Source organism: Mustela putorius, unplaced genomic scaffold, assembly GCF_011764305.1.
Source record: "Mustela putorius furo isolate JIRA1106 unplaced genomic scaffold, ASM1176430v1.1 tig00000580_pilon_pilon_pilon, whole genome shotgun sequence".
NCBI classification, from domain to species: Eukaryota; Metazoa; Chordata; class Mammalia; order Carnivora; family Mustelidae; genus Mustela; species Mustela putorius.
In genome coordinates, this window is record NW_025421423.1 from 3,465,961 (window position 1) to 3,537,228 (window position 71,268).

A 71,268-nucleotide genomic window follows, 5' to 3' on the forward strand; every position below is an offset into this window, starting at 1 on the left:
AGACAAAGGATGTGTTTATGCAGTTAACCACTTAGCATAACGATGGGATGTTAGGAAATTAGAATTTTTTTTTTTTTAAAGAAGATCCTTGTAGCTTATGGGTGCCCACAAGGCATTTATTTAAAAAAATATATTTTATTTATTTACTTGACACACAGAGAGTGAGATCACAAGTAGGCAGAAAGGCAGGAAGAGGGCAGCCCCGCTGAGCAGAGAGCACGACTGAAGGGCTCAATCCCGGGACCCTGGGATCATGACCTGAGCCAAAGGCAGGGGCTTAACCCACTGAGCCACGCAGGCGCCCTGGGAAATTAGAAATTCTTGAGTGGTGGGAATAAACATGATTTTACTTCTGTTTACGCCCAACTTTTCCGCAATAAAAACGATGTTTTTGTCAGCAAGGAGCCCTAACTAAACCTTACTTCACGTCTAATGGATGGGGAGCGTCACACTGGAGTAGGAGTTAAGGAGTCCGGACTTTTCTGTGCTCCAGACCCTATGGGAACTGAAGCAAGAATGAAATTCAGAGTAAATATGCTATGTACATGAGAGAGATTGTGATCGTTGTTTCTGGGCAAGCTGTGAAAGGTTGAGAGCCAACAAGAATCCTGATTTCATCCCATCAGAAGACCCGCTATCCTTGCAGCGATACTACCCTTTCACCTACTTATTTGTAAAGTCATCTCTCCCCTATATCAAGTTTCTCTGTACATAAAATCTGTTTCTGGGTTTTTTATCCTGCTTGGGGTCGGGGAACATAGGGCTTGCAATATAAAATATCCAGAAGCATGCAAGTCCACAGACTTTAAAAGCTCAACCATGAAAATCTGTTGCTAAACCTTCTCATTTCTCATGGCGTTATATAAGATCACTAGTAGAAAATAACCGGCAACACCCAAAGATTTAAGGAAAAGGTTGTGTAAAATACACACTTTGGGGCACCTAGGTGTCAGTCAGTTAAGCATCTGCCTGCAGCTCAGGTCATGATCCCAGGGTCTTGGGATCTAGTTCCGTGTAAGGGTTCTGCACTCAGCGGGAAGCCTGCTTCTCCCTCTCCTCCCTGCTCTGGCTCTATCTCTGTCCCTCTCTCCAATAAATAAAATCTTAAGAAAATGATAAAAATAAAACACGCACTTTAAAATTTATCAACTCCATATATGAATCCTATGTACATGAAAATTTGGAAAAGAATACTGTTAATCTGTTTCCAGGAGAAATGCCATTAATATGTGCACTTGCAGAAACAAGTAGGAAAACAATTGAGCTATACACACTTTATAAAACTGGGGCTGTAATAGCTGTGTTTGCCACTAGATGGCGGTATTAAAAATGATGTCTCGCTTAATTTGTTGACAGTGGAGTGTGGGGAAGACAGAGGTAATTGCCCTCTTGACACTAGATATCATTATCTAAAGGTAATCACGAAAAATAATGCATTACCGAGTGTGACAAGTACTGCGATGCAAAGCAGATTTGGAGACACTGATGAAGTAGCTTGCTACTTCAAATTTCAAAGGTAAATTTTCTTTTTATGGAAAACAGGAACTTAAATATATAGCAACTTTATTATGTGATCTGAGGCTTTTTATTACCCTTTCTAGAGTTATATCTGATTATTTATAGTTTATAAGGCAACTGTTTCTTTGGAGGTGAGACCTAGGAATCTGCCTTTAAAAAAGCCTAAATGATTCTAATACAGGTGATCATCAGCCTACACTTGGAGAGACACCACTTCTTATAATGGTTCTTAACCTTCCATTTGGATGAAGGATCCCTTTGAAAAGCAATTAAACCTTTGGGACTTCTCATGCATCATTTTAGATTTAAAAGCATAGGATTCATGGATTTTTTAAGAACCACTATTGTACCTACCACAAGAGGAAAATAGCACAAAGTAGAGGTAGATGTTTACCAAACTTTTGATTCTGTGACCTCAAGTTTCAAAGCCAAGGAAGAAAACTGGAAAATGTTTAGATGCACACTGGTGTTTGAATGAGAATAGTGAGAAAGCAGAGTTTGTATGTATACAGGGAGCAAGGTAAGAGAACGAGCAGAAAGGATCCTAAGAGGTAAAAAGAGAATATTCCCTCTCCTTCTAATGTACTATAGTCCTCATTCCATCTACTTCCCCATCTCTTTCATCGTTATGCCCCCTGTGAGTTGTACCTATGCAAGTATCTAATGATTCATTTTAATGCAACTCACTTAGAACATGAAACTTCCATTTAGTCTTTTTCCTCTAAGGTTGACCCACCCTGGCAGGTGGATTGAGATAAAATTTCTTAAGATTAGACCTAGCGTGAAAAGCACTGAAGAAGTTAGATGTGACTTTAGGTGAGTACCCAGCATCTTTGAGGCTATTCCCTCATCTATAAAACTGGAACTATAATCATTGCCCCTCCCATTTCACACTCATATGCAAATAAAAAAAGTGTTTATGAAAACATAAATTCTGAAATGTCATCCAGTTGTAAATGACTATTATACAGTTATGCTGCCCTCAATATGTCACTGGAGTAATATGATGGGGTGTGAGTAAATCCCTATACAACGAACATATCTCGAGAAGAAATAAATGTAATGTTCATGGGGGAGTGTGTGCAAACAGAAGGGAAACAGCATTGTGACTGCCCACTATATCAGTGGCCATTAACTGTAGCTGCACTTTCGGATCACCAGGGGAGCTTTTCAAATACCCTAAATGCAATGTTGTATCCCATTTTGGATTCTGAAGCCAGAAAAAAGGGCATTAGTAGAAAAACAAATGAAATCCAGATAACGGTAACATCACTGCCTTAATTTCTTAAGGTTTGATGAATGGACCATGGTTACAGAGCTTGTTAACATTAGGATAAACTGGTGAGAGGTATATAGGAACTTCTGTACTATCATGTATTCTATAATTTTTCTTTTAAAGATTTTATTCATTAGACAGAGATCACAAGTAGGCAGAGAGGCAGGCAGAGATAGAGGGCAGGGGAAACGGGCTCCCTGCTGAGCAGAGAGCCCAATGTGGGGCTCGATCCCAGGATCCTGAAATCATGACCTGAGCCGAAGGCAGAGGCTTAACCCACTGAGCTACCCAGGCACCCTGAGTCTTCTGTAATTTCTAAAATTATTTCTCAAACAATATTTAAAACAAAAAAAAACCTACTTAACAATTAATGTATCTATGCCTGGATCCCATCCTAGACAGGTAAATCAGAATCCTTGGGGAGGTGTCTTGACAGCTGTGATTTGGAAATCTTCCCCAGTGGTTCTGATGGACCCTGAGGGTTGAGAAGCTCTTTCTACACTGTGATGCTTATGAGACTGGGATTCTGTCTTGTTCTTAGCTGTCTAGCTTAGCATTTAGCACAGTGCCTCTATACCTATATGGGGAGCTTATATAATCGCATCCTTGCTGAACTAAACCCTTACCTGCAAAAATCCCCTTCCTTTGAGTCTTCTGTAATAACAGATGGAAAACTGCAAACAGCGCCCCCGCCAAAATACTGGGGGGGGGGGCGTTCAGATATCTTCCCCCACAAAATAATTCCTATTCATGCCCCCAGTCTCTTATAATTTTCAGCTAACCCTGACCATTACAAGATAGAAAGTCTTAAAATACTAAAACCGCATTGTTCAAGTCTTACTTTGTTCCACATTACCTAACACATACTTCTTAGGTGTGCAAAATTCTGTCCACTCTGATATGAGACTTTCAGCCTATTAGCCTGCTGTTCCACACAGACCGTGCATTAACTGTAGTTTGTATGCAGTTCCCTTGAATATATGCTGAATTCATCCTTCTCTGTGTCACATACAGTGAGGCCACAATCCTCGCCTACAGTACAAATCTTTTCCACCTTTCAAGACTCCTCGAAGATGTGATTTTTTTCAGGTCACTCCAGCAAAAAAAAAAAAGTGAGTGTTTCCTCTATTGTGTCTACTCTTCAAACAACACTAGCATTACTGTTATTTGTGTTCTGTTTTATTCCCCCCACGAGACAAGATTAAACCCCTGGAGGGTAAGGACTATGTGTTATAGGTGTTCTAATCCTCGCGGCGCTTATCAGGATGCTGTCCAAACGGTGAAACATGTAATAAAGATTTAATGTACATTTTGCACAAATACAATATTTAAAAAGGAAAAAGAAAATCAAAATTCAAACACTCCAGGAAACTGCGTTGATCACTCATCTCCTCAAAATATCTTGGAAGGAGTCCCAGAATAATTGTTAAAATTAACTTTTTAGACTACCAAAGTCTGAATAAAATGTTGATGCTATTGTTACATGGATAAGTGAACAAAGTTTACAAGAAAACTATTACTCCCCCAGATTTTAAGTGTTCAAACAATAGTTTCTCTACTTTTAAGAATTAACCAAGGAAAAAATAAATAAAATATAGAATTAAAGGTTCTTGATGGGTGATCAATTACTCAGCCATTCCTTTCACATTTCTCTCTCTCCCCCACCACTATCCTCACCCCAATATGCATATATGTATACACACACACACACACATGCACACACACACACGCAAACACTAGCAGGATATCATCTATATAACAGGGCCTGAAAAAAATACCTTCATTCTCTCAGAGTCTATACATGAGAAAAAGAAAATGTAAAAATATTAATGAGTATTGTAGAGATCTACAGTGTTTTGAAAAAATCACACACGTAATATATTAAGATGTGTATTTTGTTGGACAACTATTGACGGTTGAGCATTGTTAAAACAAAACATAACTAAAGACGTCATTTTCTGGATGAATTTCTTGAGGAACATTTGCAATTGCTGGTATCTCTGGTTCTTCTGCTTTGGGTTTTTCTCTCATTTCTGTAAAATAAAATATGGAAATAGGTCCAATAAATGGTATTGAAACAATTAAGTATCTCGGGGGAAAAACTCTGCCTCACACCTTGCACAAAAGCAAATTTCAAATAAATAAAAGTTAAATATTTAAATATTAAATATTAAAATACCATAAGTTTTGTAGAAACAATAAAGTGTTTTTTATACTCTTAGTGTTGGAAAGGCCTTTCTAAGCAGAATAGAGGCCAGAAAACATAAAGGAAAAGAATGACTGGTTTGAAAAACTTAATATTAAAATCATGACAGTTTTGAATAACTAAAAATTAAAATTTTATCATGTAGATGACAAAAACCACTATAAATAAAGTTAAGCCAAAAACAACAGGGGAAATATTTATAACTTATATGTAGGTGAAAGCTAAATAACTAAGATATAAGGATCTTTAAAATCAATCCAAAAGATCAAATTTAAAATAGAACAGGAAACGGGCGCCTGGGTGGCTCAGTGGGTTAGGCCTCTGCCTTTGGCTCAGGTCATGATCTCCGGGTGCTGGGATAGAGCCCGCATCAGGCTCTCTGCTCAGCGGGGAGCCTGCTTCCTCCTATCTCTCTGCCTGTCTCTCTGCCTACTTGTGATCTCTGTCAAGTAAATAAATAAAATCTTTAAAAAAAAAATAGAACAGAGGGACGCCTGGGTGGCTCAGTTGGTTAAGCAGCTGCCCAGCGTCCTGGGATCGAGTCCCACATCGGGCTCCTTGCTCAGCAGGGAGCCTGCTTCTCCCTCTGCCTGCCATTCTGTCTGCCTGTGCTCGCTCTCTCCCCCTCTCTCTCTCTGATAAATAAATAAAATCTTTTAAAAAAATGAACAGGAATTCAAACGCAATTCTCAAAAGAAAAAAATTCAAATTTATTATAGTCATGAAATTCAAATTCATGATAATATTAATGCCTAGTAGCAGTAGTCATCATTTTAAAAAGTAGAAATTAAAACAATTGGGTTTTTTAGTTTTATTTTTTTAAGCCTAACACATAGGAAAAGGTTGTTTGTTTTTTTTTAAAGATTTACTTATTTATTTTAGAGAAGTGGGGACAAAAGCTGGGGAAGCGGCAGAGGGAAAGGGAGAGAGAATCCTCAAGCAGGCTCCTTGCTGAATGCAGAAACTGACACGGGGTTCAATCCCGGGACCCTGACCTGAGCCAAAATCAAAAGTCAGACATTCAACAAACCGAGGCACCCAGGTGCCCCAGAAAAGTTTTTTAAAGGTAATAATATGCAGTATGGGGGCACCTGGGTGGCTCAGTGGGTTGGGCCTCTGCCTTTGGCTGGGGTCATGATCTCGGGGTCCTGGGATCGAGCCCGCGTCGGGCTCCCTGCCCAGCGGGGAGCCTGCTTTCCCTCTCTCTCTGCCTGCCTCTCTGCCTAATTGTGATCCCTCTCTCTGTCAAATAAATAAATATACATATAAAAAATAATATGCAGTATGGGCAAGGGCCTAGTGGAAAGGCATTATATAAACTCTTGGTTTGTGTGGATTGCTACAATATTTTGGGATGCTGGTCTGAGAGAATGTATCCAAACATTAAATGTGGGTACCTTTTGGCCCAGCATTTCAATTTCTAGAGATTTATCCAAAGAATATAATTGGACAGACAAGCTTCCTGTGCCTCAGTTTTCTAATCTATGAAATGGGGATAATATTGTTTTTTTGTTAGGGCTTTAACATTGAATAAAATAATTCACCCAAAATGTTTAATAGTTTCTGGCACATAGAAAGTGCCCCAGAAATGTTACTTCCAATGATGTCCATTGAACTCTGTTTTAATAGTAAAAGTTGGCAGTAATGTAAGTGTTCGTCATTTCAGAGATTGGCTGAATAAATTATTGCACATATAATACCATATAACTGCTACAAAAGATTTCATCAAGATGGCCATGATATATATTGTATGTGAAAAAACGCAGGTTACAGAATGTATTCTACTATCTCATTTTTTTTTTTTTAAGATTTTATTTATTTATTTATTTGATAGAGAGAGATCACAAGTAGGCAGAGAGGCAGGCGGGTGCAGGGGGTGAGGAGCAGGTGGCTCCCTGCTGAGCAGAGAACCCAATGCAGGGCTTGATCCCAGGACCCTAGGGATCATGACCTAAGCCGAAGGCAGAGGCCTTAACCCACTGAGCCACCCAGGCCCCCCTACTATCTCATTTGTTAAAATGAAGGAAAACGACCTTCAGGATGAGGATCAAAGATAGGAGATGGTGTTAGAGTGGACTTACTCTACATTCACTTACATATTGCCCTCCCTTATCATGATGAACGTTCATAATTCATTATTATGAACATTTTCTACTCAGTAAAAAAGGTAGATACTTCCACTTGTTTGGCCAGACAAAACCCCCCAAAAGGAAATCACGAATTAATTTCCCACATTCACCTTGGCAACAATGAACTTTCTAGAACAGAGCCCTGTGTGGATGAGAGCTGCTTCTCCAGCAGGGGCTCCTGTCAGCACAGGCCCATGCTTCACCCTATCTGCTTTTTACTCTAATTTTCTCTTTTCTTTACTCCAATTTTTTCAGGGTATTTCCAACTAACCCCATGCTTTTGTTGCACTCATCTTTTAGGAAAGAGAATAAATAAGCTACCAGAAGGATTTCTTTAGGAAACAATCGCCTGGAGAGAACTCTAGTCTGGGAGACTCAGCCCTTTGCTAACATTGTCTACGGTATTGTACAAAGAGTAAGTGAAACAGAAGAACGGTCACATTATTTAAAAAGTGTTATGCTTAAGAGAAAGCTTTTCAGGAATAGGCATTGAAATAGAAAGGGATTTTAGAAAACTTGATAAATCCTACAAAAATGAGCTCCCCAGTAACAGGATCACATTTTATATCTTTATAATTTCCTCATACCTTGTACCCTGAGAATTTACTTGCTTTAAGTTTGCTGGGAAATTTTTATTCTCAAGAAATACTGTATTCCTGAAATTTTCCTATTAATTTAGATTTGACTGTTCTTTAAAATATTTTGTACAGGGCGCCTGGGTGGCTCAGTGGGTTAAGCCGCTGCCTTCGGCTCAGGTCATGATCTCAGGGTCCTGGGATCGAGGCCCGCATCGGGCTCTCTGCTCAGCGGGGAGCCTGCTTCCCTCTCTCTCTCTCTGCCTGCCTCTCTGTCTACTTGTGATCTCTGTCAAATAAATAAAATCTTTAAAATAAAAAAAATAAAATATTTTGTACATAATTCATCTTATATTGGGTTCATTTCACTTTACTGGCTAATGCTTCCCAGGTATATCAAATACCTACTATAAACAATTATATTTTCTTTTTTTATTATTAAGAGATTTTATTTATTTATTTGAGAGAGAGTGAGAGTGAGAAATCATGAGAAGGGAGAAGGTCAGAGAGAGAAGCAGACTCCCCACAATGCTGGGAGCCCCATGTGGGACTTGATCCCTGGACTCCAGGATCATGACCTGAGCCAAAGGCAGTCGCTTAACCAACTGAGCCATCAGGCGCCCCACACTTATTTTTCAATGATTTTCTTTTAATTCTTTGTAAATATGCCAAACAGACATTGGTTGGAAGAAAAACATTTTTTACTGGAAACTAGCTAATGACATTAATCGTATCCTTTGCAATAATGGGAGATACCCTACGATTGTTAAGGCAGGCTATAAAATCACCACTCCAAGGGAGACATACCTATGTTGGTGCTCTAACTATAAATGGGGAACCCCACTAAGTGGCAGTATCACTGACTTATCCTGATAAAACACCCTACCTCGAGGAAAAGTATAAACATCCTTAGCATCCTCCTGGTGTGCTTTAGGATCCTGGCCTTGGGGCCCACCTGTTTCTTGATGTGGTTCTGGAAAGCATTCTTTGGGCAGATCCTTATTTTTATATGCCTTAGTAGAAAGATCTTCAGGCCCAGGTGTTTCTTGGTATATTTCAGATGAATAGTCTTCAGGCCCAGGTGTTTCTTGGCATATTTCAGGTGAGCCTTCCTCAGGCCTAGGTGTTTCTTGGTATATTTCAGGTGAGCCTTCCTCAGGCGCAGGTGTTTCTTGGTATATTTCAGGTGAGCCATCCTCAGGCCCAGGTGTTTTTTGGTATATTTCAGGTGAGCCTTCCTCAGGCACAGGTGTTTCATGGTATATTTCAGGAGGATATTCCTCAAGAGCAGGCACTTCTTGGGTTGTGTTATGAGAGAATGCTTTAGGCACAGCAATTTCTTTATATGTTTCATGAGAGAAGTGTTCAGGTTCAACTGTTTCTTGGAGTGTCTTTGTAGAAAGGTCTTTAGGCACAGCTATTTCTTGTGTCTTAGGAAAGAAGCTTTCAATCTCAGCCATTCCTTGTTCTGGTTCAGAATTGTATTCCTCAGGTTCACCTCTCTTTTGGTATGTTTCAAGAGCATACCCTTTAGGCATATCTGGTTTGGAGAATGCTTCAGGGGAGCATGCTTCCAAGTCAGCTATGTCTTCAGATGTTTTAGAAGGAAGGACTTTGACTACAGTTGTTTCTTGGCACATTGTAGAGGAGAGGGCTTTAGGTTCAGCCGTATCAGGGCACATTCTGGAAGGATGGTTTTGAAGTACAGCTGTTTCCTGGCACATTGTAGAAGTGAAATCTTCAGGTTCAGCTGTATCAGGGCACATTATGGAAGAATGGCCTTGAATCACGGCCATTTCTTGGCACGTTGTAGGAGAGAGGTCTTCAGGTTCAGCTGTATCAGGGCACATTATGGAAGAATGGCCTTGAATCACGGCCATTTCCTGGTACATTGTAGGAGAGAGGGCTTCAGGTTCAGCCACATCTTGGCATGTTTCAGAAGGGTGGTTTTGTACAACTGTTTCTTGTAACTCAGAAGAATGATCCTGATTTATGTTTTCTTGATCCACTGCAGAAAATTGTGTCTCAGGCATAACTTTTTTGGGAGAGGCTAGCAGAGACAACACTTCAGTTATACTCTTAGGTGGTTCAGTTTCTTTCTCCGTAGGTACCAGTGCTTTCTCCATTGTGTCTTTTTTAAATTGTGACTGAGGTTCCCCCTTTAGTTCTGTACTTTGTCGTCTCTTTCTTCCTCTTTTGTTTCCTTTTCCTGTCCTTGGCCGCTTGCATTTTTTCTCTCTGGGGAAGATAAGAATTAGTGTCAGCAATGGGATTACAGGATTGGAAGAAATCCTTAGTGATAACAGTACCAGGTCTCCCGCATCCTACTGTGTTGTACGACCATAAACAAATACTTAATCTCTCTAGACCTCAACCTTCTTGTTTGTAAAATGAAGTAGAAGTGCTAGATGTTCTCAGTTGGCAAGAGAAGAAATGTCCCTCGGGGAATTTTTGTCTCTGACACCTGGCTCACACAGAATCTTCCTGGTGAGTGGAGAGAAGAGAGAGAGAGAGAGAGAGAGAGAGAGAGAGAGAATGTGTGTGTGTGTGTGTGTTTGAAACCATATACTTAACGATTGGTCCTGGTAAGTGTATTACTCATGTTGTACAGGAATAGACTTCTGGCATGCTGGTTTACACAGATGTCTCTTTGGGTCGAGTCTATGTGAGTTTAGTCCCACTATGCCCTGCGCAAACGGATACAACTGTGTTTCTAGATCTGCAATCTAGGCACAGCTCCTTGCCTGTGCAGCCCGCAGACAGAAGATATATGTATAATTGCTTATCTAATTCAGCGTCTTGTGTACAGAATGTTAATCGCTGTGATACATGTCAAATGAGATGTACTGTAAGCTGGGCCAAAAGCTGCAAAAACATTTCTGGAAATAAAGAAGTCTAGTAGAAAGGCATGAGTGGCCATATTATACCTACTCCAAATTAATAGCTAGAGGAGGGATCTAAAAGATAAAAGGATATGCATGGAAATTGCAGCTAATGACAAATTGTTAGTTATTGCCACTACAAGCAAATACAGATGGCTAATGCAGATGGGCTGCGGGGTTGGGGGAGGAAAAGGTGCTATAAATAAACATTTCATCATTTTTCTAAACCTATTGAAATTCTGTTCTATGCTACCTGCTCTGCGGAGCCTTCTCTTAGAGATCACAGGCTGAAATGTTCTCCTTGCTCAGGATTTATGACGAGGGTCATGCTTTTAGGGGAGGGACATGGACTGCCTCATACTTTCATTTTTTCTGGGGAGATATTCTGAGAGTAAATATTCTTATTTCTTTTAGCAAACAAGGTAAAACCAGCGCTTTTATATCTCTGCAGTGTTCATAATTCCTTGCATACTTAAATGGGTACCCTATTCTACCTTTATTTATGTTTGGTGATTTCCATAGTTAAAAATTTTTTTAAAGGTGGCCTCACAAGAACTAGTTTGAAATCAATGTTTTGAAAGTTATATATGTGGGGCACCTGGGTGGCTCAGTGGGATAAGCCTCTGCCTTCAGCTCAGGTCATGATCTCAGGGTCCTGGGATTTAGCCCCGTATCCGGCTCTCTGCTCGGCGGGGAGTCTGCTTCCCCCTCTCTCTCTGCCTGCCTCTCTGCCTACTTGTGATCTCTCTCTCACTGTCAAATAAATAAAATCTTTTTAAAAAATAAAAAAAAGTTATCTATGTAATAAGACAGTCAAAAATAAGTATTAAAAGTAATATACAAGAGGGGTGCCTGGGTGGTTCAGTGGGTTAAAGCCTCTGCCTTCGGCTCAGGTCATGATCTCAGGGTCCTGGGATTGAGCCCCACATCGGGCTCTCTGCTCAGCAGGGAGCCTGCTTCCCCCTCTCTCTCTGCCTGCCTCTCTGCCTATTTGTGATCTCTCTGTCAAATAAATAAATAAAATCTTTTTTTAAAAAAAGTAATAAAGAAGAAGATGTGCAAAAACGATGGGATGAGACCTCAGCATTATAGAGTTTAATTCCAAGTGACAGAGGACACAAGATAATTTATGAAGTCCTCATTGTCAGATTTTTAAAAGATGGTGTATGTGACTTTTTCAGGAAACACATTTCATCCTAGATATTAAATCCTAAATAATTTGTTAGGTACAACTCTGAGGGATACTGAGTTATGTTCCATATTCTTCCTGGTTGTTTTTCAAAAGACACAAATACATCTATGTGGCCTAAAGTTTAATCCAGACTCCGTCACTGGTCAGCTATGTGATCACGGACAAGTCACTTAAGTTCTCTATTCCTTGGTTTCTTCATAGGTAAAATGGAGTAAATGGTATCTGTCCAACTTCATGTGGTAGTTGTAAGAATTGCATATAATAGGGGTTCCTGGGTAGCTCAGTTGGCTAAGCATCCAATGCTTGATTTTTGGCTCAGGTCATGATCTCAGGGTCCTGAGAGTGAGCCCCATGTTGAGCTCCCTGCTCAGCAGGGAATCTGCTTCCCCTCACCCCCTCCCCCTGCTCATGCACACTCTCTCTCTAAAAATAAATAAATAAATCTTTTTAAAAAAGAACTGCATATAACTTGGATGAGTGAATTATTCAGGTATAAATTAGTATTCATATTAATACAGGAAGCCCAGTCCTTCTTATGTGCCAGGCACGGTTTTGAGTAATTTACTTATTCTATTATCTCATATAATTTTCACATCATCCACTTATGAGACAGATACTATTATTACCTCCATTTTGCAGATGACAAAACCAAGGCACTTTCTTGTCCAAGGTCAAATGGCTAGAAATGGGGGAGTCACACCTCAGATCTAGCCATTCTGGCTGTAACAGCCAGGGCTCTTAACCATGACCCTCTGCTGCTTCTTTCTGGAACCACCAAGGTTTCACTGTGTGGTGTGTTATGGTAAAAACAGCCCTCAGCAGTAAAGAGATGTGTCACAAGAGCATGGCCAGCCAGCTGCCAAGAGACTTACCAAGGTGTCATCTACTTCAGTGGCTTTTTCAGCCTTGCCCCACCGCCCCCAACCCAGCAAGCCCAGAAACCCAATTCTATCAGCACACGGAGAAGAGCTCTTTTTATCTGGAATAGAACTCATCAACCAGCTCAGAGAGACTGATAGATAAGCCTAAAGACCAGTTTTTAAGGAAACAGTGAGAAAAGCAAAGTCACCTAGCAGAGGATGCTTGGACTAACAGACGAATGTATTCTTTCTCTGTACCAAGTATTTGAGAAGCCAAGTAACGATCAGAAGTTTGCTTGGCAAGTATGGAATTAGGGGAGCTAATAGGATATTCTTCAACTGAGTCACCTGCCACAAGACTCGAGTACAAAAGTTTCTGCTGTAATTCCTGGAAAATCATAACTCCTGGAAAACCTTTCTGCAAATCATACACTCAAAGTGCAGTGCTTTGCGGGGGGGGGGGGGATAGAGTTAAGGCAAATAACTCAAATTCTGTGCAAATTTTTGTTTGTTTTTATTAAGTAGGTCTAACACGGGACTTGAACACTCAACCCTGAGATCAAGACCTGAGCCAGATCAAGAGTCGGGGGGCTTAACTGACTGAGCCACAGAGGCACCCCTTGTGCAACACCAACGAAAATAATGGGTACCCAGGAGATGACTTGAGTAGTCCAGACAGGCCGCTTACCCCTGCTGGAGGCTGCCTGAGACAGAGTGAAAATACTCAAAAGCAACAGTGTAAATGCAGGCTTTCAGCTGCTGAGATCATGCAAATGATGGGGGTACTCTGAGCCAGCAGGCTGGGCAAGGAGGTTGTGCAAGCTACATGTGGGGAGCAGTGCAGGGCTAATCCTATCCTCTGGGGAAGGATGCCTGAATGCACCCTGCTTTTGCAGCAGCCAAGCTGAAGATTTTCCCTTTTCGAAGGTTTTAATTGTATTCCCTTTTGACCAGGCAAAATCTCAAACCAATACAACTTCTACATTATACTGACATCATTCTTCTATTTACCAATCACATGTGAGCTGACTGGTGCTGTAGAAACTCGCCTTGTAGCAAACTAGCTGGTAACTCAGTCCACAGGGGGATAGGTGCTTTTTCTCCAGAAAAGTGCTAAAACATCTACATTGTACTTTTTTTTAAATGATGCCTGCAAATATGTAACCTATTTTATCTTTGCCATCAAAAGAAACATTTTTTGCAGCAATGAAGAAATGCAAATCTAACTGCTAATCTAATAATAATCAGAATGATGATAATAAGTGTTTAGATCAGTGGTTTTCAACTGGGGGCAATTTTGCCCCTTCGTTTCCCCCCTACGCCCCACCCCCTGTCCTATGTCAGCCGACATTTGACAATGTCTGGAAACACTTTTGGTTGTCACAACATGGGTGAGGAGTGCTACTACTTTCTAGATGCCAGAGAAGCTACAAACCATCTACAATGCACAGAACAGCCTCCCACACAAAGACTTACCCTGCCCACAGCCTCAATAGTGCCCAGATTGAGATACTCTGGCTTAGATGGGCTAAACTCATACTCTGGCTCCTTGGGCTCCCCGTTTCTATCTCTAAGCATGTCCAAGTACCTCTGTTTTCAGAGTCCTATTTTAAATGAGTGTAGTTAGAAGCTGCCTCGTTTATAATCATGGTTTCAGACTCCCTCCCTAAGGGAGGCAGGTGACTTTGCTTGGAGATTTAAGAACTCCTACACTCTTCCATCACTTGTTTCCATGGTTTACTCCATGGAGAGTTAGCACTCTTATTCAATTAGGATTTTACTAATTGAAAGCTTGGAAAAACTAGCTCAACATTCTCCTCCAAGATATCTACTGCTCCCAAAAGATGCTTCTATGGTTGTATTACCAGGGTAGTAGAACACCAGGCCCCTCTATAATATGATTCAGCTGCCTGGGGCTTTAACTTAAGAACAGGAATAAAATTCTTTTCCCAACCCTTCACTAGCTATGCGATTTTAGTCAAGAGATTTAACCTTTGGAGACTTGGGTTTTTTTTTTGTTTGGGGGGTTTGTTTGTTTTGTAAAATAAGAATAATCCCCCACCCCCTCCAATTTCTGGGGTTGTTGGAAAGATACAGTGTGTAAAAGCATGTCAGCACTACTTGACCCAAAGCATATACTGGACAAATATAAGTTCTTTTCCCTCGCAATGATACTATACCCAACATGCCACTGCAAATTTTGCTTCTCTTGTGCTTCAGCTTTCCTTTTTCTGAGTTGCTCTCTGTTTCGCAAATTCCAAGTTCCAGTGACTTCTGTAGGATCAAAATGGAAGTTAGAGGATGTAGTGATAAATTGTGGCATTTATCAGCAAGAGTCCTAGGGCACAGTGATAGAACCTCTACACGAGGTGTCTGTTTTGCTCCCAGCTTTTGGGGAACAAAGACCATATCTTATTTATCTCTGTACTGACCTCCAAAGAGTGCCTAGGAGCAAATATTCAGTAAACACTTTTTAAACGAAAGAGTCAGTACATAAGTGTGCTATTAACCCATTAATTTCTTCAAAATAATTTTACATATTGTAGAAACATTAAAAAAAATCAACCATGTTCTGCTATCCTTAATGTTAGAACCTGTTTTCATTTTATTTCTCATACCCATCTAGTCCTTATATTACATTAATCTGTAATGATTGCATACTATAATTTTATCATTATTAACCTAACATTATGTCAGATATATTTTCTATGAGATAGTCCTCATAATTGTAACTTCAATCAAGTTGATGTGTTTCTGTTTGTTCAGTCATTCTACTAGCATTGGTTGTTGCCAATTTTATGGGAATTTTATGGCAAATTTTTTTGCCATTGTAGATCAAATTATAATAAGAACATTCATGCATACCGCTTCTTTCCTTTTGAATTTTTTCCTTAGGATGATGTTTCTCCAAGTTCTTTGGAAAGTTATCAAAAAAGGGTTCTGTTGCCATCTAAGTTGTGAAAAGTTAGTGGGTCTTCTTAGAACTGTAAAGTGATTATAAACTTCCACTGAGATTCCAAAGAGACAGATCATGCCCCTTGGACCACAGCACCTTTTGTTCTTAGGATAGAAGTTCTTAGTGAACTTTGATGGGGGAATAATATACCTTCATTTTTATCAATGTTTAAGTAAATCTCCTTCAATTATGAATGTAGGTGACAAACCACAGCAATTTTTGTTCAGTAACTGACTTTGTCACCAAAAGAAATCACAGATTTTTCCTATCACAATACAGTTGTTACAGATACCTAAAACTACAATTTATTTGAGATGATATATTCAATCTGATACAGTGGTTTTAGACTCACCTTAATATGATCTTGTTATTTAATACATTTACAAATAAGCATATATATTACTATATCACAATTTTAAAATTTTGATTATTGGATCTTATAATTGTTCCCTCTGGAATCCTATCAATTTTATGTATTTAAAATATTTATTTTATAAAGGGGTCTATAGGTTTATCAGAATGTGGAAGAGATCCATGGCACAAAAAAAAATTTTTTTTAAACTATCTCAAGGCCTAGGGTTCTGCAAAATGTTTTGAGACATGTCACTTTAGAACAGACTCAAGACTAAGATTAGTGAGTCAAAAGAATTAGCTCTATTACAGATCGGGCATTAGGTAGACCAGATCTCTTTCCCAAAAATCATAGCAAATTTGCACTACCATAGAAGTATAAGCATGTACTTGTCTTACCTCAGCCATCCAGTATTGGGTATTTTCATTATCTTTCACTTGAATATATTATTAATAACTTACTTGTTATCTCCTTATGTTTCTCTGACTTATTAGAATCAATGCACTGTAAGTCACCTCAGAAGGTATATAACCCCAATACTTCCCATCTAAGGTTATATGAACATAATCATGTCCTTTTTGGGGGACAGATCCATAAAATTTAGGAAAATAATCACAGCCCCAGTTCTTCCCAACAGTCACCAAGTCATCTGAGTGGCCACTAGAGACCTCTGAAGATCTCTCTCATTACCTGGAACATGGTTCTCTTCTTGACGAGGATTAGGTGTCTGACGGCGTTTTAAGCGAGATTGGTCCTTTCCCAAATCCATTTTGCTGTAATACCTTCCTGCTATTTGGTCTAACTTCCACAAGCAACCTTTTTAAAAATATCAAAAGCACCTAACAGTTAGACAGACGCAGGCACACAAGTTTACTTTTCACTTAACTTCCCGCCTAAAAGTTTTATCTGGTGGGACCACAGCTGTTGGGCACTTCTACTTTCTTTATCACACTGCACAGGTATGAGTGAGTAGGGGACATGGTTCCTACTATCCTCATCCTGTAGCGTAGTTACTGGTTAGAGAGGGAACTACATGGCCCACAGCCTGGCATGGCGCAACCATTTATTTCTGTTGCCTGAAAAGTGCCTGAGTCTGATGGTCCTTTTTGGAAGGACCTTTGTACACTATGGAAGTAACATAGTGTAGAAAGAACCCTAGGTCTAGGATCTAACCAGTCCATGTCCTAGAATAAGTCACCCCTCCTTTCTGCGACTCTATGCAAGGTGGGTAAATACTTCCTGACTTGCCCACCCTGCACAGTTCTTGTGAAAAACTGAAGATAAGAATGTGAACACTATGAAGGGGTGAAATTAGACTTACAAGCTCTTCCTGCAAATGGCATTCTTTCTACCTTAATCCTTTGCAAAATAATGTAAAGTCTTAGAAATAAGTTGAAAAATTTTAAAAAAAATAATGTAAAGTCTTGCTGTAGATGCTGTGAAATTTAGATGATAGCGCCAAAGAATAAAATTAGGAAACTGAAGCAAATCTGAACTCTTTTCTGTTCACCTGATCATTCTGCATTGACTCAAGGTAACTAGTGAAATCCACTGTTACTTGTCCAGGAAATGTCAAAAAGAATTTCTTAATGAAAATATGACCATGTGATGCCACAGAAATTAAGTTGGAACCAGAGGAATTACTCCATCCCCGGTCGGTTACCCCATTTGAGAAGGCAAGGAGGCTGTTCAAGTAGGGAAGGACGACGGAACACACCTGGATGTGAGCAGCCGGTCTGAGAAATGCAGGATTAACAGTATTTGAGAGTCACAGATTGCACTGAAGCGAGTTTGAACGCCAGTGATGCTCAGTCCAGTTAAATAGTCTGGGGGCCAACTGACCTAGCTACACACGGGGACAATATCGGTACCTATCTCATGGTGTTATTGGGAAGATTAAATCAAATACTCTGTATAAGACATTTTCTATGTGCCCAGCATATTGAACTTGCTAACAAGTATTAGCTGCTTTTATTAATATTAAAAATATACTAACCAGATTTTGGTAAACCAAGTCATTGTTGGTGTTGTTTTTCAACGACTTATTTATTTATTTATTTGAGAGAGAGAGAGAGTACAAGTGGAGTGAGAGTCAGAGGGAGAAGCAGACTCCCTGCTGAGCAGGGAGCCAGATACAGGACTCAATCCCAGGGCCCCGAGATCATGACCTGAGCCGAAGTCAGACACTTAACTGACTGAACCACCCAGGTACCTCCCAAGACATAGTTTTAAATGCACTAAAGAAATGCAGGAAATCTGGAAAGAATCTTTTATAAACAGGAAACTTTTAAAATGTGAAGAGGTGCCCCGTGCTTTTCTAAACTCTTATGGCATTGGAAGTAGAAGGGCCCGCAAAACCATCTAGTTCCCTCCCCCATTTTATATATGGATAAACTAAGAGCCAAGGAAGGAATGATTTACCTGCCCCAAATTTTCTTACTTATTGCCAACAGCACCTCTTACTGATTATAAAACAGCTTATCTTTTTCAGGCTTGATCTTGTCTGGGTATGAAAATGTATGAACAGATGAGAGAAGCAAGTTTTTCAAACACACTGGAAAATATTGAGAATCACATAACACCCATATATACCCAGCACCCAGAATTAATGTGGTTTTCAGTCATCAGATCCTAATGCTTTAGCTTTACATTCCTAAATTTTCCAGTCTTTCTCATCAGAAAACATCTAAAAACTCATAACCTCAGAGACTGTCTCTACAAAGGAGTCCTGGAAGGAATGGAAGGTGTAATTTGCAATTTGCTTCTTGATCATTTTTGGATTTTCAGATATAGGGCTTAAAGAAATCAAATACAAATTGAAGTAACTTTAAAAATTTTAAAGTAATATGTTGGTTAACTGAACATAATAAAAAAATAAAAAATTTTGGAGTGCCTGGGTAGCTCAGTGGGTTAAAGCCTCTGCCTTTGTCTTGGGTCATGATCCCAGGGTCCTGGGATTGAGCCCCACGTCGAGCTCTCTGCTCAGCAGGGAGCCTTCTTCCTTCCCCCTCTCTCTCTGACTGCCTCTCTGCCTACTTGTGATCTCTCTCTCTGTCAAATAAATAAAATCTTTTTAAAAATTAATCAATTAATTAAAATGAATTTATATCTATTTAAATAAAATTAAAATATTTTTATAAATATTTTATACTTATTTTATATTTATATTAAAATTTTATAAAGAAATAAAAAATTAAAAAATAAAATTTTAGAGTAGTATAAAGTAAATGATAAAGTTTATCATTTAAAACTGGAATCTTAAATATTGATCTCCCTTTATTTGAAATGCTTTAATTCTTACTAGTTGTTTCTTATGATAGCTCAGTTAAATAACCTTATCAGATATCTCTGGGGTACCTTACAGAAGATGCGGAAGTACTTCTTAATGAGAATGATCTTTACTCAGGGCTTATTATGTTCAGTTCAGTGATTTGGTAAACCTTAGGGAATGCCACGTACTGTGTGCCAAAAGTTGACCAAGACTGTCAGGATGCAAAGACCCATGGATGTAGTCCCTGAATTCTGGGCACCGTATGCTCAAGAAAGTCATACACATCCTTATTGTAAGGAAATAATAGATTCTTTGGTGTGCTGCAGCCTTCCTAAGTTAATTCCACTCCTGCCTCATGTTCCTGTATCTAGAAGCAGACTGCAGAGGGACCATGAGAGGGCGGGGTCTCAAGTTAACAGTAGTAGGGCCAGTACTGGGTGGAGGGGGCCAGTGAAGGGACCTTGGAGTAAATTAGATTGGAAGTCAGGCAAGCTGTCTTTGATGTGATAAGCAGGCCAGAGCAGGAACTTGTCTGGGACAGCAAAGGAACAGCCACCGAAACAGAGGAAAACCAGAAAAGTATAGTGTCCCAGAAGTCACTTGAAAAAGATGTTTCGAGGAGGAGGGAGTGGGGGCACCTGGGTGGCTCAGTGGGTTAAGCCGCTGTCTTCGGCTTGGGTCATGTTCTCAGGGTTCTAGGGTGTTCTCAGGGTCCTAGGATCAAGCCCCATGTCAGGCTCTCTGCTCAGCGGGGAGCCTGCTTCCCCCCCACCTCTCTCTGCCTGCCTCTCTGCCTACTTGTGTTCCCTCTATCAAATACATTTTTTAAAAAATCTTTTAAAAAAATTTTTTAAAGAAAGAGGAGGAGGGAGTGTGATCAATTGTGTCAAATTTAGCTAATAGGTAGAGTAGAAGAAAGATTGAGGGTTGTCTATTTCCTAACAATTCAATTCATTATAGACTGCAGCCCAGAGGGGCCCTATAGACAGGACAAAGTTACATGATTTGCACTTCCTAGTGCACAACGAAGAGGCATTGCTCCTCCTACAAAAATTAAGAATTTCCCGTCGAGGGGCTCCAGGGTGGCTCAGTCAGTTAAGTATCTGACTTCGGCTCAGATCATGATCTGAGGGTCCTGGGATCAAGCCCCCTGGGATCAAGTCAGGCTCCAGGCTCAGTGGGGAGTCTGCTTGTCCCTTTGCCCCTCCCCCTGCTCGCGCGCGCGCGCGCGCGCGCGCGCGCACACACACACACACACACACACACACACACACACTTTCTCTCTCTCTCTCTCTCTCTCTCAAAAAATAAAAATAAAATCTTAAAAAAAAAAAAAAATTTCAAGCCAACCACAGCAGAAAATTAAACCCAGCACAGGGCCTTCCCTACTTTCACAAGTGTTTCACAGGATCCTTGCAGTAGACATAAAATAATTATGGTCATTTTTTCAGATTTTTCAGACCTGTGTATGGTCATTTTTATACTGGTGCTAAGTTTCGAGTGATTTCAGGTCACAGAGCTAGAGTAAATCTGGAACTTGGGCCTTCAGCCTCTGAGCCCGGTCTTCTTCCTACAAGACCAAACCAGTTATTGAGGGAGAGAATGGCTTTTCCACCTCCTGACCCATCTGGAGCAAGTTTAAATATTGACGTCCTGTTCATGCTTTTCAGAAGGCTGATTGAACCATGCAGGTGTGGGGAGGAAGGAAACATGGCTAAGAACTTCTGCCCCAGGGCTCTTATGATGGGGGTGAGAAGGGAGAAAGACACATGAGGTACTATCCCATCAAAAACATGGTCTGAGCTTGTCTGCTTATGGATGCCGCCGAGTACACATCATTGAAGTTCCACTCCCACCGCCATCAGGTCTAAGTCAGAGTCTCCCAAGGGGCTTGAAGAGCTGTGGAAGCTCTTCATCAGAGGTCTGGGCTTTGAAACAACCAATGAGAGTCTGAGGAGCCATTTTGAACAATGGGGAGCACTTAAAGACTGTGTGGTAATGAAAGATCCAAACACCAAGTGCTCGAGAGGCTTTGGGTTTGTCACATAGGCACCTGTGGAGGAGGTGGGGGCCGCCATGAACACAAGGCCACACAAGATGGATGGAAGAGTTGTGGAACCAAAGAGGGCTGTCTCAAGAGAAGATTCTCAAAGACCTGGTGCTCACTTAACTGTGAAAAAGACTTCTGTTGGTGACATTAAAGAAGACACTGAAGCACATCATCTAAGAGATTATTTTGAAAGGTACAGAAAAATTGAAGTGATTGAGAGCATGACTGACCAAGGCAGTGGCAAAAAGAGGGGTTTAGCTTCTGTAAGCTTTGACAGCCATAACTGTAGATAAGACTGTCATTCAAAAATCCCATACTGTGAATGGCCACAACTGTAAAGTAAGGAAAGCCCTATCTCAGCAAGAAATGGCTAGTGTGCTTCATCTCGCCAAAGAGGTCGAAGTGGTTCTGGAAACTTTGGTGGTGGTCGTGGAGGTGGTTTTGGTGGGAATGACAACTTTGGTCGTGGAGGGAACTTCAGTGGTCGAGGTGGCTCTGGTGGCAGTCAAGATGGTGGTGGATATGGTGCCAGTGGGGATGGCTATAACAGATGCAACTTTGGAGGTGGCGGAAGCTATAATGATTTTGGCAATTAGAACAATCAATCCTCAAATTTTGGACCCATGAAAGGAGGAAATTTTGGAGGCAGAAGCTCTGGCCCCTCTGGTGGTGCAGGTCAGTCCTTTGCCAAACCACGAAACCATGGTGGCTATGATGGTTCCAGCAGGAGCAGTAGCTACAGCAGTGGCAGAAGGTTTTAATTACTGCCAGGAAACAAAGCTTAGCAGGACCGGAGAGCCAGAGAAGTGACAGGGAAGCTACAGGTTACAACAAATTTGTGAACGCAGCCAAGCACAGTGGTGGCAAAGCCTATCTGCTACAAAGAAGACATGTTTTAGACAATACCCATGTGTACAGGCAAAAACCTCTAGGACTGCGGGTGCCTGGGTGGCTCAGTGGGTTAAGTCTCTGCCTTCAGCTCAGGTCATGATCTCAGGGTCTGGGATCGAGTCCCACATCGGGCTCTCTGCTCATCGGGGAGCCTGCTTCCCTCTCTCTCTCTCTGCCTGCCTCTCTGCCTACTTGTGACCTCTCTCTCTCAAATAAATAAATAAAATCTTAAAAAAAAAAAAAACAACCTCTAGGACTGCATTCAAGACTATTTGTATAACAGGTTATTTCAGTTTCTGTTCTGTGGAAAGTGTAAAGCATTCCAACAAAGGGTTTTAATGTAGATTTTTTTTTGCTCCCATGCTGTTGATTGCTAAATGTAATAGTCTGATCCTGACGCTGAATAAATGTGTCTTTAAAAAAAAAAAACACACACATGATCTGGTACAAGTGCTCCAAAGCTAATGTGGTTATGTGTTTTCAGGCTATACTGATAATTATAGAGCCCCCAAACCAGGGGAGATCAGAGTCCTGCTACATTGTGGTTTGTCATGCTGTATCTGGAGCATCATACTGTGAGGACCATGGGCATGATATTTGAGAATGTTCAGGAAAAAGAGGTAGGGTATGTAGCAGTACCCGGCGGTGTAATTTGGGGGGAAACTGCAGCGTTCTTGCTAATCCTTGGCTTTTTCCCTTGTAAAACAGGAAAAGTAAAACTTCACCTGGATTCTGTGGTGGACAAAACCAATCTTGAGAGCTTTTTGTAGAATGAAAAGCACTGTGCGGATAGGAGTGTCCTAAACATGGGGGGTGTTCGTGGTATTGTTGGAGTGGTCTCGTGACGCACCTAGGCATTCTCCTAGAGTGCATTTGCGTACACAAGTCAAGAAAGGGAAGATATCATGCACTTACTTTTCTTTTTCTTTTCTTTTTTTTTTTTAAAGATTTTATTTATTTATTTGGCAGAGAAAAATCACAAGTAGACGGAGAGGCAGGCAGAGACAGAGAGAGGGAAGCAGGCTCTCTGCCGAGCAGAGAGCCCGATGCGGGACCGGATCCCAGGACCCTGAGATCATGACCTGAGCCGAAGACAGCGGCTTAAACCACTGAGCCACCCAGGCGCCCCCATGCACTTACTTTTCTTAGTGTTCCTTCCTTGCTAAGATACTTTTCCAAAGCTTTCGAATTCTTTTCAAAGAGTGGCTCAAACTTTGTTTTCCTAAGTGGAGATGGAGAGTTTCTGGTTTCCCTCTCTCATGGTCTGTGGATACATGATAAATGAGTTCTGTCTCTGCTTAACCAGATGCTGCAGGACTCCTAGTGATAACATGGTCTATGGTTCTAGAACGGCGGCAACCTGCCTTTCAACCTAGTTTGTGGCAAAGGTCGTCCTTTGGCCTCCTCCACCAATGTTTATTTCTACTTCTTACTGTATAGACAAATAAGCACCTCCCGATGAACCATGAGTGGTCATTTGTCTGGGGAAGAACAATTCTGCTCCCACCTTGAGCCGCCATCACATCTTTCTTTCCCCAACTTCTTGAACTCCTACCATACTCAGTTGACCTTCTTTTCCCCACACCCCTTCTTCCTTCCTTCACACCTGCAGTCTAGTTTTTCTTTCCACATTTCGTTCTCTCATCAGTGATGCCTAGCGGCCAAGTCCCGTGGCCCCTCCGCAGTTCTACCTCTGAGAGGGAGAGACTTGCTCACGACCCCTCCCAGCACTTCCACCCTCCTTGAAACCTGCTCTGGCTCTTGGCATCTGTGAGGATCTATTTTTCACCTCTCTTCCTCTTCCTCATCCTTCCCCACGGCTTCTCTTTCACTCCCCCGCAATGTGGGAGGTATTTCCCAAGGATGACTCCCTGATCTTTTCTCTGTATACTTCCACCCTTCTTAGGTGGTTGATCCAACTGTAGACCTTCTGTTATTACCTCTGTGCATATATCTTCTAAATAAATATCAGTCTGAGTTCTAAGTTCAAGTTTTCAAGTGTCTCTTGTATGTCATTCATTACAGAATATCCCACTGCACCTCCAACTTAGCATAACAAAAACCAAATCTATCTGCCCCCTCAGGCCACTTTCCTCTTTGGTTTCTTTCTGTCAGAACAATAGCACCATGCTCCTGGTCATCTAGTTGTAAATCTTCACCACTGTCTTCCCCTCTGTCTCCTCACTCCTTCTCACTTCTGGGGGACACGGTTCCATCAGTTTCTTCTTCCCAGTGTCCCACATGTTCATTCCCACTTATCCTTCCCCATGCCACCATCCCAGAGAGGGACCTCACCTTCTCACTCAAGTACTGGAAAAGCTTCCTAGGTGGATTATCTGTTTCCATTTTCCCTCACTATCCCCAGACTGTCCTGCAGAAACAGCCAGAACATTCCCCTTATGGCTCACTCTGAACTGGTTACTACCTTGTATACAATACTGTCAAGTATCAGTAACACTTTCAGGATAAAGACTTAATTTCTCATCCTGGCCCTTATAGCCAACTTCCTGATCTTCTTTCCCATTCCTTTCCCCAAAATACCCAATATTCTAAGTAAACAGTGCCATTGGTCCTCTCTGTTTGCCCTTGGCTCTTTCTAACACCCACAGTACCTTTATTCACACCTCCTGGCTGTTCAGTGTTCTTTCCTTGTGTTTGCCCATCCAGGTAGTGAGCGCCTCCATCACAAAGCCTTTGATGATGGTGATGATGATGGCGAGGAGGAGGAGGAGGAGGAGATGTTAGCCACTTTACAAACACATAATAGGTACCTAATGTTTTATATACATTATCTCATTCAGCTAATATTATCTCTGTTTCACTGATAAGGACATTACTGGTTTAAAGAGATTAGGTTATATCCAAGGATCATCTAAGCGCATTAGTGCTAGATTTAGGGCTTAAAACCAAGGCAGTCTGTCTTTAAGTTCAGATTGACCATTCTGTTCTACTACCTCTTCATACCTAGAAGTGATCTCTCTTTCCAAACTGTAATCACACTTAAGGTGAGCTTCTTGTATAGTAAATACCACATAATAGTTTTAATTTTATTGTTCACATGTATACATCTTTTCTACAATATTCATTTGGCAAACACGTAACAAACATTTACTGCCAGGCTCTTCACGGAGAATTGGTGACATGGAGAAGAATCAAACAAGAGTCCTTTTCCCCCAAGAAACTCAGTCTGATTGAGGGTGAGAGATAACAAGCAAACCTGAATTCGAATATAACACAGTGTAGTCATTTTAATATTGATATTTCCAAATGCTCTGAGAGTAGATATGGAGTACTAATTCTATTGCCATAGAAGCGGAAATTTAAGGATATTACACTGTGCACCACGGCTATAATTCTTATTTGTAACTGCCATGGAATGAATCTGCATTGGTCAACAAGCAGATTTGGGAAAATGAAGAGGTTTTATATGTATGTAATAGTGTCATGGTTTTTTTTTCCACTTTATACTAGTGAGTTTTCCCCCTTTTAGTAATTTCACACACAAAAATAATAATAATAACCAATGTTTATTGAGCACCTGCTTACCATATGCCAGGCACTATTCTAAGCACTTTATATAGAATTCATTTGGTCTCTGCAACTTCCTTTAAGGTAAGTAAGTATTGATATCCTTGCTTTACAGATGAAGAAACTGAAGAAGAGGCATGACCTTGCGCCGTAAATCACCCACCTAGTAAGTGGCCCAGCTGGGTGGTTTGGATCTAGAGATTTTTTTTTTTTTAAGATTTTTTTTAAAGAGAGAGTGAGTGCACAAGCAGGGGGAAAGGCAGAGGGAGAGGGAGAAGAAGACTCCCTGCTGAGCAGGGAGCCCGATGTGGGACTCGATCCCAGGACCCTGAGACCATGACCCGAGCTGAAAGCAGACACTTAACCAATTGAGCCACCCAGGTGTCCCAGCTGGATCTAGAAGACCATATGTTTAATTACCTTGTTCTCTTACCTCTCAAGTCTACTTCTTTCATATTGAATAAAATAAGATAGCAATATATTTTCTTTTCCAATCCCCTCCCTCTCCTGGTTTCTCTTTTTCCCTCTCCCTCATACTTCCCTTCTTTTCGACATTTGTTGACTCTTTATTCTGCCCAAAACAATGCAGGGTGTTGGAGATACAAAGGCAAATTAACAAAACACAGCATACATAGAACAGTAAGAAAACATGGATGAGGGACACTAGCCAAGGTGGAAAGAGAAGGACTTCTTTGAATAGATGATCTTGAGCTTAGTTTTGAAGGGTAAATAGGAACTAACTATTGCAACACAGCAAGGCTAAGAGCAGAAAACACAGGCTCTGGAGTCTGATCTAAGGTTATTCACATCAGGTTGTGTACAACCTAGGGAAAGTTACTTAAAACCTCCCACCCTTGATCCCCTTGTATATGGAATAGGTATCACAACACCCACCTCTCGTGACTATTACGAAAATTTAAAATGAAAAATTATGGAAAACATTCAGCTCACAGATGACCTTAATACGCTGGCTGTTATTATGATTGCTCATAATCTAATAGAACCACTAAATAGTAAAGCTGAGCAAGGCGTTAGAGTTATTTTCAAGGTAAGAAAGTGGAGATCCAGAGGGAGGCCAGTGTCACACAGGCATAGTGGCAGTTAGAACTGGAACCTGGATCCTTTAAGAGTTCTACCACTTTCCTTTTACTTGTCTGGTGTTCTGAACTCTCCTGTCTACAGGTCAATCTATTTCATTCCCTTGTTTAATATGTATTTCCCAAACTTTCCAATTGTTTACATTCCCTACTTGTAACTTTTGCCAGATTCTTGTAATAACATCTTCTATATTATTATTTGCTTAATATTTTTTTCTTCAGATAAACCCATTTTTAATGAAAGCATTTCAAACATTTTTTTTTTTAAGTAGGCTCCAGGCCCCATGTGGAGCCCGAGGTGGGCCTTAAACTCACCACCCTGAGATCAAAACCTGAATTGTTTCAAATGGAAATTTTATATCACCATTGTATGCAGAAAACCAGTCACAGGTTTGTGCTGTAATAAATTCTATTTCATCCAAGGCACATTAAAGTAGATACCAAGCTATGAAAATAAAAAACATTTCATCTAATTATCTGTACTTCCCCAAGTGGAATGCATCTGGGAAATGCTGGCCTATGTAATTAATCAATGAACCTTCTCATTTTACAGAAGTTCTAGATCATGTCCAAATCCATCTATAAACCAAACTGCCCTTTGCGGTGGCTGATTTATAACTCAGAAGAAACTGAGCAAAAGACTCACCTCACTCCTGGCCTGCTACTGACTCACTATTATTCAATCAGCAACTCTCATTAACATCTCTGGTTGAACACTAGCCTCTCCTATTTTTGCTATTTCTTCATCCCGTGGAGTTTTAGCAATTCTGGCAATGAACATACTCTAGAAACTAACATAATGGGGCCCATGGGTGGCTCAGTGGGGTAAGCCTCTGCCTTGGGTTCGGTCATGATTTCAGGGTCCTGGGTCGAGCCTCACGTTGGGCGCTCTGCTCAGCGGGGAGCCTGCTTCCCTCTCTCTCTCTCTGCCTGCCTCTCTGCCTACTTGTGATCTCTCTCTCTGCCAAATAAATAAATAAAATCTTTAAAAAAAAAAAAGAAAGAAAGAAAGAAACTAACATGATGCTTTTGTTCCATTTATGAAGTTTCAAATCCCTGCTTCCAGCAGATTCTATCCCCCGACTTGGAATTTATAGTTAAATTAACCTAGATCTGTCCCTGCCCCAAAAGGGACCCCTGTGATGAACTGCAACCTTCTGAATGGTTCTGCACACCACGCACCTGCTGCCCACCCCAACTCAGAGGGTCCTGCGCAGGTGTGTTTTCAGTAAATAGTCATCGCCTGAACCAATTGGGGTAGAGGGGCTCTGGCTAGAACTGCTGCCACTAGGTGGACATCTACGGCAATTGCACCATTCTCACCTGCCAATGAAGTCAGAGCTTTGGCTCCAGCACTTTCTTTTGGAGGCAGCCAGCCTTCCTCCCTCATTTACTGACACTCTCTGTTCCTCCTCCCTGCAAGCCTTCCTATGGTGAGTTAGCACTGGGGACGTTTGCATACCAAACACTTCGCTAATTGATATTCTGTCACAATCTGCTCAACAAATGGTAGGCTTTTTTGTTTTGTGTGTGCCCCCCATCCCCGTGTGTGTGTGTGTGTGTGTGTGTGTGTGTGTGTGTGTGTGTAGTGACATGTTGGTTGTATTTTTAGCCAGGTTGGGAAAGGAAGAGCAGGAATTACTCTGGCAGGCAGAAAATGTCTTGCCAGGGTCTTTCTTGCCTGGCGTTCTCTTAAGTGGCTGTGAGCGCCTTTAACAGATGGAGTTCAGTTATATGCTCCAATCTGATTTTATCAGCACATATCCTGGGCAAGTTCAACTCGAGGATGAAGACTTCCTTTGTGCTTCTATATGTGTTGTCTTGTCACCCTTTCTTGTTAGTACTCTCTCCTCATTTTAAGGAAACCAGCCTTGGTCAGCCATGAGAGACACCCGTGTGGGAGTCACGTAACAATGTCTGATGGGGATAGAAGATGGTGGCAGTCCTGGCCCAGCCTTTGTAGTGAACCTTCCAACCTCCCCCATCAGCAAGAAGCACTTTTTATTCTTAAAGTAAGTGGCACAACGTTCTTGGTAATCAAGAGAGACACTAAAACAAACCCAGACAGAAGAGCCATCCTCTAAGACCACCAGCAGCACCCAGAATGCCCCATAATTCTTCTATCTGAAATAGGAGGTCATGTGTTACTATTGATATAGCCTTTATCATTAAAGTTGGACATTGCACTTCACCTCTCAGGAAACATTAACTCAAAGGAACCACTACCACTCTGAACAGCATGTGGTACAGCGGGTAGAGCCTGGGCCCTTGGATCAGAAGATAAATAGGGTATCTATTTGCACAGAACTGCTATTAGCTGATGTTTTTACCCAGTCCAGATGGGTGTATAATACTTCTTTCTCATACAGGGAGACTGGGGAGAACCTTGTCAGACAGAACATAAATAACTTCATTGGTCCATCCCATGAAGGCAGACTTTACTTTCTAGAAAACTACACACCTACTCTGACTTATGGAAACCTCCATTCCCATATCCCACTACCAAATATGACACCGAAATGGATTTAGTCATCTCTCTGAGAGGAAAGAATAGAGTGGAACTGCACTAATCCAGTCAGTTTAATTCCCCTTTAATGGGAACTAAATTAAGATCTCAATAATACATGATGACAGTTCTGCTTTCTAGTCTTATATAGAAACTACGCCTCTAGCTCTAAATCCTAGTTATCTCTGACAGAGGAAGTGAAGCATTGATCAAGTAATAGAGTTGTTATGTTGTAGGGAGTAAAAGGAGTGGAAAGAAGAGATTGATGGCGGGGGGGGGGGTGTGGAATAAATAAGTACCAGGGGGAGACGTCTGGGTAAGTCAGACAGGGATGCCAGGCTGGGAGGGCGAGCTATTTATTTTGGGATTTACGAGGGAGCTCAGAATTGTGCTTAATGAAGTTACATGAACCTGGGACACAGTAAACACTAAATTTCACAGAATCTCATAGCTGGAAGAAATCTGGCCCCAAGAAATGCTTGGAAACCCTCTATAGACTCAGTTTACTAGAATATGTTTCTGTTTTTAAGCACTTTGTTAAGGAAACCAGCAGGTACTTTTTAAGTAACCCCCATTTGTTATAGTTCTGATTGTTACTTCACAACCCTGGGAAAGTCATTTCCTATTTAGGGGCCTCTGCTCAAAAGTGTGACCTCTCTGGCTATTAGTTTCCGTTTCTTTTTTTTTTTTTTTTTTTTAAAGATTTATTTATTTATTTGACAGACAAAGATCACAAGTAGGCAGAGAGGCAGGCAGAGAGAGAGGAGGAAGCAGGCTCCCTGCTGAGCAGAGAGCCCGATGTGGGGCTTGATCCCAGGACCCTGGGATCATGACCTGAGTCAAAAGCAGAGGCTTTATCCCACTGAGCCACCCAGGTGCCCCTTAGTTTCCGTTTCTATAAATAACCACCCCAGATCTCTCCTGCCTGCCCCTCTTCGTGGAGAACAGGCAAAAGACAAAGGGAGAAGTGGGAGTGTCTTGGTAACCCTGAGGTATGGTGCACTTTCAAAAACATGACGAGTGTTGCTTTCCCTCCTATATTCCTCACCAGTGACATCCCCCCATGCTGTGCAAGAGGGGCAGTGTTCCATCCCTCTCTGTTCTACCAAGAAGCTTCTCACCCTTGCTCTTCATTCTTTTCATAGAGTGACCCACAGACGCTATAAGAGCATTCACCCAGGAATCCTGGGCTTTTGCACAAAAAACAAGGAACAGGCTTGTGCTGGTCACAGTGCTGGCTGCCTGGGGTGGGAATGGGGGAGGGCTAGTGTGCAGGGAGGCTTAGCAGTGGTCTTCTGGCTCCTCCCCATATCCTCGACTACCAGGGCCACCTGTCCACAGGCCTCTATGGACCCCTGAAGAATCCAGCGTAGCAGCCCACACAGAGGAGCCTCATAGTCCTGGGTTTTCAGTCACAGTGGAGCCTCCTAATGGCCCAGACTGTTGTTCCCTTTAAGAGGCATTTAGTAAGTGTTTGTGATGCGTCAGGCCCCGTGCTTGCCACTGGGGATAAGAGATGAGTCAGATGCACTGCCTTCCCCAGAGACCTCACAGATTAGTGGGAGAAATAGACTCATGAGTGTCATACACAAGACAGGTTATGACCAAAGCCTGAGTGGTGTTTGGGCTTAGCCGATGGATCACTTCAGTCTGTCTGAGGCTCTGGTTCAACTTCTCAGAGGAGATGAGGTTCAAACAGAACCTTAACAGGGGTGTAGAAATTCCCCAGGGGAAAAGAAGAGGCATTGCAGGCAGGGGAATCTCCTAGTACAAAGGCACAGAGCTGTGGGAGGACACCTGGGTTCTGGGTAATGGGAAGGCCCGAGTGTGTGCTCCCGTCAGGGAGTGGGAAGACCTGAAAACAGAAGGCTTGTGAGGGTCCAAGGAGCAGGCCTTTATGATGTCATGGCAGCCACTGAAGGATTTTAGGGAGGAAATGTCATGGTCAGGTAAGGTTCTTAGAGCATTTAGGTGACAGTGTGGGGGCTGGGTGGGAAAGGAGAGAGAAGATAAATTAACTGAGGGTACTGAAAGGAAGGGACAGATCCTAGAGAGATTGAGGAGGTAGGATTGATAGACCTTATTATGAAAAAGTCTAAGAGCTTCTGGCACAGGAAATTAAAAAAGAAAGAAGGCACACTGAAAATTTAGTGAGGGCCCACAGGTAAGATGACAAGATATCTTACATCAACTTGACTTCAACTTCTTGACTGCCTGGCCAAGATGGCCTGGGTAATGTTTGCGGACAGGAGGTCAAAAGCTTTTTTACAAATGATTTTTCCTAGCTGCAGAGAAGGATTCGGCAGATCTGGCTGACTGAGCCAGTCTTCCCTTCCTTCTTCTCTCCTGCTCCACGTATCTCAGTCCTGAAACTGATTGCTGTGTCAAGGAGGTTGCCTTCCCCAAATAGAAAAAAAGCCTCATTTGAGTTAAGGATTGGCAAATAACCGTGTAGGATCTCCATGCATCTAGATCTATGCATAATCACCAAGAACCGCATAGCTCAAAATGCTCTACTGTCTCTAGCATACAGTTACAGACCAAGCAGGGGGGAAATTTCCAGAAGAATTGATATTTGGGCTGGGTCTGGAAGGAAAGCAAAGGAAACACAAATGTGCTAAAATCCTCTCTTTCTTGGTTTGGCACCTAGAGTGCTCTAGGGATGAACTGTCCAATATGGTAGCATGTAGCTATTGAACCCTTGAAATGTGACTAATGTGATTGAGGAACTGAATTTTTTACTTAATTTGTATTACATTAAATGTAAACCATTCCCTGTAGCTAGTGGCTACCATCCTGGATAGCACAGCTCTGGAGTGCATTTAACAAGCCCGGATTCTGTTTGAGATGTTCATTCTTTGCTTCATTCTCCTTGTGACCCTCCTCTGTCCCTGCTCTCTTCTGCCTAGTCCTTCCATTTTGATTACCAACTGGCTATCTTCCAGCTTCGAACACTGGTTCTACTTCCTGGTTATTGATTTCCTCTCTCTCTCACCATAACAGAACCCTGGACTATCTTCCATTTGACTCGTGCCTTAATACCTCCCCAGTTCGTCCCACCACGTGTGTGGACCTAGGTAAAGTAGGATTCAGAGAATCCTCTCCTGCCACATTGGGCCCTTCAACAGGTCTCATTTCCTCCTTTTCCGTGGTTTCTTTTCTAGGTCCCTTGAACCAGCCAGTTAGTGATGTGGAATATTCTTTGATGTTCTCCCTCCCTGACAAGCTGAGTTTAGAGGATGGGACAGTTGAAAGAAAAGGAAGGTGGGAGGGAGAGTTCTAATAGATTGAATGACTACTTTGATCTGAGGTCTCTGGTAATAGGTCAAGAGCTCCATCCGGAGGCCTTCTCTGTTGTTTTTAACTTTGATTTGGGTAAAGATTGCAATATTGATAGATTGTTTACCTTTGTGGATGAAAGGGATAGACTCAGGATAGATTCAAAAAACGGGTCGGGGTGCCTGGGTGGCTCTTTGGTTAAAGCCTGTACCTTTGGCTCAGGTCATGATCCCAGAGTCCTGGAATCAAGTCCCCTATTGGGTTCATTGCTCGGTGGAGAGTCTGCTTCTCCCTCTCCCTCTGCCAGCTGCTCCCCCTGCTTGTGCTCTCTCTCTCTCTCTTGCTATCTTTCTCTCTGTGTCAAATAAATAAAGTCTTTTAAAATTTTCAAAAAAAAGCTTTTGATAGGCCAAATTTAACACAACGAAATGGAATGATGACAAGTCTCAGATCCTGTATTTAATGGATTTAAATGGTTAATTGCTTATATGTCAATACATGGCTCAGAAGGCTTGGAGGGTTTTGCTGATTCTGAATCAGTGGTGGATAATAAGAAAGGTAATATACTCCGGGAAAGCACTACAGAATCATATCTATGAGAGATCTGTACATTTCCACAGCAATCAGAACATACCTGGATCACTGTTTCAGATTCTGAGCATCTCACTTAAAAAAAAAAAAAAAATGGTGGGGGGAACATTGATTAACCAGCCACAGGGGTAAAGGGACTGGTAACCCATCATATGAGAACTGAGCCACCTGAGGCTTGGAAGAACAGACCATGAGGATGGGATCACCATCCTCAGTCTCTGCAGGGCGTTCGCAGGACAGAGAGCAGACATTCTCAGGGGCTCCTGAGGGCAGAGCAAAAAAACAGAGTGAAAATTCAAGCCGACTTCAGCTCAGTGTGATGAAAATGTTCCCAACTGAACTGTGATTTTTGGCATTGTAACCTGCAGAGGCAGAATTTGGTAGAGCCTCCAGAGGAACGATGTTAAACATGCCCCAGAGCTAGTCTGCTCAAATATTGATTGTCTCTCCAGTGACGATGGCTCATTCAAATCTGTAAGCCCTATCCTTGCTGACCACGTTGAGCTGGCAGGTTCTATATTAAGTGTCAGACTCTTCTCATTCTGGCTCAGCATTCTAATTAAATAACCGCGGCTCCTTGCATGTGGCAAACAGGTTTCAGGCACAGAACCTCTAGCACCAAGCAGAATGGCAACATAATTTTAGCTCCGAAGCAAAATGGGTCTCACAATAGCAACATGGGTCTCACAATAGCAACAGTGCAGCGTGTGCATTAACATTTGAATATGCTGTATAATAAGCCTGTTAATTACTCTGAGAAGAATACTTGAAGAATAAAATAAGCTGTGATCATTGGAGGAGAAAGTGGCTAGCCACGGATAGGATGGCTGCTGCTTGATATTCAAAAATACACGACAGCTCTCATCACAGGTAAAAGATAAAATTACTGGGATTATACACCGTGATGAGAGCGGCAGGAAGTGATTGGAATTTTATTGGAAGGAAGTCTGTGGTATAGCTGTTGTCGTCGTCGTCGTCGTTTACCACACTCAGATTTATTACTAATAAAAATGTGTTTCTGTCTGGTGGTTTCGTTCCTTTGAGCAATTTAGGTATGAACCTGTTGCTATATTGCTCATCTCAACTGTGCAGAAAACGGCTGGCAGTTTACAAGGGAGATGAGGACCTGGGAGGGGAAGGTCTCCGGTTGGACATGGGGCCATGATAACCACCTTGTGCTAGAAGAGAAGCTGTAGGGACACCCGGGCGCCTCAGTCAGTTAAGCGGCTGCCTTCTGCTCATGTCATGATCCCAGGGTTCTGGGATCGAGTCCTGCATGGAGCTCCTTGCTCAGCAGGGAGCTGGTTCTCTCTCGGCCTGCCACTCCCTCTGCCTGGGCTCGCACTCGCTCGCTCTCTCTCTGACAAATAAATAAAATCTTTAAAAAAAAAAAAAAAAAGAAGCTGTAATGATGACCCAGTACCCCATGCCTTGGACAACCTAAGAGGGCAGTTCTTAAAGTCTGGTCTGCAGACCTCGCTGCGATCTTGCTACTCTTTCAAGGGGTCCATAAGACCAAATTATTTGTATAATAATAATAAGATATTATTTGTCTTTTCCACAGTATGGAACAACTATATACTATGTGATTCATTTCTATGAAATGTCCCAAACAGGAAAATCTGTGGAGACAGAACGCAGATAAGCAGTTGCCAGGGACCAGGAGAGGTCAAAAGGGAGAGCCTAATGGGTACAGGGTTTCCTTTTGGGGTGAGGAAAATGTTCTGGAACTAGGTAGCAGTACTGATGATGAATGTCCTAAATGTCACTGAAAATAGAATAGTGAACTTTATGTTATGTGAATTTTACCACAATTTTTTTTAAAAGACCAAAAAGAGAGATATAGAGAAAGAGTAGTTTGCACATTGTACCACATGAGAAATTTTTCCTCTCCAGAATTTTGAAACTTGAGGGGTTTCTAGTCCTGAAAGCTTTCCTCTTTGCAAGGCCTCAATAGCTACAATTCTTTTTTTTTTTTTAAAGATTTACTTATGTAGGGGCTGCTGGGTGGCTCAGTAGGTTAAAGCCTCTGCCTTCAGCTCAGGTCATGATCTCAGGGTCCTGGGATCAAGCCCCACATCGGGCTCTCTGCTCAGCGGGGATCCTGCTTCTCCCTCTCCCTCTGTCTGCCTCTGCCTACTCTCTGTCAAATAAATAAATAAAATCTTTTAAAAATCTTAAAAAAAAAGATTTACTTATGTATTTATTCTCACAACCTGTGAGATCATGACCCATAAAATCATGACCTGGGCTGAAATCAAGAGTCAGATGCTGGGGTGCCTGGGTGGCTCAGTGGGTTAAGCCGCTGCCTTCGGCTTGGGTCATGATCTCAGGGTCCTGGTATTGAGGCCCGCATCGGGCTCTCTGCTCAGCGGGGAGCCTGCTTCCTCCTCTCTCTCTCTGCCTGCCTCTCTGCCTGCTTGTGATCTCTCTCTGTCAAATAAATAAATAAAATCTTTAAAAAAAAAAAAAGAGTCAGATGCTTAATTGACCAGGTTCCCCAACAGCTACAATTCTTAAAGTAAAGAAACATTTTTCTTATTCCCTGAACATGCTAGCCTCTTTTAAACCATCTCTTTGGGGGCGCCTGGGTGGCTCAGTGGGTTAAGCCGCTGCTTTCGGCTCAGGTCATGATCTCGGAGTCCTGGGATCGAGTCCCACATCGGGCTCTCTGCTCAGCAGGGAGCCTGCTTCCTCCTCTCTGCCTGCCTCTCTGCCTGCTTGTGATCTCTCTCTGTCAAATAAATAAATAAAATCTTTAAAAAAAAAAAAAACCATCTCTTTGGACTTTACCCAATGCTTTATCCTTTTGCCTTATCTTTTCTGTTGACCTGGAAAGTTAGTACTTGTTCTTTAAAGTCCATCTAAAATGAGGGGTGCCTGGGTGGCTCAGTGGATTAAAGTCTCTGCCTTCGGCTCAGGTCATGATCTTGGGGTCCTGGGATCGAGCCCCTCATCGGGCTCTCTGCTCAGCAGGGAGCCTGCTTCCCCCCCCCCCTCTGCCTGCGTCTCTGCCTACTTGTAATCTCTGTCTGTCAAATAAATAAAATCTTCTTAAAAAGTTTTTTTTTTAATTATTTAAAATGACATTCCCTTGGTGAAATCTTCCTGGACCTGCACCCCAACCCCAGGAAGAAATGGCCAGTCTGGGTTCTTATAGTACTTTAGTCATATTCCTGATATAAAGAATTGTATCACAGTTACTCACAATACATCACTTTTTGTTAATATGTCTGTCTCTCTTAAAAGGTGAGTCTTAAGAGTGGGAGTAATTCTCATTACCCGAAAAGCCCAGTACATCCACATACCCCTCACCCCACACCCCTGTAGCTCTCCAAATGCTGTGCCGATTAACAACTTTATAGTAAGTAGTTTTTAAAAGGCTTTACAAACATAGACTCATTTAATCCTTCTAGCTTTATATACATTTTATAGATGGTTCACCTGAGGTAACAAAAACTTTAGGGCATGAAGAGGTGTTAAAACAGCAAAGTCATGGGCACCTGGCTGGTTCAGTCGGTTAAGCACCTGCCTTCATCTCAGGTCATGATCCCAGGGTCCTGGGATTGAGCCACATATCAGGCTCCCTGTTGACCAGGGAGCGTGCTTCTCCTCCTCCTTTTCCTTCTCCCTCTGCCTGCCACACCCCTTGTTTGTGCTCTCTTTCTCTGTCAAATAAATAAATAAAATCTTAAACACACCCCCACACACACACATCAAAGCCATGTGACAGTAAAACCATAGGACAGCATCTGCTCTCAAACTTGGCACATGGTTGGTCATCAGTAAATGCCTGTTCTGACAAGAGAAGGAAAAGCTAATAGTATTAGGTAAAGAAAAGGTTCCCATATCTCTTTTAGACTTCACAGTGTTAGAGCTGGGAGGGGACCTTGGCTATCTCCCCGTGCAAGTTAGGGATAGAACAGGGGAGGTGCCAGGCAGTCCTGTGGAGCCTGGAGCTGGAGCCGAATGGGAGAGATCAGGAGCAGGGAAAGAGATCTCCCAGAAGGCGAGAGAGTGAATAAGCTGAGAAAGAGTGGGGAGGGCAGCTCAAGATGATTATTCGACCAGCACTAAGGAAACCCCCACACCCAGGAGAAAGGCGGCAGAAGGCCGGAGAACTAAGACATGGGGAGAGCCATGGAGTAATGCAAGATGGCCCAGAGCATGCATGCCCCCCAGGGGATAAAGTCTCAAATCAAAGAGCAAGTCAAGGCTTCCTCTAAAAACCAGCTGTAGCTCTTGTCCCACACCGCCCTGATAGATCTGCCCAGAGGCAGCTACTGCCAACTCTTCCAGCTTCTGAGGTGTACCCCGTATTTATAAACAGTTTCCCTTGCTATTTCTTCATCTCTCCACGTTTGCTGTTACATATTGACCTCCTACCATTCAAAGATGAGGATTTAGCTCTCTGCTACCTCCGCGAAGCACTGGGTGTGCATCAGCCAACTGGAAACCAAGTGACCCAGCTGAGGGGGAGACAATTGCTACTTAGCAGGTTACCGCCAGGAACTCAGCTCCAGGTTGGCGGGATGTGTTTTTGTTTCTATTGGCCAGGGAAAAAAAAAAAGTATGTTTTTTTGCAAGTCACCCAAACACAGCTGAAAAACGGAGACTTAACCATGAAGCTCACACTAAGGGTCCCGGGTCATTCAAGCTTCAAGGTTGGTTTGATTTAGCAGAACACCTGTGTCATCGATGCTGATTTCCGTGTGAGATGGCCACTGACAGTCCCCGGGGTCCTCACCCACATCCAGACAGAGAAAGGTCGTTTCTGGAAGCCTCTTTCTCAAAGACCTCAGCAAACCTCCGTTAGTCTAGATTGGGTCATGAGCCTGTAGTGGGTACCGTGAAGCTCTGCTCAGTTTCCCTCGTCAGGCTGGACATAGTGGTGTCTCAGATGCTGAGAATATTCTTGCAGTCAGTCTCAGGTCTCAGGAAATCACTTCCCCCAAGGTTTTATACCTCCCCCCAACCAAACCAAGGTGCTGTCTGAGGCTAGCCACTGGCTGATGAGCCTGGGCCCTAAGGGTCCTCCCCATTCTCAAGTCCTTGGTGGGATCATCTGAGGCCTTGGTTGTAACTACATTGCAGTTAGCTGATCAGCTCTGTCCACATCTGCCCTGGTGTGTTCACGTCCCCACAGATGTATGCCCTAAGAACACCCCTTAACAGACCTTGTGCATGTTACTCTCCATCTCAAATCCATTTCCAGGGAACCCAATCTAAGACAGTCCTCACTTCTGGATCAACAAAGGTAACAAGAGGTGAGACTATGCTGATGAATTAGGACTAATTTACATGCCCTATTATAGAACCAGGGTGGGATCAGCTTCTCCCAAAGCATATAGGCTGAGGCAGGGAAGATGGGGACTGGAACAAAACTTTGAATTGTTGATAAAAAAGGGAAAAATCATCCTGAGAAGGAAATGCTACAGATATTTTGATCCTTCAAGAGAGCCGGAAGCAGTTTATGTTAAAAAAAAAAAAAATCTCGTGATGTTTCCACATTGGAAACGAATTGAGGTATTTTTAAATGCCATGAAGAGCCCACAAGACATAGTCCAATACTGGCCCACATTTCAGCAGTTGGCAACCTTAGCCAGAAAAAAGCAAGTGTAGTTTGTAGCTCCAGAGACCAAAGTTAGGACTGATAGCTACGTGAAATCAAGATTTCAGCTCCTCTAAAGAATAGTTTCCTAATGATCTGAGTGATATAAAAATGGAATGAAGCATCTAAGGAGGAGGTGAGTTCCTTAGCACCAAAGTTCATGTTTGAGTCACCCTAGAATTTGAACGCTATGATCTTTGAGATCCTGTTCATTGATACCCATAGAAAGTGCCCTAACTTTACAAAATATCATTGATACACCCTTATCCTGATCTTAACAACAAACAGCATTGGGATTACACCAGTAGTACTGCTGAAACACGACTCAGTTTCCTTTTCCTGGAATACACCCCACTTGACTCATTACTTCTGGATATCTACTTAAGTTTATCAAAGGGAAAAAGGTTTCTCGTCTTAGATATAAAGATGCCCCTAGCAAACCCTTTATAAATATCCTGATAACCTCTGTTGCTTAGAAATTAGCATTATATTCTAGCATGTCAGAGCTGGAAGCATCTCAAAGATCATGTAGTCCTGTTCCTTCATTCAATAGAAGTCCCAGAGAGGGGAAAGAACTTAACTTACACAGTAAAGACAAGATCGGGGTCCAAAATTCTTTACTCTTGGAGAAGAGTTCTTCCCACTGCAACCCAAGTGATTTTTTTTTTTTTTTGTCATTAGGCTGAAATAGTTTCCTATCATCCAGCTATCCCAGAGTGACAGGATTAATGGGCTAATGGACTTCAGGGTTCTAGGAGCAAGCCAGTCTCAGCACCCATTCCCTTTCAGGAGCCTAGAGTACGAAACCATTTATAGAGATAGTTTCTTTGATTACATTTAGAAGTTATTTGTTTTAAAAGTATTATGTTCACATGGTTCCAAATTCGGTGTTCTTTTCTCAATCTCACTATGCCATGAAAAAAAAAAAAATGCCACGGTACATGCTAAGAACTTAGTCGTGAGAAGCAGGATGAAAGGTATGGTGGGTCTGGAGGGCGAAGAGCCACTGAACCAGGGCTCCTTAAATTCCCTAATAGGACGAGCCTGCAGAAGGAACAATCAGCCCAACCTGTAAAGAAAAGAGGGACTCAACGGGCAGATAAATGATCACCTTGAAATACGACTTGTTTCATCCCGCTCCTTCATCCCATACATCTAATCTGACACAAAGCCTGGTCGAATCTTCCTGTGAAATATGTAGCTTGCCTGTCCCTTCCTTCTCTCCCCTCACAGCAAAAAACTTGATCTGGACTTGAGTTACCTCACACAGAGGTTATTGTCACAGGCTTTTAACTGACCTCCTCCAGGTACAGAAATAGCCTTAACCTAAATGAACATGTCTTTCACCTGGTTTCATTAATAGCATGTGTGTACATTATGCCGGTCTTTAAAAAAGGCTAGCTGTTTACCCTTCAACTCCACGTAGTGGAAAAAACACTGGTAAGTGCCATAAAAAGACATGCTCCAGGTCAGGAACAAGGCTGGTCACCAGAGAGAAGAAACTTCTCAGAAAATGGATAAACAAGTTGCATTATTATTTTTATACATTAATATAGGACTCATTAATTAGAAGAAGTGAACACCCAGCAACCCAGATAAATCTAAAAAATACCACGTTGAGTGAAAGAAGTCAGACACGAGAGATGATTTCATTCATACGAAGTTCAAGAACAGGCAAAACCATCTTTTGGCAATGTAATTTGGGATGAGGGTTGCCTCCGATAGGGCACTGGAAGGGTTACAGGGGATAGCCATACTTTCTAACTTCTTTGGGGTATCGGTTTTATACATATATACCTTTGTTAAAACTCACCAACTGTACGCTTAACATCTGCCCATTTTACCCTATGGAACTATTCCTCAATGTAAGTGAGCAAGTGAGAGAAACCTACCTGCTCAGGCTGTTGTGGCAAGAAGACCCAGGATGTCCGGTGAAAAACAGTGGCTTCCTAGGAGGCCCCAGCCCTCTCTCAGCTTCTCAGTAAAGAACATCTGAATAATTGGAGAAATTAGGAATCTCTCAACACCATGCAAAACCGGACAGAAAAGCAATTCTATGGTCTCAGCATCATCCCCCCCCTCCTTTTTTTTTTTTTAAGATTTTATTTATTTATTTGACAGAGAGAGAGATCACAAGTAGGCAGAGACAGGCAGAGAGAGAGGGGGGAAGCAGGCTCCCTGTCTAGCAGAGACCCCGATGTGGGACTCAATTCCAGGACCCTGAGATCATGACCTGAGCCGAAGGCAGAGGCTTAACCCACTGAGCCATCCAGGTGCCTATTTCTTTTCTTTTAAAGTCCATGTTGCAGGCTCCTGGGTGGCTCAGTTGTTGGGCGTCTGCCTTCGGCTTGGGTCATGATCCTGGTGTCCTGGGATCAAGCCCCACATTGGGTTCCCTGCTCAGCGGGGAACTCTCCCACCCCCCCTTCTGTTCTCTGTCTTGCTGTCTGTCAAATAAATAAAATAATAAAGTATTGGGGCGCCTGGGTGGTTCAGTGGGTTAAAGCCTCTGCCCTCAACTCAGGCCACGATCCCAGGGTCCTGGAATCGAGCCCCGCATTGGGCTCTCTGCGCAGCGGGGAGCCTGCTTCCTCCTCTTTCTCTCTGCCTGCCTTTCCCCCTACTTGAGATCTCTATTAAATAAATATTTTTAAAAAGTTAAAAAAATATAAAGTGCATGTTGCCGCTGGATTAAGAAAATCTGACCCAAACTGAGCTCATATCCTACCACTTTCATTCCCTGAACAGACACTTGGGAAAAGGTATGAAGTCCCTTAGCCCCTCAGCGCCTCCCACACCGTGTCCTCTTGGCCACTCTGGGGACATCCAGCGCTTTGGGAACAGATCTGAGGCAGCCAGAACACCTTTTCTCAGCATCCACAGCTACTGCCAGGAGCTATCTCTGCCAGCTTGCTTGCTGTTTAAATTTCATTTGTTTCAGAGTTAAAACATGGACAGAGATTTTTAACTCCAGATAGGACTACAGAGCTCTTACCCAAACAGGGGCTCCTGTCCCACACTTCCCACCTCACTTCCCATTCTTCCCAGAGAGTTGTTCCAGTTCTTTTCAGCTGTTGCCTCTGGGGTTGGCCTCCTTTTACGTAAATAATATGGTTATAGTACTCTTTAGGTTATTATTTTTTTTAATTTGAGACATTAACTGTTACCATTAACTATTTTTTATTAAACTTTTTTTTTTTTTTGGTAAGGATCTTTATTTATTTGAGAGAGGGAGAGAGAGCAGGAGCAGCGGGGAGAGACAGAGGGAGAGGCAGAGGGAGAAGTGGGTTCCCCCCTGAGCAGGGAGCCTGACTGGGAGGTGGTGGGTGGGGAGCTGGTTCCCAAGACCCTGGGCTCATGACCTGAGCTGAAGACAGATCCTTAATCAGCTGACCCATCCAGGTGCCCCGACCATTAACTATTGACTTCCTACCATGAGAAAGAGGAATTTCCTTCTCTTCCACCGTCACTCTCGCCCGGTTTTGACTACCCCTCCTTTCAGTCCTGGTTATTTATGTTAGCATGGCTTCCAACGAGCCACGTACCAGTATTTGTCGTACAATTTTTTCTTTTTCCTGGGGTTAAGAATGACCCCTTTTTGTTGTTTCCCTTTCTCAGTGAAACCTGTAAAATGACCTCTCAGTGTGGTTACATGGGAGGTAATCCTCACTTTTATTTTCCAGCATCCCTTCTGGAACCCTCTGACCTCTTGCTCCATCCATCCTGGGTTGCTCTCCAGACGTGCTGTCCAGCTACCCCAGTGCGGGGGATTCTCCAGTAGTTTCCTAAGAAAGGGTGCCTGAAGGGTTACGATTTTGAGATCTTGAATGTCTGAAAACATTTGTAGTCTTCTCTCATCTTGAGGGATGGTTTGGCTGTGTGTTACCTTCTCAGCAGAGGATACTTTTCCTCAGAAGGGATCAATTGCTCCACTGTCTTCTGGTTTCCCATGTTCTCTTGAGAAGTCTCATGCCATTTGACTTTTGATCCTTTCATTATGACTTTTTTTTTTCCTCCTAGGACACATTTAGGATTTCTGGTTTTCTGAAATCTCGTTACAGTGTGACTTCACGGGCTATTTCAGTCTGAAAATCCAAAGAAACTGTGTTGTATTATTGCTCAATAAGTTCATCCTTTATAGCTGTAGATAATGAAAATACTGACATTTGAGGGTCTTGCAGTGGAAGTGCCAGCTTGCTTCCTGAGCACCGTGGCGTGATGCCCATTAGTCTTTAAGACCTACTGGTACACACAGTTTCCACTCACCCTTTTATTTATTTTATTTTATTATTATTATTTTTTAGATTTTTATTTATTTATTTATTTGATACAGAGAGAGATAAAGAGAGAGAGCACAAGCAGGGGGAGAGGCAGACAGGCAGGCAGGCGAAGGGAGAGAGAGAAGCAGTCCCCCACGGAGCAAGGAGCCCGATGTGGGACTCAATTCCAGGACCCTGGGATTACTACAGGAGCTGAAGTCAGCCGCCCAAACGACTGAGCTATGCAGGAGCCCCTCCACTCAACTTTTTAGTGCCTCTCTTGTAAATACGAATGAATAGTCAAGAATGATCGGGTACTCAGGAAAGACTCTTAACACAGGAGCCAAAAATCTGAGTTAGTGAAAAGGAACTTGGAGAAAATGAACCCATTTCAGATATGAGAATGGAACTTTATCTCTTCAAAGATAGAAAGATGTTACAATAGAGGGACTGGCTGACTCAGTGATGGAACGTTCGACTCTTGATCTTGGGCTTGTGAGCTCCAGTCCTGTTGGGTGTAGAGATTATTTAAAAATAAAAATCTTCAGGGCACCTGGGTGTCTCGGTTGGTTGAGCATCGGACTCTTGATTTTGGCTCAGGTCATAGTCTCAGGGTTATGGGATTGAACCCCAGGAGAGCTCTGCGCTCAGCCGGAGTCTGCCCGAGATTTTTCTCCTTCTCCCTCTGCTGTTTCCCCCCCCCCCAGCACTCCCCACTCTCTCTCTCTCTCAAGTGAAATAATCTTTAAATTAAAAAAAAATCTTAAAGAAGAAAAAGATGTTACAATGAAATAAAAACAGGGTGCTATGAAAAATGAACAAGAAAAAGCCCTTGGAAATTAGAAATATAGCCAAGGAAAAATAAATCTGCTTATTTTAAATATTTTCTCTTAAATCAGTCACTTCATCTGAAAAGAATTCTCCAATCTCCTGCCTTTGGAGATTAGCTGGTAGCCTTCTGGAAGGGGAATTGGAATGGTATCTCACCATTTGGGATGTAGACTTCCACTAATTCCCTTCATTTTAGTCTTCTCTCTTTCTTGAATTCTGATTAATTTAATATGGGACCGCCTGGGTTGTCCTTTAATTTTAGTTTTCCTTCTTTCCTATTTATCTTTTTGTTCTGCTTTCTGGGAAAATTTCCTCACCTTTGTCTTTTTAAAGATTTTATTTATTTATTTCAGAGCGAGCAAGAGCACAAGTTGGGGGAGAGGCAGACTCCCCACCAAGCAGGGGGCCCAGTGTGTGGCTGGATCCCAGGACTTTGGGATCTTGACCTGGGATCTTGACCCAAGCCTAAGGCAGATGCTTAACTGGCTGAGCCACCCAGGTGCCCCTCCCCATCCTTAGTTTAAAATCCTTTTAAGGATTTGGGAGGGGATGGAGAGGAGCATATGAATTAAATCCATCACCATTATCAAATTACAGAGCATTTCTGTTACTTCAAAAGAAACCTCATACTCATTAGCCCTCACTCCCCATTACTCCCAGCCCTTGGCAACCACTAATCTACTTTTGGCCTCTGTGGAGTTGTCTGTTTTGTATATTTCACATAAACAGAATCATACGTGGCCTTTGCATTTGGCTTTTATCATTTAGCATAATTTTTTTAAGGTTCATCCATGTTGTAGCATCTAGCAGTACCACATTCCTTCCGATGGCTGAAAAAAAGTTCATTTTATGGCTATGCCATGTTTCGTTTACCCAGTCATCAGTTTATGGACATCTGCATTGTTTACAATTTATAGCTATTATGAATAACGCTACCATAAACATTCATGTGCACATTTTGTGTACACATATATTTTCATTATCCTGGGTATATGCTAGGAATGAAATTGTTGGCTTTGTTTCGCTTTTTGAGGAACTGCCGAGCTGTTTTCCAGAGCCGCCCTACCATTTTACATTCCCACCAGCAATGTACAAGGTTCCAGTTCCCCTACATCCTCCTCACTGACACTTGTCCATCATTTTTATCATGGCCATCCTAGTGGGGGTGAAGTGGTATCTCACTGCAGTTTTGCTTTGTGTTTCCCAAAGCCTAATGATACTGAGCTCCTTTCATGTGCTTGTTGGCCATTTGCATACCTTCTTTGGTGAAATGTCATTCAAATATTTTGTTCATTTGTAATTAGTTATTTGTCTTTCTGTTGTTGAGTTCTAGTTCTGTATATATTCTGAACTAAGTCCCTTATTAGATATACGACTGCCAGATAGTTCTTCCCCTCCCACACATTGTCTTTGGACCTTCTGCACGGCGTCATTTGAAACACAAAGTTTTAAAATTTTGATTAGCGAAATGTATCTTTCATTTTCCTTTGGTGGGTTGGGCTTTTGGTGTCACACCTAAGAAAGCTTTACCTAATCCAAGGTCATGCAGGTTAACTCCTTTCTTTTCTTCAGCGTCTTCTAGTTTTAGCTCTAATATTGAAGTCTGTGATCCACTGTTAATTTTTGTATATCCTTTGAGGTACAGGTTAATTTCCTGTAAGGTTAATATCCTTTGAGGTACAAGTTAATTTTTGTATATCCTTTGAGGTACAGGTTCAGCTTCATTCTTTTGCCTGTGGATGTGTAATATTCCTTGCACCATTTGTGTAAAACACTACTCTTTTCACATTGAATTGTCTTGACACCCCTAGGTTTTCAACCTTGTCATTACTTGAAAACTGACTGACTGAAGTTTTTCTGAAAGATGGTACCTAATTTATGAAAGGGTGAGGGGAAATTTTACGTGGTGCTAACGGGAAAGTAAAAGAAGTCCAGCCTCTGAAGGGCAACTTGGTGCACATCCAAATTTGAAACGTATATTCTTTGCTTCAGGAATTGTACTTCTAGGAATTTATTTTCCAGACCTAATTGTACAAAGCTGTTATACGTAGTGGGGAACAACTGGAAGTAAATGTCTATGAGTAGGAGATCAGGTGAATAAATTATGCTACATCCATACAACGAAATATGATGCAGACTTTAAAAATGAAGGAGGCCAATAAACAGATAGATACATAGATAAAATAATGGAGACGTATATTTATTGACAAGGAGCAATCTCTTGCTAAGGGAAAAAGGAAAGCATGTCACAAAGCACAATTTATAGTAGGACTGCATTTCTATATTTTACATATGCAACTACATTCATAGAGATAACTCAGAAAATATTCACAAAAATGTTAACAGTGGTTGGTGCTAGGTGATGGGATTTTGGCTGGCTTTTATTTTCTTCTTTATACTTTTTTGCATTGCATGAATTTGCTACATGCATATGTATTGTCTTTATATTGAGAAAAAGAAAAGCTATTTTCATTTTGCAGAAGAATGTCCTCAAGGAATATATATTGTAAACGACTATTCAATGACAGGGAAAGATGTTCATAATATATTGTTAGCCCAAAAAAGCAGTATCATCCCACTTATGAAAAAATAATTTGAATAATATACACAGTATTTCCTAGGTACTATACTTTTTTTCACTACTTACTATTTCTGAAATAAGGATGTCTCTTATAATTTATATGAATATTTAATGTAGTGGGCTCTCCCTTCCCTGCCCCCCTGAAAAGCTGTTATTAATGAGACGATGCTTCTGGCAACCTGAGACTGAGAAAGTGCCATATGTGGGTAGCAAAAAGACTGGAGGAACAGACACCAAAACATGAGCAGTGCTTTGCCCTGAATTGAAAATTTTATTTTCCTCTTTTTGTTGAGTACATTTTCCAAGTTTTCTATAGTGCGTGCATAGATAAACATTAAAAACAAAACAAAACAAAACCACCCGGAACCTGCTTTTCAAGGAAGTAGAACGTGAGGGTACCTGGGGCTTATGGTCTTTACCAAAATAAGAGCCTAACAAATTTGGGAACACAACAATTCCCTGAGTAATGTCAGAGTGTAGAGTGAGGGAGGAGTACCTTGCATGCCCACTGAGGGGCCCATGGCCAGGCAGGAGCTGGCAAAGCAAGCTTGAGAACAGATGGAAGATTCAGTCATCAGGAGCAGGACTCTGAGATCAGTCTTAGTCCTGTGTGGACAAGGAAATCCTTGTGATGTAGGAGAGAGTCCAGATGGTGGGATGCTGGCTAATTGTGGAGGAGAGGGATGCTCAACACTGTGGGGTCACTCAGGCTAGCTCAGGAACACATTCCCAGTTCCACAAGAGACCAAGAACTGAATGAAACTGAAAAGGGGCCTGCCCCTTTTAAGAGTGAAAATGTATATTGGTTTGGGTGAGCCCTTCTCTCAGCCAGAGGGGCAGGGTCCCTATAAGAGGTGAAGGACACAGACTGGAGGTAAAGGACTGAAGGCCACAGCAGAACTTCAATGGCCTCTGCTTAGGGAAAGGGAGAGACTTGGGCTTGTGGTGACTGTGCCTAAGGCACAGAGGAGAAAGCCAGGTACTGTGCCAGGTAGGAGCTTCACCCACATGACCATGTCTAATCTTTGCAACAGTCCCCGGATGAGCCTGAGCCTCAGAGGGGTTATGTGGTTTGTCCAAAAGCACAGCCAATAAGCAATGGAACAGAATTCCTAACTCAAGAGTCCCTCTCTGAAAAGCAAAAAACATTGAGCAGAATACTCATGATTAATAGTATTTTTTAATATGAATTTTTTTTTTAACAAATACACAGGTGGACAAAACCTGCAAGGATATACGCCTTAATGGTGGATAGGTCTCACTGGTAGGAATTTAATTTCTAAATTTTATTTTATTTTCTCAGTTTTGGTGTTTTGCTTTGGCTTTTTATTTTATTTTTTTTACTTTCCACCTCCTCCATGATGAGCACGTAAATCTTCTTAAAGCAGAGAAAACAAAAAAATTTTTCAGAAGCAGTTGTGAGGACTAGTGGATCAAAGTAATGGGAATGAATTACAGTGAGACCTTAATGACAGAGAAATCCAGGTTCTTTACTGGTTATGTGAGTTCCACTTGGCTTCACTGAACCTGTTTCCTAAACAATAAAAGGGGATTATAATCTTGTCCCAGTGAGCTGTTGCCAGGATTAACTGAGATGCAGTGTACATGAAAAGTCCCAAGCACAGTACTTGGCATAAGGATGATGTTTAATAAATATTAAACTTGACTAGTCATAGCTCCTCACGCTGCACCAGGAAGGCCGGGCACCTACAGCTGTTTCAGAGAGCAGAAAGGAATCTGGTTTCCTTGGCAGGGGCTCCTGATCAGACCTGTAGCTGCCTATACACCAGACACTCTCTCCTCCCGTTTTTACCATCTGGGAGACTAATAGGATCTCATTCCTTACCCCATTTTCACCCATTTGCTCTTCTTTTCTCCCTTTGTCTCAACAATCTCAGCTGCTTAGATAGTATTTTTGAATACATATGACATTATTTTCAACATAACACACATTTGCAGAGCACCTGCATCCTAAAGATGGCCCCAGGTTTCTACTCTCCATTCATATCATCAGGAATATTTGTACAAGCTAACAGTCTAGTTGAGAATTTTAGATCCTTCAACTCCCATTTGTTGTCTAACTGCTGTCACTGGTACACATGCCCTGTTGTGGAAACCCAAAAGGCAGATCTTACCAGTATGCACATAGGCTTGGGAGAGGAGGGGAAGAATGGAAGTATTTAGTATTTAAAGAACAACGATCAGGGTGCCTGGGTGGCTCAGTGGGTTAAAGCCTCTGCTTTCGGCTCAGGTCATGGTCTCAGGGTCCTGGAATCGAGCCCCACATCGAGCCCTGCATCGGGCTCTCTGCTCAGCGGGAGCCTGCTTCTCCCTCTCTCTCTGCCTACTTGTGATCTCTGTCTGTCAAATAAATAAATAAATAAAATCCTTAAAAAAAAATAAAGAACAATGATCTTCTCACCCTAGATTATGCACCAGCTTCATATACTGCCTTTATTAGACAGAAAATGTGCCCATTCTGCTAAACCGGTTTCAAACTCAGTTAAACCAATGCCCGAGTGGTGCTGTTTCCTCTCACTTTCAAATTTATTAAATTCTGTTCACAACCACAGGGTTTGTTCAGGTCATCTGATGTTGCTGCTGAGGCAGTGAAGTGGAGAGCAGGCCCAAGGAGTTATAAACTAGTTCAGAGTGTTGTCAGACATATTCTGCAGTAAGATATATATATATATACATTAACATTAATGGGAGTAAAAAGAGATTCACCCATAGTTCAGACTCCCTAAGAAACAAAGTTGTTTTCAGTTTTCCTTAATCTCTTTCAGCCCTTGTTCAAATCCATAAATCTCTGGACATGAAAATAATTGTGAATTAGATACAATTATATATTCTACTTCTTTTTCGCACCCAGATGCATACTCAGAATGATCTTAAGTACAACAACACTCAAAACCAGGGCACTGCGACAACAGCCCCTTCAGGCCTGCGGACTGACAGTCCAGTGGAAGACGTTGGCAGGGTGCTGAGACACACCCTGTTCCGCCTGTGTTATTTATGCCTCTGGCAGTGAAGCCCCTGACAAAGAAGCATGTCACTGGAACACATGCTCTTTGTTCACAGAGGTGCATGCCAGCACCGGCTGTGTCAGAAGGGACAGTACCGGGTTTGTAGTCTCTCCTCCTTTGGCTCTTTTGCTTTCTTTTTATTTGCGTGCACATTGTGGCTATGTTTATTAATTACTTGGTAGCTTAATCTTATAAAACAGACATTTATCCTGTGAGCTATGTATCACGGGGAAAGAGTCCTTCATACCCTTGGTTTGATTCTAAAAGGGCAGGATCCCAAGATTTGCCCCTTTTCTTCCTAATGATCAATACCACCTTCCCCACCAGCCACCAGGCTACCACTCTCCTTAGCACAGAGCTACCCTGCTCTAGGCTCCTTCAGCATCTCTCCTTTACCTGCAAGATAGCTTTGCCCCCGCGCTCTGTTTGGTACTGAAGGCCTTCTACAACTGCTCTCAATCTACGGTGCCAAAGCAGGCGTCATGCTATGACTTCATTCCTGCTAGACTGATGGTGTAGCTGAAAAGATGGCAGGCAGGCTTTGGAGTCAGACCCATTTGAGTTAAAACTTTAGCTCCACCTCTTGTTGGAGCTACAGCTTAGGGACCCCGCGCTTCAGTTCCTCATCTGTAAAATGAGTAAAATACAATCTACTTCACAGGTTGTCTGAAGATTACATGAGAAAACATATTCAAACCCTAAAAGAGGATGTTTCCTAATTGCTCCTTCGCTCATGTAACCGATTTGCTAGTTTCTCATAAAAGCCTTTATCTCATGGCCTTGTGGATCTTATAACCTTATAGTTACAGACCTCCAGGGACAATCCTGAAGACCACTCTACTCATCATTTTCCCATCACAGAGATGTCTGCTAGAACTGACATTTTAAATACAAGACTCAAGAAACAATGTACTATAAAGTGTTTGTCTTTTCCCAAAATGCTTCTAAAACTTTTTTTTGCTTTTAATTTTTAATTGGATGTTTTAAAAATTGATATAGACGGTTTTGTTTGGCATTAAAGGAACTCGGGTAAAACGGGAGGAGTCTTTCTTCACTTCCCAAAAAAAAAAAAAAAAAAAACCAAAAACCAAAAAACCACCTTAGGTTATTGCATAGAATTGTGCACTTTTCTCTATTCATAAGTTGTTCTCAATCTTTGGATCCTCTATGTAGATGGCATCTGATCTGACACATGACATATTTACTTATTTTAAGCTTAATATACCCTTACGTGACTCCCCGGAGGTCTGCAAAGCAAACTTAGGGCTCTAACCCTGGCTCTCAGAGTGGTTGCTCCCTGAGCCAGACCATTACAAAGGCTACCTGCCAAGCTTCACCGACACAGAACCTACAGAGTATTTACAGATCTCACTGGGGTGCCCCGAGGAATAAATGAGATAAAAGTCTGGGGGGAAACTCTGTAAAACTCCGAGACCCCATTGGAAATGCTAATTGCTGACTTGCTAGCCTATATTTAACTGTTGGGGGAAAAAAAAAAACCCAAAACCAAAAACCAAAACAAACTTAGGGAGATTCTCTTAAACTCGGGGACACTTGGCCTCTCTGTGGCTCCGGCGGACGCCGGGGGCTGGGGTGCCCACTGCCCGCAGGCCGCGAAGGCCGACTCCGCCCGGTGCCACGCGGTACGACGCGGGCCGGCAGCGATTCCTCCCCGAGACTGGGGGTCCTCACAGCACTGCCCTCCCCGGCCCGGCCAAGGAGAGCGGAGTTCGGGGTTGTTGGCCTCGTACAGCATGAGGAGGGGAAGGCGAAGGCGGGTCCAGCGCTCTCTCGTCTGCCCGCTTAGCGGGCGTCGGGCTGGCTTGGTCGAGCCTCCCAGGACGGACTTGGCCTCCCGGTTCCCCGCAGCCCTCCCGGCAAACGTCCAAGCGCGAGCCTCCGACCCGCCTCCAAGATCGGCGAGGTGGGGCCCGGGGGTCTCGGCTTCGCGGCGGACGGGGAAGCCCCCCGAGCAAGGTCTTACATCAGCCACCCCACGTGCGGTCGGAGGGAGGAAGTCGCTCCAGTCCCCGGGGCTGCGCCTCCCCCCACCCACCCCCGGCCTCCGCCCCTCCCGCCGCGCGTCTCCCCGCCCCGTCCTTGGTGCAGCAGCGGCCGCCGAGCCGAGCAGCGCCGCGCGGGGCCGAGTGGAGCCGAGCAGCCGCCCGCGCCGCGTCGCCGGTTTAAGCGCAGTGCGGGGCCGCGGCCGGGGGCGGCGGTAGTGAGACCTGCGCTGCGCTCCAGCCCCCTTTTCCCTCCATGGTTTCTCTCCGCTCCCGTGAGTAACTTGGCTCCGGGGGCTCCGTTCGCCAGCCCGCACGCCGCCCACCGCCTGGGACCGCGCCGCCGGGCTCTACCGCCAGCAGACCCCTTCCGACGGCCCTCGCTGCGCAGGCCGGGACGCCTCTCCCCCCTCCGCCCCCGCCGCGGAAAGTTAAGTTTGAAGAGGGGGGGAAGAGGGAAACATGGACATGAAGAGGAGGATCCACCTGGAGCTGAGGAACCGGACCCCGGCAGCTGTAAGCAGAACCTCCGTTGGGCGCCCTCTCCCCCCCGATGACTTGCATGTAATGGTGGCCACCTGCGGGGCCCGGGCCGCGGGTTCGCCGGCTCCGGCTCGGAGAAGGGCGCAGCTCGCGGGCTCGGACGGGGAAGGCGGGCAGGCGGGCGGGCGTGGAGGGGGGGAGCGAGCGCGCGGGGATTAACTCTTTGGCGCCCGCGGGTCCCCGCGGCCGTCTGGGGAAGGCGGTGGGGTGGGGGAAAGGAAACTTTGAGGTCCTCGCCCGCCGGGGTCCTTTCCCGGAGAAGCGCGTGTGCGTGTGGCCGGCGGCGAGGGAGGGAGGAGGGGGTTGTGTAACGCTGGGAGCCATGTTTGCAGCCTCTCGGGATGCGCGGCCGGGCGGAGGCCGGGCCTGCCGAGGAGCCGCGCGGCCAGCCGGGGCTGGGCCCGCCGGGGCTCCGCGCGCCCCCGGGCCGGTCGCGGAAGGGGCTCGGGCGGGGCGGGGACTCCTCCGCTCGGGCCTCGCGGTTGGAACCGGCCGGGCCGAGGGTGGGGGGCCGTCGGGTGAGGAGGGGGCTGTCGGCCTCTGAGGGGGACTAGGAGCCCCCTCGCGGGCTCGGGGGCTTGGGCGGGCGCGGCCTGGCGCGCGCGGAGCGGGGGAGGGGCGAGCCGGACGGCGGAGGTGGCGCAACCGCCGTCCCTCCCGAGGCCAAGTTTGAAAAAAGGACGCGGTTCCCGCCATTTTTCAAGCCTAAAAATAAAACTTTCTCCCCTGTTTCTCTCCCTCCCCTTTCGTCCTCTGGGCCTTCCCCATTCCCGGTCTCCTAGGGCGCGTCCCGGTCGGCCCAGGCCAGCCGTTTTGGCGGCGGCGGCGGCGTTTTCGCCTTTTCTCTGTGCCGTGGTGGCGGAGCCCGGGGCCCCTGCCCGGAGTCTGGCCCCTCGGTGTGGGCGGGCTGTGGCTCCTCGCGCCAGCCGGGGCGCGCCACGGTCCGACAGAGCGCCATGTTGGCGGGCGCCTGTCTCCCTCCGCCGCGTAAGCCGGCCTGTGTGTTCTGGCCGCCGTTGCCGGGCTCAGCCGGTGGCTTTTCCGTCCGCCTCGCCGGGGCTCTGCTCGCACTGGCGGGAGCTGCGCGCTGCGGCCGCCACTGACTCCTCCGGCTCGACTCCTGTGGGGCGCGCTGCCGTCCCCCCTCCCCCCTTCTTAAAAGGGCAACGCCAGGCGGCCGCCTCCGCCCGGGCCAGGCGCCGGGGGTGCGGGCGGGCCTCGGCTGGGCTCGCGGGCCGCTGGGTCTCCGCGGCCTCTGCCCCCGCACGTGCTCCAGGGAGGCCGGCACTCGCCGCGGCGGCTGCGTGAGCTGCGGGCGGGCCTTTGAGAATCGCCTCTTTATTCTCCACCCCTGCCCTCCCGGCGGCAGGGCGCGGGGCCATGTTCCCCGGTGCCCGCGCGGGGCGGCCGCGCCTCCGCCAGACCCGGGGCTAGGGTGAGTGGCGTTCCGTGGCGGTGGGGAAGCCTAGGGGGAAGTTCTCCCACCCTGTCCCAGTCGAGCGATGGGCGCGCTTCGTGCAGTCAGGCAGCTGTGGTAACAAGTTGCCAACTTGTGGAAATTTGTCAACCAGCGTTCGCTTGGTGTGTCCCCACAAATGGGGTACGCGGCGAGCCTCCCCGCGCGTCCTTGGAGGACCTGAGGGGTGGGCGTTGCCAGTTGGTCCCCTGGGTTTTCTGGTTGGGGTTCGACCACGGCCGTCCCCTCCGTCCACAGTCAGACATTTTGTGTCGGCCACGTGCTAGTGTATTGAACGGTTAAGCCTTTTCGCACCCTAAGACTTAAAAGAGTTCTGTTCTCATTTTAAGTTGTTAATTTCAGACCCTTGCATTATTGCTGCGAGCTGCAAGTTAGTAGAATGTGGAGTAAATTTAGCCAAAATTTCCAAAAGTGTGCACGTGGATCTTCAAAGGGCTTTAAAACTAGGATTTCAACTCTTTGTGCGAGAACTAAAAGTTTGATAAGAGAATTTTTATGCTTTCTGGGAGACACAACTGGGCTGAAGTTCCCACTATATGGAGTTTTTTTCACATATGCAGTAACCAGTGTATTACTTTTTAGAAGTACTTAAGTAGGAGCAGGTGTAAACTTTTCAAGTAATCAACTTAGGCCTTATATACTCTTGCCAAAGACAGGTTAGTCATGTGATTGTTTCATTAACGTTAAATTAAAAGTCAGTTTGTCAGTAGCACTATTCACATTTTAGGTGCTCAAAAGCAGCAGGTGACTAGTGGCTACTGTTATTGGATAGCACTAGGCTACAGCAGTCCACTACTGGTTTATTAAATATTTGAGTACCGGCAGTATGGCGGGGCCTGGAAAAGCAGGGTGAACTAGACAGCAGTGCCTTCCATCTTGGAGCCTCAGAACCCGGAGGTATCTAAATTGCACTGCTGCAGTTTAGGGGCTTTGGGAGCCCTTCTGGAAGCCTGCTAAGGTTGGGGGACACATGAAGGCTCCCCTGGGAACCCTGAGGAGGAGACTCAGCAAGAGTTCGGCTCTTAAGACAGGAAAGCTTTGATCTTAAATTGAAGGCTTTTTCAGGGGAAAGAATGCTCTAGATTTTGAAGGAAATTCTAAAAGAGTTAAATAGCGCTTTGCACGAAAGAATCATCATTGAGGCAAATGAAAAGTTGGAAGAGGACTTCTTTAAAATCAAACTCAGTCACATGGCTCCTTATGTTTGTTGTGGGGCCAGCTGTTAGAGTAGGCTTGGCCTCTGGGATCCTGCAGACTCTTGTCATTTGGGGGGAAAGAAAAGAACTATCATTGGATGTACAGTTAAAATACGGACAGGAGACTTTTAAACGCATATATGCATTCCGTGGTTGAACTTAATGCCGTCAAATGAGAACTGAGTGTTTGAGGAGGGTAGAGGTTTGATCACACATGATTTTTGTAATTTTTTTTTTCTTAAGGCCAGATAGGCTTTTATTGTGTATGTGACTTTTTGATTTTTATTTTGAGGTTTGAAGATGACTCTGGTAACCCTTACCTTCTTGTGTTGGCCACAGTGTGTGAGACCAAGGTAGTAGGTTCAGTTCACCAATTACTATGGTCTTACTCCTTATAAATACAAGTACGCACATTTAAGAGGGGACTTGTGAAGAAATATGTAATTCAGGTTTTTTCCTACGACCAAAACAGCTCTTCTTATCAGGTGTGTTCTCATAGTGGGAAAGTGCCGCAGATGGCATTTAAAAATCTACATAAAGAATGAAGATCATCATTTCAAAATATAGGCAAGGATAAGAAATATTTTATACAAAATATTTGTATCGTCAGTTACTTCACTGAGAAGAAATTGTGCAGTGCTAGTAATACCATATACACCACGGAAATTGATGGTATTTTCAGATGTGAACTAAAACACTGATGGGGCTAGTGAAACACTATTTAGTTATATTCCAGAATGGAAAGAACACCTGTTCTTTATGTGAGGCTCTCATCCTTCCCTTGCATGAAACGTGGCCCTCTGTTATGAGCACTTTATTAACTCTGCGTCCAGGGACACCAGCCTTGATGTTAGCTGTTGGGAGTTTTCCATTCAAAGTTAGAAAGGCAGGCAATTCCTGTGGTTCACTGGATGCCTCCGTGGGACTTAGGTGGGCTGTGTGCAAAGACGAGGCACTCCTCTTATAAATAAGAGTAACCTTAGGAGACAGACACTTCTGTTTCTCCTACTTTACACTTTTACATTTTTTACCCAACTTTTTCTGTCTTAAGTTTCTTAATGTAATTTTCAGCACAGTGGGATATTCTAATTGGTTACATAGCAACTTGCTTGCCTCCCCCCCCCCATTTTTAAAGTATTATATCTAAATTGAAGAAAAAAATAGTAGATGTAGATAAAAATAAAATAGGATGGGGGGGTGTGAGATTTCTACCATCTAGACATTTGGGTATATAGTCTACCAAATATTTAATATTTTCCAAATTTACATTCTTTTAATGTATATATATAAATATAGTAAACTTCTCTATCTCTGTGTGTTACTATTATTTTGCAGTTTCATTGTTAATGTCTGCGTAGATCATAATTTATGGGGGTAGTTAGAAGTTTTTTTGCCATTTTAAGTAGTACTGAAAGGAACCTCTTGCAATGTGAATCTGTCTTCTGTCAAATTGTTGTTCAGAATGGTTCCTTTCTTTACCTATACAACCAATAGGATATGGGTGTTTCCTTCTTTCATGCTGACAGTCCTGTCACCTAAATACAATTGAGAACCATTAATATATATTCTGTCATTTTGAAAACATTTAAAAATTTTTTATTTTTATTTTTTATTAACATATAATGTATTATTTGTTTCAGGGATACAGATCTGTAATTCATCAGTCTTAATTCACAGCACTCAACCGTAGCACATACCCTCCCCAGTGCCCATGACCCAGCTGCCCCATCCCTCCCACCCCCTCCCCTCTAGCAACTTCAGTATGGTTTGTCTCCCTCTCTGGTTTCATCTTGTTTCATTTTTCCCTCCCTTCCCCTATGATCCTCTGTCTTGTTTCCCAAATTCCTCATATCAGGGAAATCATGTAAGTGTCTGAAAACATCATTTTAAAATAATGGTAAAGTAGAAGGTTTGGAACATTGGTTAACTCAGAAGAATGAAAGTTGGCAAGGATGCCAGGAGTTACTTTTTCTACATTTTCAGATTATTTCACTTACTGCAATAACCATGTATTAACTTTCTAATTAAAGGAATTGATCACTCAAAATGATCTATAATTCCTCCATACCTTTACCTCCCCCCTCCTTGTAACAGTTATAACCGTTCTAATTGGGGAAGATCACCCAACCAGTTCCAAACCAGTTAGGTAAAATTGATATCAATAGCCAGAGGAGTGGAAAGAGAGCAGGTTGGAGAGGATGAAAGGAAAATTGCTTGATTTTTTTTCTCTGCTAGCACCAATCCCCATAACTTGACTATAGTATATTTCAGATTTTTCGGTTAAAAAGTAGTAGAAAATAATGGTTTTTCTGATAGTCACAGAAAACAAAAACAAGAGTTAAATAGGAAATAATATGGATTATTTATAGTTTTTAAGTATTTATCTTGAATTTATATTTTTAGAAAGATCTAATTTAATTGGAAATTGAAGGATGAAGAGTAAATTTGGTCTCTAAAGTTTATTGGTCTTCAAACAGAAAGCCAGCTAACTTTATCTTGGATCAAATAGCTCCCTGAGTTGTACACCCAAATGTACAAATGCCTGCCCAGCCTTACCTCCTTAGATAGTAGCTCGGAGAGCATTTGGAACAGGAGGAGAAACTAGGGCCATTTTTTCTTGATTAGAATCCCTCATTTATTCTGGGTCTGTATTGGGAGGCCATGGGGTTATCTATCCCCAACTCCCTGCTCACTGTCCCCTTTCCCACAGTTCTGCCGGGCTTGCAAGCAAGTCAGGGTCCCTCCATAGCAAGGAACAGGGCAGGGGGAAGACTTCCTCAAATGCTGCTGATGCAGTGCCTGAGAGCAGACACATTTCACCATGCTCCTCTGTAGAACTTCAGATGAGCTAGAAGGCAGCTGCTGACAGTTGGCTTTCCAGACTTCTTGTCCTCAGGCAGAGCCCCAAGTGGAACCCTGTGGTCTCTGCTTTCTTCAGTAATTCCCACTTTGTGCATTTTTCCCAGGGGCTTGTCCTCTTACTGTGCCTCCCGTCCAGGGTTGTCAGGTTTCTTTACTACTACTTCAGCCTTCCTGGAAAAGTCAAGGGGTATGCCTTCTCTGCTGAGCCGTACAATCCTCTGCCTGACTCAGCCCAGTAAATTCTGTTACCTTCTACTTGTGGAGAAAATTTAACAACTGAGCTACTCAGGTGCCCTACTTGTGGAGAAAATTTAAAAGTCTCAGGTGTGCATTCCCTGAACTTCTTGCTCTCCCACTTATAAACTCACCTACACCTGTATCCATCCTGGCTTTTTCCATAGGAGGAGCGCCCTACCTTCCAACAAGAGTAGAATGATCTATCTCATTTTTAATACGCAGTTTTTATTGTAGTTGCACATCAACTTTTTTAAAGTGATGTTTTGTAGTTTTTTGGCTGGTCTGTTTTTTGTCCACGTTTCTTTGTTTTTTTTTTTTTTTTTTTTTTTTTCTTAAGGTAAAAACGATATCCTTGAGAAAAAGACAACGCAAATATCTAAAATTTCCGTATATCAAGAAAGGTCACAAAAAATAATAGGGGTTGGTTGCCATTTTATATAAAAAGAACTTGGAACTCAATAACAGACTCAGATGTCTCTATTCTTTCACCTAGCAATAGATTGTGAGGAAAGAATCCTGATTACAGAAGTTTTATGTAAAAAGGTATCATGCCATTATTTATAAATGGGAAACTTAGAAATATACAAGAGGATTGTAATTTGTGGTATATCCTATATACTCTAATTTCTTTAGCCATTAAAAATATTCAGTGTTGTTAAAAGTATGCTTAGTAACAGACTTTTATCTCACCTGTATTTGAAATACACAAAGAGTAAGTTAATACCAAAATATTAACAGTGACAGATATTTCTTGCATTGATACATAATGCTCATGATCAGGAAGAGTTTCTCTTTTATATCCAGGTTTTCTATTGCTGCATCTGCTCAACCCCCTACAGTCCTGACACAAACCTCTATCAGTACTCTGATAAGCCTGTGACTAGTTTTCATCATCTAACAGTTGTGAAAGCTCTTTCTCATACCTAGGGTATAGTGGTGACTGAAACAGACAAGACCCTGCCCATAATGAAGCTTGAAATCTAGTGGTGACTTTTTAAGTCTTTATTATCCTAATAGATTCATATTATCATCATTGAAATGCTAAATAAGATTTTTTTTTTTTTTTAAGATTTTATTTATTTGAGAGAGAGAGCTCATGAGTTGGGGGGACAGAGGGAGAAGCAGACTCCCTGCTGAGCAGGAAGCCTGACACAGGGCTTGATCCCAGGACACTGAGATCAGCAGTCTGAGCCAAAGGCAGATGCTCAACTGTCTGAGCCACCCAGTTGCCCGCTAAATAAGGTTATAAAGGAAGGTCTCCCTTTCTCTTCTTGAGAGATTTTCTGTATATAAAAGTGAATCCATTCTTCACATTGCATCCCACCGTGTATCCTGGAAAGGAGTCCCTTTTTGATGAGCATTGAAGTTTTCTAATTTTTTCAGTCCTTTCCTCAGTAACTTCTTGTGCCTTGTTTCAGAAGCCTTTACAGGTGTTTGAAACCAGTACTCCACCATTGGTACCATTCCTGATTCTTCTCATCTTTTTTGCAATCTGTCCTTTGTCCTCTTCCTAGGGATTCCACCCTTTCACTCTTACTTCTACCCTGATGACTCCAAAAACAGAACTGACAACCCTTCTCTGCACCCCAAACCACATGTCCTGTTGTCTGGGGAAACTTGTACCCACACATCCAAAGGGAACCTTAAACTCAGTATCCTTCATGATATTCATTACATCTGCCCCTCCCAATCTGCTCCCTACTTATTTGCATCTAGCTACATGGCTCCCATTTCTCTAAGCCAGACTTCAGCTTCCCCTCCATCATTTTCCACACCCAGCAACTGAACCCGCAGATCTGAATCATTTAACATCTTTTTTTTCCCCCTCCCAGTTTCCTCCTCTTGATTCCTATTCTGTTGGTTCAGCAGACCTGTTTTAGCTTACATTTGAATCTTTATGGTAGTTTTTGATGACCCTAGTTACAGTGGAATTTTATCAGTTGAAAGAAATAGCCAAGAGGTGATTTCACCCAGTGAGCTGGGAGGCAATATGGCTAACTCTAGTCCCTCTTCACTTGGCTTTGGCAAATTAGTGTCATTCTGTGTAATATTTTGGATTCTCTGTGAGATACAGTCATAGAAAATCCCCCAAACCAAATGAGGACTTTTAGTAGTATTGCTGTTCTAGATGTGTGAGCATCTAGCAATTATAGTTGACTTTATTTTTATGGTTTGTTGGTTTTCCTTTTTTTTTTTATACAAAAGAAATACATGCTTATAAAAAGCCCAGTACAGATATGAATAAAAGCAGAGGTCCCTGTCGTTCCCCTCATCCCTTTCCCCAGAGGTTACTTTTTTAGCATTTAGTGTGTTCCAGGTGCTACTCCTCTGCAGCTCCATGCCATGAATACTATTTTCTTCCTTCACAGATGAGGAACTGAGGCGCAGAGAGGCTAAGTGACTTTTCTGAGGTCACACAGGTCCTAAATGGAAGAGCCAGGATATGACCTCGGTCATCTCTTCCTATAGCCCATCCCACCTCACTTGACACTTTAAGTTTTCAGATGTGATTTTTCCCCAGAAAAGGAGAAAATGGCAGAGGTGTGTAAAGAAGTGTGGAATGAAGGAAGGAAAGAAGTAAAAGGTGTAACTGGCCTGCATGTGTCCTCACTGTAACCAGGGCTTAGGAGGAGGAAGTAAACAGGGTAGTGAGAAGTAGTAAAGAAGCAAGTGAGAAGTTGTGGTGTTGTGGGTATCACAGACTCTAAATCTGTGTCCTTCTCTGTAAATGGGGGGAGACGGGAAGGTGTAGTGGTGCAAAAAAAAAAAAGAGTAAGTGCTTCGTAAATGATAGCAATTACTAGAGTAGTATCCTTTGGATTTTGTATGGGAGGATGAAGACATTATTAGCTCATATTCTCATTGTAGAACTGTGAGCATCTCCCTTCCACATGCATGCTTGATTAATGCTATTTAAAATGGTAGATTCACCACAAGCCTTTGGCTGTTAAGTCTAATTTGCATCAGTGTAAATTGACTAAAATGTGTTAAAAAGTTGCAAGTTTCAGTGTCCACCACAGAGCAAGAGTGGAAGTAGGGATTGGCCTGATAGATACACAGTAGACTTTTATTAATTAATCAGTATTTAGAATTGTGGGGCACCTGGCTGGCTCAGTCGGTAGAGCACTCAACTCCTGATCTTGGGGTCAGGACTTCAAGCCCCATCCTGTGTGTAGAGCTCACTTTAAAGTAATAAATATATATAACGGGGCGCCTGGCTGGCTCAGTTGGTTAAGCGGCTGCCTTCGGCTCAGGTCATGATCCCAGGGTCCTGGGATTGAACCCTGCCTCAGGATCCCTGCTCAGAGGAGAGCCTGTTTCTCCCTCTCCTTCCGCCTGCCTCTCTGCCTACTTGTGTTCTGTCTGTCAAATAAATAAATAAAATTTTAAAAAATGAATACAAATAAATAAAATCTTCAGATACGGTACACTTGGATGGATTGGAATTCTGAATTACAGGACCCACAAAGAAGATTTTGTGGCCTGAAAAAGGAACCTAATTTAATGTCTTAACAGTTTTCTTCTGTAGAAATAGCTTTCTCACATGTAACCCAAATTGATCTTTGTTTTGAATTAAGTCCTCTTGCATCTTGACCCCTTCTATATTATCAAGAAAATCTTAGTAAAGATTAATAAAACCAAAAGTGAAAATGTGTAGTGCAGAAACCTCTTGCCAAAACTGGTTAGGGATTTGATAGGAAAAATAAAGTTTTCCTCTTTTTCTTGTGTCAGTCCCCTGGGCCTTGAGGGAGACTCAGCTGGTGGGGTTAGGGTAGGGGTGGGGCGGTGTCTTCTCTGCTTTCATAGTTAAAGTCCCCTCTTGGGGAACAGACCTGGGAAAAGGAATAAGGAAGATATAGTTTCTTCACTTATATTTTAAGAACTGCAGTTCTGTCTGTGGAAAGTAAAGAGTTTAAATCTTTATTTATACTGTGGTGTAACATTCCATTCCTGCTATCTATTAGTATATTGTTACTAAGTGCTTAATCATTTTTCATTTATTTATAACTGTGATCTAGGTCTAAGGCCGCCCCTGTATGTGGATGTTTTTGCTGGGTGTTTATGGTTGTAGGTTTTGCTTCGTTCTTTGTTTTATGTGTTTCTGAAAGCTTTTTTTTTTTTCCCTTCTTTCCCCTTTGTCATCCACAGGTTCGGGAACTTGTCCTGGATAATTGCAAATCAAATGATGGGAAAATTGAGGGCTTAACAGCTGAATTTGTGAACTTAGAGTTCCTCAGTTTAATAAATGTAGGCTTGATTTCAGTTTCAAATCTCCCCAAACTACCTAAATTGAAAAAGGTAAGTACTTTGTCTTTAGCAGTAAAAGAGAGAACATCTTGAGAAAGGGAAACATGTATGATTTTACCTGTAAGGAAGCAGTTAGTTTAGCAGAAAGCACGTGGCCTTTGGACCTGGACATATCTGGGATTGAATTCTAGCTCCACCAGTTCCCTGATGATCTTCTGCGGGGTACTTAATCTCTCTAAGGCTCAGTTTCCCTCACCTATAAACTGGTGATACCACCCAGCCTCACAGAACTGCTGTGATGTTTAGGAATAAGACGTGTTGGATGCTCAATAAGTAGTAGTTATGAAAAATAATTATTTTGTGAATAAGCTATTACTGGTTAATTGCTCTATGTTAAAATGTTAGCTGTGGTTTTTTCTTAGTATGCTCTGGTTTAAGAACCAAAGGTGCCTCTCACTCTTCATGTTTTATGTTTGTTGATTAAGGGTGAGTTTCAGTAAAAACTTTTCAGATGTGTAGTCTGATCATTCAAACCTATTGTGTAATTCTTAATGACCAGAAAGCTTAAAATGTCTTGTGACTGCAAGAATTCATTGTAACAAAGCTACAGTATTTCTCATCCTAGCCTATGGCTCGTTGTTAGTACTTCATTGGTCTAATTGTAAATCAGTCATGCCACCAATTAAAAAAAAAAAGCCCTCTAGAAAAATATTTTCTCATGTCTTTGCACATGTAACGGTCTCGGGGCTCCAGAAAGTCAAAACTGGAAGAAACTTCGCTTGATTCTAGCCTAGTCCCTCGCTTTATAGGCATTAGCAATAGACTCAGAAAGGTATTTGCCTAAAGCCACCTACAAAAGAGGTTAGCACTTGAGCCAAAACAACCCATATCTCCTATTTCCTTAAACCAGTACTTTCTCTATTACATAATGAAAAGTATGTGTAAGTATTGCAGGCTTTTCCACTGTTTGGTATTCACTTTATTAGGGAATTTAAGCAGAACTTTTATCCAAAGGTACACAGAGAAATCTGTAATGAGATTTGGGCAAAATGCAGGTAGGCTGTTCAGTAGCTTGCTTTGAGTCCTGAGAGGAGATTGTTATGGGTAAAGTACATTAATTAAAAACCAAAACCCCGCAACACCTGGGTGGCTCAGTCGGTTACCAGTCTGCCTTCGGCTCAGGTCATGATCCCAGGGTCTTGGGATCGAGTCCCACATCGGGCTTCCTGCTCAGCAGAAAGTCTACTTCTTTCTCTGCCTGCTGTTCCCCCTGCTTGTGCTCACGCTCTCTCTGTCTCTCTCAATCTAGTAAATATTTAAAAAAGAAAACCAACCCGGAAACTTTTTAAATTTATTGCCTTAGGTAATAAATGCTTAGACATTCAGGTAACTTAGCTTCCTATCAGAAAGAATAATCCTGTTATATTTAAATTTGTATATTGTTCCTTTCGTCTAAGCATCTATTTTAGAGGTTCAGGTGTAATCCTTTTGTATTTACATGAGTTATTGGTGACACTGGGAGCTCTGATTAACCCATTAAACAAATGATGGCTTTCTAAGCATGTATCTGCATAGACTTGTTGCTCGTGTGATCCTAGTGTGTATTTCGAGTTCTGTTTTCCTAGCATCCTAATACATTTTCCTCTTTACTGTGGTGTGTGTGTACTCTGTCAGACTCAGAAGAGAAGTGAACCAGTGACTATCTATAAAGAGGCTTTATCAAATCCTTCTGAAGCCTTGTTAATCACTTACTTGCAGAGTTAGGGAGGAGTGGAGAGATCTACATATCAAACATAAAGGCCGACAAGAGGTTCTCACAACAGATAACAAACTTCCTTTTCTTCCTACCCTGGAGCACAGATTGTTTTTTAAAAAGAAACTGGTTCTGAAAGATATTTTAGTGTGTAAATATCCCAGGTTTACTAAATTTACACATTGATTTCATTTCAAAATAAACATGCCACTAAATGTGTTGGCAGATTGCCTTGCTGTCTCTATTCCTTAAGCTAATTCATGTTGAAAGGATAGGAATATTACATATGTGTGACATTCTAACCAACCAAAGAAAGTAGTCTGTTTTTGTTTTGATTTACTGGAATCTCAGTAAACACTTGAGTCTGTTGATAAGACTTATTTTTTTTTTTTTTTAAGGATTTTTTATTTTAGAGAAGAGTGAGAGAGCATGGGGGAGAGGGCAGAGGGAGAGCGAGAAGCAGATTCCCTCCTTGAGCAGGGGCCCCACTAGAGGCTCTATCCTAGGACCCTGAGATTACCTGAGCAAAAGGCAGACGCTAAAACCAACTGAGTCACCCAGATGCCCATAGATTTGTATTTACAAATCTAGAGCATGACTAGATAATTTGGAATATCCCATGGGAAGGGAAAAAATGTTTAGAAGTGTTGTGTTTCCTTTTCTGAAATATTTAGTAACACCTAAGTCGAGGACTTGAGTTGTTTTTTAAATTCATTCTTTCAACAAGTATTTAAGTTTTTAAAAGTTCCTCTCTTCTGTATCATGTAGTTCATTTCATTGCATGCCAAAGACTAAATTACATGAAGTTTACATGCTATTCTGAGTACATAGCATAGTGAGAAGGACGAATTCTTCAGAAGCTAGCCTGCCTGGCTTTAGGTCTTTGGTCACCCCTGGAACTGTAGTGTGATCTAGGGCAAGTCACAGAATTATAGTTCATTTTCTTCATTTTTAAATCCAGATAATAATTCTTCCTACCCTATAGGGTTATCATAAGAGCAGATAAGCTTGGGGCACCTGGGTGGCTCAGTGGGTTAAAGCCTCTGCCCTTGGTTCAGGTCATGATGCCAGTGTCCTGGGATCGAGTCCCGCATCAGGCTCTCTACTCAGCAGGGAGCCTGCCTCCCCCCTCAGCTCTGCCTACTTGTGATCTCTGTCTGTGAAATCCTTAAAAAAAAAAAAAAAAAAAAAAAAGGTAGGTAGATAAGCTCATATTTCTAGTGTTTCAAACAGTGCCTGGCTCTGTACCTAAGTACACGTAGGTACTGTGTAAGAGTTAGATGTGGTTGGCTGCTGTTGTTGGCACCTAAACTAGAGAATTGAAACCAGTTCTGTGGTCCGAGTTTTCTCATCTGCAAAATGAAGAGTTTGAATTATATGCCCTCGACTGTCTTACTACTTCTGGCTCTAATTTCTTTCACTTCGGGTTCTGATTGCTCAGTGAAGGCTCATTCCTTCATTGGCACACGACTTGCTGTGCTGCTTGACCTGCCACTAAGAAATTAGAGTAGGTTCTCATAAAGGCTAGTGCTGGGTTTATGCAAGAAGTGGCCTCTGGGGAGTTGGTTTCAGCAGCCCTGAAGCTGTTGGCCCACTCACTTTCCTGAGGTCTTGGTGCTTCTTTAAGGGCTTGCTTTGGGACCTGTGCCACTCCTGTAGTCTTCGGAACAACACTGTCTGGTGGCTTCCAGGTAGAGAACCTTCCAGTGTGTCAGAACTATATAGGACCAGATCAGCTTTCAAGTGGGGCATAGTGAGCTTTGTTTGGCACATGGAATAAGCTGCTTAGAATGCACAGACCATTTACCCTTCCTGGCAGGTATAGACTGTTGCAACTTCTCAAAGAATTCTAATTTGTCTTGACCCACTTTTTAGGTTAGAAAATGGATTCACCGATGTCAGGGCCAGATCTTGAGCAAACTAATTAGCAGCTGGTTAGGAAAATGCAGCTCTTATCCATTCTGTTTCTCCTCCTTTCCTCAAATGTTCTTGGGATCTGTAAACTACATAATCTGGTTTTAATCAAACAAAATGAATAAACATGCCCTAACAGGAGCAGAGATTATTTGATCTTGATAAGTATTTAAGAATTGTATTAGCTACTTATGACACCTTAATGATAGGTGTTTCTCTGTGTATCTGTATGTGTGTGGTATATTCTCTTGCAGCTTGAGCTCAGTGACAATAGAATCTTTGGAGGTCTGGACATGTTAGCAGAAAAACTTCCAAATCTTACACATCTAAACTTAAGTGGAAATAAACTGAAAGATATCAGCACCTTGGAACCTTTGGTAAGTAAGTGAGGACTTGGAAACCAGGACTTACTGGTCATTTTCATTTTCATATTTATTTATAGTGCGGGAAATGCTTGGAAATGATAATAATTCATCAAGAAGGTGGTGGTTTTTATTACAACACTTTCTGTAGAAGTTTTAAAGATCAGGGTATCTCTGGTTATGTGTTCCTGTGGCTTTGCTCTCCCTGCCTGATACTGTGGTGGTTTCCTTCCAAGGGGAATTTTTTTTTTTCCTTTTTTTTGTCCTTTTTAACTTTCCTATATTGACCATAGACTTAAACATTTATCTTAAAATTTTTTTTCCTCACATTGGCCGGGCTAGTCTATACTTTTATACTTTTACAGAAAAAGCTGTTCATACTGGATGGCATATCTGAATTGTAGATGGAACAGTCCAAGGACAGCTCCAGTTAGTTTTAGGTTTTCTAATTGATCTTGTGCCCCGCTGGATCACTGTCGCCTTAAGTTTTGCATGGGAACCCCCGAATCCTCGGTTTTCATACTGGGATAAGCTGTAAAATGTTAAGTGCTAATTGGGTTACAGGCTTACTGTGTGACCTTGGGCAAATTGCTTCTTCTCTCTGGGCCTCAGTTTCCTCACTTAGGAAGCAGGGAGGATAATAAGCTCTGCCTTACTTTATACTTAGGAGTTCTGAGAATAAAATACGGTAATGTGCTTAACTTTGCTTTGTAAGTTGGGAAGCTGTGCTAATGGGGTCCAGGCCACATGGAAGTTGTAGGGCAGAAAAGAGGGCAGGGAGAGGTTAATGTAAGGTGTGGGGCAGCCTCCCAGGCTGTTCTGTGTGGCTGCCACTGGGAAAGTGCTATGAATTCAAGATTGTTAAGTGACTGATTTGTCTAAATATTGCATTCTGTAAATTTGTCATTGAGCCTGAATTCCATTTTAATAAGGCTAATGGAACTCCCAACTTGTTTTACATGTGTTTCATACATTAAGTCAGTCTTCCCATTTGACTTATCTAGCAAACATTAATTGGGAGAGGGTTTTGCAAGCAGGTAGGAGCTGTCTCAGGATCCAGAAGAGCAAAACCCAAGAGGATAAGACATCTTATCACTATCAATTCTGATGTCACAGCACATTAAAATATTTGAGTTTCACCTAACTTGTACAGAATGCTCTGTCGATTTTTCATTTAACAGAGAGGATTGTGACTTCATTTAACAGAGAGGATTTCCTGCCAGAATTATAGCATCTTTTTTCTCCTAATCAATAATTAAGGCTCTGCACTAACATAGGTTAAATCACCTTTTATTGAGTCCCTTTATTTTTATGTTTCATTCAGTGCACCATGGTTAGCTCCTGTTTCTCAAATGCTGGGAGCCTGTTTCTCACCTTTGCTTTGTGAATTTGCCCCTTTGTTCCGTTGTAGGTACACCCAGATACTTGGGCTCCTTCCTTTTTACTAGTCTGTTCTTTTCCTCTAACCCAATCCCCATTTCCAGTGTTTCAGCAAACATTAGTGAGTTTTGCTGTATTAAAGGACATTAACATTGGCCCATTGTGTCCTCCTGTGACCCAGAGAAAAGAGAACGACTGTCCCCCTTTTAGAGATGAGGGAACCAACTTCAGAGAGCTTAAATAATTACTCAGTGGTGACATGATAAATGGCAAAGTAGAGGTTTAAATTCAACTCTGGCATTCTTTCCACTGCCCTTGGGACCTGTTCTTTTTGCCTTCATATTTATTCCATACCCAAATTAACATTAAACTGAGAATTCCAAGAGGAGCACTAAATTAAGTGCTGGAGTCTCTCCTGAACCTTCCTTCATTGTGTATGTGTCTATGATAGGCCTATTGATTCAGGGTTACTGTCAATCTAAGAACCCCTTTTTTCTAGAACAGAGTGCCACGCAGTGCCTCCCATGGTGGGTCATTGGCTGTTGGCCAATTCTTCTGCCAACCCGAGTCCTCTTTGATGACCAGAAGTTTTTGTCCATGGTCTAGCACACAGAGGCAGAGCAGAAGCAAACATTTTGTGGGAGTTGTTTTCTTGGGCGTTCCTGACCTGGTCAGTGATGTATGAGCGGCTGTGAACATCTAGGTCCCCTAGGACAATGAAGAGTGGTAAATAATTGTATTTACCATTTTTAGAGGATCTGCTATGTACCATGCACTGCAGTAGATGCTTCATGTATGTGATTTCGTTAGTAATCCTCACATTTCTGCAAAGAGAATAAGAAATAACACGGCCCTCTTTTTTATGCATGAGGAAGCTGAGGCTTGGGAGAGTCCGAATCCCTTGTCCAGAGTCACACACCAGGCTAGCCAGTGACAGAGCCACAGTGCTGCACAGCCAGGGCCATCTGGAAAAGCTTGACCTCCCACCATTCTCCTAAACTTGCTCTTCAGGTGCCTGGGGGTGCTAGGTAGGTCTCCTAAAGTTATATCTTGGAATAAAATAAAACTGCAGGAGAAGATGAAGGGGGGAATGTTGGGTCCGTTTTGTCTTCTGAAAGTATTCTTCAGTGGGAACAACACCATTCTCATCCTCATTAACCACGTACATTTTGAACACCGTCTACTTTGAGCCCAGTTCTTACAGTCATTGCAATGATTGTGAATGCCTCTGCTTGCTACAGGGACATTAATCGAGAGACAAAGAAGGCATCAATTCAAACTTCCTTGGACACCTTTTTTAAGAGACCTGGGCCATCCAAACCATCCCCCAAAGCCCTTCTAAATTCTAAGAAGGCAAGCAAAATTATTGTTAATAAAATGTTTAATGTTTATTATGGCTAGCCTATTAGTTTTAGGCCACATTTCTGGTGTGGTAGCATTCTGATTTTTGAGCGTTTTTGTTTGTTTGTTTTTTGTTTTTTTGTTTTGTTTTTTTTTTTAAAGCACTATTTACACATTTCATTGGGTTCCTGACTAAATCTGTGGGTAGTATATTTGGGGCCTTAAAGCACAATTATATTACTTTAAACAGTTCTAGAGTACTACAGTTACTTGGAATTTTGTTGTTGTTTATTTACTTTCACTTTGTTTTCTAGCATACTGTTTGGCATGTTTGAGTTATTCATAATGGGTTCTTAAGAAGTAGCCAAAAATTTCACAGATTCATTGGAGTTTCAGAAATAGGTGGAGGCCCTGTGTACTGTGACAAGAGGTGGAACTAGAGAAGGGGCTTGAGGCACCATAGAGTGTGAAAGATCAGGGGTTGTATGCATTTTTGTGCATCCATTCCTAGGGAATAATTTTGAAAAGCAAATGGCTCATTCCCTTGAGTGAAGAATTTTTAGACTTTGAAAAGCTGCCTAAATTTACTTGTGGTCGTATCTTAGCTGTACAGAGACAACCTTTTTGTGAAGAGAAAAGAGTTCCCAGTGTGTTAGCTAGTTGTCTGGGGTGGTATTTCAACATTTTTTCCCCTCTTTGGCAGGAAGCCCTACCTGGGCTTCTGGAGGTCACAACATAAAAGCAGCTCTCCCTATGATTAGAAGGGCTGGGGACCGCTTTCTTAAGACCTCAGGGGACTGACTTACATAAGCACATTATTTGATCCACAAAATCTCGGATCACTGTACATTGGTGTTTGGAGGAGTGCATTTGCCTGTTGCCGTAACCCTGCTCTGTGTCCCTGCCTGGCTCTCAGTTCCCAAGGGCTGCTCAGTGAAAATAAAACAAGTGTGGGAACCTCTTTGACCAGGAAGATGAAGATCCTGTAAGTGCAGGGGTCAGCAGCCCTTCCTCTACAGGGCCAGATAGATGTTTCAGGCTTTGTAGGCCATAGGGTCTGTCGCAGCTACTCAGCTTTGCTGTTATTCTAATACGAAAAAAGCTGTACATAGTACATAAACAAATGAAGTGGCTGTGTTAGAATAAAACTTATTTTACAGAAACAGGCAGTGGGCCAGGATGAGCCGGTCATCTTTTGCCAAGCCCTGCTTTAGGGTAAAGATTTTAGATTATTTTCTAACTCCCAGATCACTAAGATACCTCAAGTCCTGAAGACAAGGTTTTTTTCCATCTGCATTTCTTCCTGGGGCTTGTGAATGTTGAATAAGTTTTCCCAATAAAGCATCAAAGCCTTTGAACAGTGGGTTTTTTTTTTTTTTTTTTTTTTTTTGCAGCTTACTTCATGCAGAGATCCTCTTAGTTTTGTTTTTGTTTTGTTATAGTACTACTTTCTCAGAGAATACCAAGCTTTTTCTCCTGATTCAGAACACTTAAAAGTGACATTTATGAAGGTACATGTCCTGTGCCCTCTGTGCTTATTGGCCCTATTCTAGAGGGCACTAGGCTACATACTACTTGATGTTTTGTGTTTGCTTTTTAAACACTTGGCCCTCTTCTCCTTCCTAAGAGGGTCTGCTGTTACTTCCTGCTGTTCTCTTCTGTTTGCCTGTAATATACTCCCTCTGCCCTCCCAGAGTCTCCCTTCACCTTTAGTCACAATTTGCAAAAGCTGGGATTGAAATATTGTTACACAGTTGTAATAGCAAATGAGTCCCTGAGTAAAATACATGGACATTTTCTTATCTACTTTGGCTACTCAGAAAACTTTCCTCGACCCAAGCTTTCAGATACCAACTATTTTGTGTTTTGTACATTAGATAGATTAAACCAAAGTTCTAAACAAATGAGGTATTGCAACAAAATTTCAGGGTATGGTAAAATCAGAAGAAATTTATATCAGGAAGGTCTGGTAATGGTGTTGATCCTTTCCCCCCAAATTAAAAAAAGAGCATTGTTCTCTCCTTCAGAAGTTTCAACTCTTGAGTGCCCCTTCCCTTTCCCCAGCCTGTACTGACTCGTCTCTTTCTGGAGAATAACCATTACCAATAATTGTTATCATTTGCTTTATTATATGCTATTCTCTTGTGTTTCACATCTGTGTCTCTGAATAGAAATTACAAGTACTTCAAAACTGATGCATTGATTAATTGAATGAATTTGTTTTCCCCCATCCTGCCACCCCAGAGCATTGAAGACTGGACTTGATATCCAACAAGTTATTTTGGCCATCTGATTACTTGAATGTTAAAACTTAGTTTTGAACCAAATTTATTAAAACTCTGATTTGTCTCATACTGTGAAAAGATCCGGTTTTAATGAATAGTTTTTCAAATTTGTTTTTCTTAAAATTACTAATGCTGCCAGAAAAAGACAGTTCTCTGAGAAGGTAGAGAAGGTAGATTGTAGAATCTAAAATCTAGTGGCG

General features: G+C 42.7%; 2 protein-coding genes and 1 pseudogene across 5 annotated transcripts in view; 2 read left to right on the top strand and 1 right to left on the bottom strand.

The window, feature by feature from the left end:
- Positions 1–4,077: 4,077 nt before the first annotated feature.
- HEMGN (hemogen) lies at positions 4,078–26,762 on the bottom strand. 4 transcript variants are annotated; one of them, XM_045081612.1, is made up of 7 exons: positions 26,581–26,762; positions 24,771–24,850; positions 23,299–23,422; positions 16,637–16,762; positions 14,819–14,912; positions 8,591–9,942; positions 4,078–4,827 (listed from the first exon to the last, which is right to left on the bottom strand). In XM_045081612.1, the coding sequence occupies exons 4-7, from the start codon at positions 16,713–16,715 to the stop codon at positions 4,721–4,723; spliced, it is 1,632 nt and encodes a 543-aa protein (XP_044937547.1). In that variant the 5' UTR covers positions 16,716–16,762; positions 23,299–23,422; positions 24,771–24,850; positions 26,581–26,762; the 3' UTR covers positions 4,078–4,720. The 4 variants fall into 4 exon arrangements, with proteins under 4 accessions (XP_044937547.1, XP_012909258.1, XP_044937548.1 ...); XM_013053804.2 differs by lacking the exon at positions 23,299–23,422; XM_045081613.1 differs by lacking the exons at positions 23,299–23,422; positions 24,771–24,850; positions 26,581–26,762 and adding an exon at positions 24,454–24,738.
- LOC106005344 lies at positions 21,294–22,149 on the top strand (annotated as a pseudogene).
- Positions 26,763–51,586: 24,824 nt separating the features above from the next.
- Positions 51,587–71,268, top strand: part of ANP32B (acidic nuclear phosphoprotein 32 family member B) — a 26,070-nt gene continuing 6,388 nt past the window's right edge. Inside the window, exons 1-3 of the mRNA XM_004747669.3 lie at positions 51,587–51,986; positions 61,935–62,084; positions 65,955–66,077. Of these exons, the coding sequence (XP_004747726.1) occupies positions 51,933–51,986; positions 61,935–62,084; positions 65,955–66,077 (327 nt within the window). The 5' untranslated portion in view covers positions 51,587–51,932. The remainder of the gene's footprint in view (positions 51,987–61,934; positions 62,085–65,954; positions 66,078–71,268) is intronic.

What these genes read in the sequence shown, in the direction of transcription:
- HEMGN (XM_013053804.2), bottom strand. Translation starts at nt 16,715, where the DNA reads ATGGATTTGGGAAAGGACCAATCTCGCTTAAAACGCCGTCAGACACCT. An exon ending in AATTTGCAGTGGCATGTTGG is followed by an intron (nt 9,943 to 14,818) that starts GTATAGTATCAT and finishes TATCTTCCCCAG; the next exon opens with AGAGAAAAAATGCAAGCGGC. An exon ending in TGTTTATACTTTTCCTCGAG is followed by an intron (nt 4,828 to 8,590) that starts GTAGGGTGTTTT and finishes TTTATTTTACAG; the next exon opens with AAATGAGAGAAAAACCCAAA.